Raw genomic sequence first — 71886 nt, 5'->3', positions numbered from 1 at the left:
AGTGCTGCAAAGAGATCATCATCACTGAGCTGCATGAAATCCTTTGTCTCTGCTGGAGAGAAGGTGGAGTACCTCAAGACATGAGGGATGCAAATATCATCACGCTGTACAAGAACAAAGGCAACAGGGGTGACTGCAACAACTACCGTGGCATCTCTCTCCTTAGCGTTGTAGGAAAGTTGTTTGCCCGAGTTGCACTAAAGAGGCTCCAGGTACTTGCAGAGAGCGTTTATCCAGAATCACAGTGTGGATTCCGAGCCAACAGGTCCACCACCGATATGGTATTCTCCCTTAGACAACTGCAGGAGAAATGCAGGGAACAATGACAGCCACTCTTTATAGCCTTCATAGATCTCACAAAGGCTTTCGACCTGGTCAGCAGGGATGGCCTCTTCAAGATTCTCCCCAAGATTGGATGTCCACCCAGGCTCCTCAGCATCATCAGATCCTTCCACAAGGACATGAAGGGCACTGTTGTCTTGGATGGCTCCACATCACACCCCTTTGACATCCGAAGCGGCGTGAAGCAGGGCTGTGTTCTTGCACCAACCTTGTTTGGGATTTTCTTCGCTGTCCTGCTGAAGCAGGCCTTTGGAACTACAACAGAAGGCATCTATCTCCGGACCAGATCAGATGGAAAGCTCTTCAACCTCTCCAGACTGAGAGCAAAGTCCAAAGTCCAGCTGAAATGTCTGCGTGACTTCCTCTTTGCCGACGATGCAGCTATCACTACCCACTCTGCCAAAGATCTCCAGCAGCTCATGGATCGTTTTAGCAAGGCCTGCCAAGATTTTGGACTGACAATCAGCCTGAAGAAAACACAGGTCATGGTTCAGGATGTGGACTTACCTCCCTGCATTACAATCTCTGCGCATGAACTGGAGGTTGTCCATGACTTTGTGTACCTTGGCTCAACGATCTCCGACACTCTTTCTCTCGATACCGAGCTAAACAAATGCATCGGTAAAGCAGCTACCACGTTTTCCAGATTCACAAAGAGAGTCTGGTCCAACAAGAAGCTGACGGAACATACCAAGATCCAGGTCTACAGAGCTTGCGTCCTGAGTACACTTCTGTACTGCAGCGAGTCATGGACTCTTCACTCACAACAGGAGAGGAAACTGAATGCTTTCCACATGCGCTGCCTCCGACGTATTCTCGGCATCACCTGGCAGGACAAAGTTGCAAACAACACAGTCCTGGAACGTGCTGGAATCCCTAGCATGTATGCACTACTGAAACAGAGACGCCTGCGTTGGCTCGGTCATGTCGTGAGAATGGATGATGGCTGGATCCCAAAGGATCTCCTCTATGGAGAACTGGTGCAAGGAAAGCGCCCTACAGGTAGACCACAGCTGCGATACAAGGACATCTGCAAGAGGGATCTGAAGGCCTTAGGAGTGGACCTCAACAAGTGGGAAACCCTGGCCTCTGAGCGGTCCGCTTGGAGGCAGGCTGTGCAACATGGCCTTTCCCTGTTTGAAGAGACACTTGGCCAACAGTCTGAGGCTAAGAGGCAAAGAAGGAAGGCCCATAGCCAGGGAGACAGGCCAGGGACAGACTGCACTTGCTCCCAGTGTGGAAGGGATTGTCACTCCCGAATCGGCCTTTTCAGCCACACTAGACGCTGTTCCAGAACCACCTTTCAGAGCGCGATACCATAGTCTTTCGAGACTGAAGGTTGCCAACTAGAATTCATGATATTGTCATGACATAGTGATGGGGGCATATCTCTATATCAGTAAAAGTGACCTCTGGGAAATGTAAGGTTACAAAGACTGAAAAGCTGGAGCATAGAATTGCATCCCAGAATGTGTTGTCAATAGAGTGACTAGTTGATTTTAGGAATGGAGGAAACTTCAAATGTTTTTAAATTTACATCCACACCAACTCTGCCATGATCTTCTTCTAAACAGCATTGAACAGGAACCAAATTTCCTTTTCTGGCACTGGTGTAGAGTATCCCATATTGAAAAATCACCTCTTTGTCATGCAACATTGTCTCACTAGAACCTTATTTGCTAAACATATCTCCCTAGGATTTCAACCACTGCACTGAATGAAAGACAATTTCCTGAGGGGTTCATGAAGCTTTCTCTTTCCCATGGGTGAAAGGATAATTAATCCACCTGTGGCTCGGGGAAAGAATAAGTGAAAGAATGGGGGGGGAGGATGACCGAGAGTAAGAATGGAATCAAGATCTTCTGGTTACAAGCCCAGAACAAGCCCAGGCGTTTGGGCCTCTTCAGCCTAGAAAAGAGACGCTTGAGGGGGGACATGATTGAGACATACAAAATTATGCAGGGGATGGACAGAGTGGATAGGAAGATGCTCTTTACACTCTCACATAATACCAGAACCAGGGGACATCCACTAAAATTGAGTGTTGGGCGAGTTAGGACAGACAAAAGAAAATATTTCTTTACTCAGCGCGTGGTCAGTCTGTGGAACTCCTTGCCACAGGATGTGGTGCTGGCGTCTAGCCTAGACGCCTTTAAAAGGGGATTGGACGAGTTTCTGGAGGAAAAATCCATTATGGGGTACAAGCCATGATGTGTATGCGCAACCTCCTGATTTTAGGAATGGGTTAAGTCAGAATGCCAGATGTAGGGGAGAGCACCAGGACGAGGTCTCTTGTTATCTGGTGTGCTCCCTGGGGCATTTGGTGGGCCGCTGTGAGATACAGGAAGCTGGACTAGATGGGCCTATGGCCTGATCCAGTGGGGCTGTTCTTATGTTCTTATGTTCTTATGTTCTAACAAGAATTTTTGCTGAAAGAAATGACATCTGAGAAGCAGGTAAGGACAGTGGGCAGCACCTCTTTACTCAGAGTAGTACATACATCCATGATGTAGCTTATCTCCAATGGTAAAGCTGAGTCCTATTTAGCACATGTTTAAATGACCCACAGCAGAGGAGAAACATGTACCTTGTCTTAAGATACAAAAGGACTTCATGTTTGCAAATACTAAATGTGTCCACCATATGGGTAGCACCTTATCAGAGAGTTGATAAGAAAGACTATTTTGTGTGTGTGTGTGTGTGTGTGTGCGCGCGCGCGCGCTGTTCCCTGATGTGTTAGTGAATTCTGTTCACTGGTGTGTTTTATTAACAATTGTCACTCATTGACCAGGACAATCTTATAACACTCTATGTGGAGAAAGGGATAAACAATCTTACATTGCTCATAATTTTCTGTTGAAATTATTCTGATCTATAGAATTTGTCATTTCTAAGTTTGAAAAATTAGTTTCTTCATATCTCAGGTATGAACAGCAAAAACTTTCCTTCGTTTTAAAAAAAGTCCAGAATCTTTATTTTAAAAAAATAGCAAAAACTGTCTTTTATTTAAAAAATAATAATCCAGAAAACTTTATTTTAAAAGAAAAAAAGAACTTGAGATTATTATCTTTTCTTTTTAGTTCATGATGAAAAAAATGACTGTAGGTTGGTTGATGGTGTCAAATGTTTTGCTTACAGGGAATTATTTTACAATTTGTTGGAAATAGCTACACTACAGTATTCTCACAATGTTTACAGTACTAATGAAGATTAAATGTGGAAGATCTTTATTTACTTGTTTCACTCTTACCACATTACGTAGGTGTGAATCTACATATGAAGAAGGCAGGATAGGTTTTTACCTGCTCCTTCTGCTCCAAAGCATCATGTAGTAATCTGATTTTTGGAATAGAGCATGATACAAAGCTATGTTACCCTGCACATGCCCAATCTCATCTGATCTCAGAAGCTAAGCAGGGTCAGACCTGGTTAGTACTTGGATGGGAGACCGCCTGCGTATACTGGGTGCTGTAGGCTTATACCATAGTCTTTTGAGACTGAAGGTTGCCAACCACTGTCCACAAAGAGCGTTTCTAGGGTACAGAACACAGGTTAGAGTCTGTATGTTATGCATGACTAAGCTCAGTTCTGAAGGTCAGGACAATGCATGGAGGCTGAGAGAGGGACCAATGAATATATACCCCTTCCCACATACTGATTGTAGATTAATGTTATCTGCATATATCTCAGGTCTGTATCATAGGAGTAATAATGAATCATGGCCTAAGCAAGTGAGCTAAAATGTAATTTTCCAATTTTTTTCTTCTTTGGATGGGTGAACATTAGCAAACAAAAAAAAAGACAAATGCCATTAACAATCAAGTGCACTGCCCACCTTGCAACCATTTTGACCTTCATCCTTCACAGTGTGTCATGATCCTCTTTTTCCGCTTTGTTACTTTCTCTAGATGACCATGTGATGGCAAAAATGGAAACGAACAATGAATCTGCAATTTCAAAATTCATCCTTATTGGATTCGGAGACGTGCAGGATCTGCAGATTCCTCTCTTCCTGCTCTTCCTCTTATTTTACATTGCAAGCATGGCTGGGAACCTTCTCATCCTGCTTCTCATTGTAGCTGACCAGCATCTTCACACACCCATGTACTTCTTCTTAGGAAATTTGTCGGTCCTGGAACTCTGCTACAGCTCTACCATTCTACCCCGGATGCTGGTTGGTTTCCTATCTACGGATAAGACAGTTTTCATTAGGCTCTGCATCATGCAATGTTTTTTCGCTAGTGGCTTGGCTGGCACAGAATGTTACCTTCTGTCTGTGATGTCTTATGACCGCTATTTAGCAATATGCAGGCCCCTCCATTATGCAGTACTGATGAGTCACAGGTTCTGCCAATATCTGGCTTGTGGATCGTGGATCAGTGGCTTTATGGCCAGTACCATCATCACATCATTGATGTCACAGCTCACTTTTTGTGGTCCAAATGTGATCAACCATTTTTTCTGTGACTGTTCTCTAATTCTAAAACTATCCTGCAGTCACACTCAGTTTGGTCCTACATTGTTGGTTCTTCTGGGTTTTGCATTTACCCTTCCTCCTTTTGTCCTAACATTGGCTTCCTATGCTTGTATCATTGCTAAAGTCTTGAAAATCTCTTCTGCAGCAGAGAGGCAAAAGACCTTCTCCACTTGCTCCTCTCATCTCACTGTTGTGACTATTTTCTATGGGACCCTCATGATTGTCTACTTGTTACCAGAAACCAATGAACTAAGGGATATCAACAAGTTCTTTTCTGTTGGATACACTGTTCTCACACCCTTGGTGAACCCTCTCATCTACAGCCTGAGAAATCGAGAGGTTAAGAAAGCCCTGACCAGAGTTCTTATCAGATATTGCAATTAACTCCAAAGAGTTGTTGGTTTTTATGAATGAAAAATGGTTTGATATGGGGGGAAGGAATCATGAAGTAGTATGCCTCTGATCTGAGAAAGTGTCTGTTGTAGAATGGCTGATTTGAACATCAGGAAGCTCTTATTCAAATCTTGCTTCTATCCTGAATTCAATAAATTCTATATAAACCTGTACAAACCACTGTTATCCTCTGTGGTAGTCATGTGTGCAACTCGAATTTTTCGTCTAAGAATAGTAGGAAGCTCAGTGAATTCTGAGACCAGGCTATGGTATCTAAGTAATACAGTAGGATCAGAACCCTTTCATCATACTAACTATCTTCATAGACCCCCATCCCCTCTAACACAGCCACAGTTCCAGCATCAATAGTTGCTACTCTCTTTTCCCTCTACCCTCTGTCTTATTTTATTTGATCTTTCCTCTTCCACCACTAGTTACTGCTTGAAATCTTAGGAATGCTGGATGACAGGAATGCAGGAATATAAATAATCCCGGTGGTCTGCCACAGCATCAATTCCTGCACTAGAGAGAGAAAGAAGGATGGAGGGGAGGAAGAAGTGGGAGAAGGGCACACCTTTCTACCATTATTGCAACCACCTTAATAGACTGGAAGGTGGGTGAGAATGGACGGGGAAGGTATCTCCGTGTGCTGCATCGGTGACATGTTCTGGGGGCCTTCAGAGAAATCCCTGTCATGGGGTCCCCATGGTTCTTTGGGAAATGCCCATGCATGTGTATATTGTACACACATGCTGCCCCTTCCTGGTTTGGATTTTATTAGCATCACTGCAGCACTAAAAACGGAGCCAATTGACCTGCCCACTTTTGACTATCTCTGATGTTTTGGTGCAATAGGAAAGCAACCGTCAGAGACCTTTTGTTTCAGGATGCCCAGGAAGTTAAGGCTGAGTACATTTGTTCTCCTGTGCTTCAAGCATGTAGAGAGAGGAGCATCTGGGATTCCAGCTTCCTCTCCCACCCTCTAGGCTGTAGGCACACCTCAAGCTCAGACAAGCATTAAAACTGGGGTACCTGGTGGGGGATTCGCAAAGTAGCAAATCACACAGGATCAGCAAATCAGCAGGAGCCCATACACACTGGGCTCAGGAATGCATCCATGACCCTCCTGAACACAGTGTCAAATCTGGGTGTCAAAACCGGCTTGCTACAGTAGCTCTTTGGCTTGTGGATCCCATAACCATGAAGGAGTGTATAGAAGCTCAGTGACCCAGGTGTGGGGCGACTGCTGCTGTAGAAGTTCATTTTGGTCCATTCTAGTGTGAGCCTAAACATGATGCTAATTTTCTGCAATTGATTTTCTATATTTCAAAGATTTTAGAGAGACTGAGGGCCCAATCCTATCCCCAGTGGCACTCAGCTTGTTACTATATTGTTGGTTCTTCTCAGTTCTGCATTTACCCTTCCTCCTTTTGTCCTAACATTGGCTTCCTATGTTTGTATCATTGCTAAAGTCTTGAGAATCTCTTCCGCAGCAGAGAGGCAAAAGACCTTCTCCACCTGCTCCTCTTGTCTCACTGTTGTCACCATTTTCTATGGAACCCTCATGATTGACTACATGGTACCAAAAACCAATGAACTGATAGATATGAACAAGTTCTTCTCTGTCGGCTACACTGTTCTGACACCTTTGGTGAACCCCCTTATCTACAGCCTGAGGAATCAGGAAGTCAAGAGAGCCCTGAAAAGAGTTTTTCACAGATGTAATTAAGCCCAAGGAGTTGTGGGTTTTTATTAAATAAAAATGGTTTGATGTGGGGGAGGCAAAATCATGAAGTATTATGCCTCTGATCTGAGAAAGTGTCTACTGTTGTGTCTACTGAATGGGTAAGTGGCTGATCTGTGAATCAGGAAGCCTTTAGTCAAACCTTGCAACTATCATGAATTCTCTATGTGAAAGCAACCTTGCTTGTGTTGTGATTTCTGTATTCTATTGGCAACCTTCAGTCTCGAAAGACTATGGTATCGCGCTCTGAAAGGTGGTTCTGGCACAGCGTCTAGTGTGGCTGAAAAGGCCAATCCGGGAGTGACATCAACTTCAAAATATACTGTCATCATCTGTGCTAGTCATGTGTTCAGATTTTTGCTTTTCTTCAAAGAAAATTAGATGGCCCTGTGAATTCTGAGCCCAGGCGATGATATCTAATGAATTGAACTGGAACTGGAACCCCGTTTTCATTCCAACTACCCTCATTGAGCCTCACCCCCACATTCAGAGACGCTGTGCCAGCATCAATGGTTGCTTCTCCTTGTCGGGTGGCATGGATTGAGAGAGCTCTCCCTCTTCGCTCCTGCTTACTTCACTTGATCTCTTTGTCTCCTTTACTCCCTGGTGCTTGAAACATTATGAAGGATGCAGGAATGCTGAACTCCAGGAATGCAGGGATATAATCCTGGTGGTCTGCACAGCTGCAATTCCTGCACCAGAGAGAGCTGGAATGGAAGGAGGAACAAAAGCAAGCAGGGCACATGCTTTTGCCATTACTGCAACCATATTAATAGGCTGGAAGGAGGGTGAGAATGGAAGGGAAGGTTCCGCCCAGCATGCTGTATCAGTGACATGTTCTGGGGGACTTCAGAGAACACCCTGTTATGGGATTCCCATGGTTCTTTGGTATATGTCCATTCATGTGTATACTGTAAACACATGCTGCCCTTCCTGGTTTGGCCTTTCTCACCACCATAGCGGCAGCGATAATAAAGGAACGAAGTAAACTGCCCATTTTTTACTATCTCAGATGCTTTGGGGGGTGCTAAGAAAGAAGTGGTCAGAGACCACCTTCTTTACATTTCAAGATGCCCAGGAAGTTAGAGCTGAGCACATTCATCCTTCGGTGCTTCAAGAGTGCAGAGTAGAGAGCATGTGGGGTTGCAGTTGCCTCTCACACCCTCCTGCCAGTAGGCATACCTCAGACAAGCCCAAAAACCAAGGGTACCTGGTGGGGGCTTTTCAAAGGAGCAAATCACACAGGATCAGGGCCAACTGATGCTATCAACATTCCCCTTCTACTGTTTACATATGTTAAGAATGCCTTCAACGGGCTTTGGGTTGAATGCTCCAATGGCATCATGGCTTTGGGCTCTCCCCATTGTGCCCATGGCTTTGCCCCATTGGTCTTGCTCCAACCCCAGCCACCCACGAGAAACTAGCTTTCCAGAGCAGTCCCTAACCCCATTGCTTCAGTCCAACCACCGGCTGGTTGATTTGCCATGGAAAAGTGGGAAGTCAGGCCAACCTTGCATTTGGACTGGGGCTGAATGGCCCTGGGCCACACAAGCTGCTTAGTGTTCCTCACAGGGTTGCGGTGAAGATAATCTGGCCGCCACTGCTTGGAGGGAAGAAGGAATACAAAGGGACATCCCACAAAAATGTCCCACTCTCTGGGCTACCAGTGTGAGTTACACTGAATTAAAAAGTATGTAGAGAACGTTGGCTCTCTCTGTAGGATGGTGGCCCTGGATGGATACGTAGGCTGTCCTCACAAGGTTTGCAGTGATGGCCTCTGTGCAGACAGAAGATCTGTACTCTGTTACACTCAAGAAGACAAATGATATATATCATGACTATTAAGAAATGTGTGTGGGGGGGGCGCTCTCGGATTGCTCTGTGCCCCTTTCTTTGCCTGCCCACCTGGTTCTGAAAACAGCCACATAGGCCATGGGGCAATGGCAACAGGGCACATGAGAGTAAAAGAAGAGGGGGTTCCTGGGGAGGGTGTGGGCTGGCAGGGGCAACGAACCGGTGCCAATTGAGGCAGAGAATTTGCTTGAACCTCTCCTGAAGGGAACATTGCATGCGAGTAACCGAGAACATGTCCCCTGTGACCTGAGGCAAATATGGCTTTTGCCTTCCAGCCACGCATCATCACTACTGCTGTAAATCTCCACTCAAGCTTAAAACAAGGAACATGCTTGCCATAAATGAGAACTTTGGTGGAAGAGATTCCTATCTTTGCTCTAATTCCTCCCCATTTGTCCTCTGCAGGAAGCACCTGGTTGGAGGGCACATTGAGCATCATGCCAAGCATAAGAACATAAGAACAGCCCCACTGGATCAGGCCATAGGCCCATCTAGTCCAGCTTCCTGGATCTCACAGCGGCAAAGGCCATTCCACGAGGAAACGTACAGCAGCAGGGGCTTTGTGCTTTCGACTTCCTCCTCCCTTGCCAGCTCCCTCCCAACCTCATCTTGTCAGCCTGGCATCGCACATGAGAGCTTCCTACCAGTATCAAAGGTTCAAGTTCCTATCCTGTCCAAAGGGCAAACATTTCCTTCCAGTTCCTGCTAACTGCCAAGTCATTTTTCTGGCTGACACTCCCATAAGCGGAGAGAATCTGTCACCCACATCTGTCCAGTAGCCTTTAATAGCTGCTGGGTTGGCTGCTTTAGCCGATGTCCTTCTAGATGCCAAGCACCAGCCTGGCATTACTGTGTTTTGGCCCTTCTGTTCCATCCCACCAGACCGGATGTCTAGCTGGACCAGTGGCAGAGCCAAAGAGGAGTACTGTACGTATTGGGCTAGCAGATGGCCCTGAAATTGTTTGAGTTGGTGAAAAACAAAGTGGATTGCAAAGAGCTTCAAGAGGATCTCTCCAAACTGGGTGAATGGGCAACCAAGTGTCAAAGATTGTTCAGTGTCCCGAAGCGAGAGGTACTGGGGCACAAACTCCCAATTTCATGATGGGCTCTGAGCAGTCGGGGACAAATCAGGAAAGACATCCTGGGGTCCTGGTGAACAACTCAGTGAAAATGTCAGTGTGTGGCAATAGTGAAGAAGGCAAAATCACTAGGAAAATGCACCCCCCACCTAGTTGCCTGGTGCCGCTTTTTGCTCACCCAAGCTCACCAGGGAAGTGTTTGCTTCCTGGCCTGTATTAAGGAATTCATAATTCTATAACATGCATGCGCTGGCAGCAGCTTGAGGAAGGGGGTGGCAGAGCAATCTGCTCCCTCTTAGTGTTTTGGCAGCTTCCCTATCTGGAAGCCACCATAACACTAAGAGGTGACAGCAGTGGCGTGAGGAAGGAGGAGGAAGGGGGCAGTAGGGCAATTGCCCGGCCTCCCTTTCCTCCTCCTCCCTTGCACCCCCCTTTGTCACTCCACCACCACCTCTTAGTGATCCCTGATTGGATTGAAACACTAAGAGAGGGCAGGCCCCCATCTTGGTTGGGCCTCATGTGGCACCTCCGAGACTAAAGGTTGCCAACTAACTCATGTGATGGCCCAGCGTGCGCATCACCCCCACTTGCCACGCCACTGCATCAGGGCAGCTGGAAGGTGCTTGTTCTTTACGAGGAAGACAAAAAGCATTTGGAGTGGAGTTAGTTTAGAAAAATGGCAACTTTGAGTGGAGGGGGGGCATGACTGACTAAGAACGCCTGGAGCGAAGAATGTGAGGAGAAAGGAATTGTGATCTCTTTCTTACCAGACTAGAGTTCAGGGTCATTCAGTGGGGCTGAAGGCCAGTTAGGACCATATGTCCAAGCTGGCCCTGCTTAGGTGTGATCTTGCTCAATCTCTTTGCACACTGTTTTGATTTTCACAATCACCTGGGCAGTGGCATAGCCAGAGGGGATGCAAAGCACTAAGTTTTGCAGGGAGCCTCTCTGCAGGATGCAAGGGCCCCTCCCCCTCCCTTTGGAGCCAGGCGTATGGCTCTGTCTTGCTCCCCCTGTACGGAACGGCTCTGAAGGGGAGGGGCTCCCTGCCAGACTTAGTGCTTTGCACCCCCTCTGGCTACGCCACTGCACATGGAGGCCATTCAAATGGCCACATGGAGTTTGGCCCTGAGTAAGCATCTTGCTAGGCATGCACACACATTAACCCTTTTATATTTGGTCAATTTTTACAAATAGCAGCAGGGGAGTCATGCAGAATGACCTGAAACTTGAGCACTTTGCCCTGACCACAGTTCCTGGCCCAACTGCATGCTATTCATGGCAAAAGAAAAAAATGTCTATTGGCTATAGAAGCATTTTAACGAAAGCCCCCCTGGTGCCCCTGCTGTGGTGCCAGGCCATTTCACAGAGCCTCCTGCCCGCACCCCATGAAGGCAATGTTAAAAGGTCAAAAGCACACAGTTCCCCATTTCTCCAGTGAGGAAATCCAGGCAGCCTATGGTGGGGGGGCTCCCAGGCAGTCTCCCATCCAGTTTAAGCACACTCTGCTCAGCTCCTGCAAGGAGACAGCATGTGCCTTCAGACTGTGACCCATAAGCAACTCACATACCTTGACAAGTCTATCGATTGTTTCTCCCTGAATTGCTTGACCAACAGAGGTTGGCTGTGGGAAAGATCTTTCAAGACAATGGAGAAGGAAAGTAACATGTCCCTGTCTGGGAACCAGTAGGAGTGTCTCAGTTGGGAAGGAGCACCCCCTTTGGCCCGGATTCTAGAGGCTTTAGCTATGCCCCTTGTCAGGGCTATTTTCATGCCTAGCAACTAACATCCCACATCATGGAACAGAACAAATGTGCTTAGCAAAGCTTGGCAGCCCAAACTCAAGATTGAACAAGGCGTGCAGAGGTGCATGGGGAGCTTGTCTGGGGAGCATTTCACATGTCACGTCAAAGTGCGCAGCTATGTGGCTCAAGCCAGGAGAAGCTGCAGCCAGCATCTGGGAGAAGTGTCCCAAACTGCCAACTGCAACTCCTCCCTGGACTGCAATAAGTGCCTCTTGCACGGAACCTGCTCGCTGACCGTGCAAACGTCAGCAGGCAGCGCTGGCCAATCGGGCAACCGGCTGCTTACACTGAGGTAAACAAGGAGAAGTATAAATACCACCACAGTTTGCTTGAGCGTCAGGAGGTTCTCAAGGTGGGGAGGAGGACTGGAGCAGCTGAGACAGGGTGAGTAGACTTGGCGGGCTTGTAAAGCGATCATATGTTGCCATGAGACTTAGCTGCTGAATGCTCAATTGGAAGACATTGTGGCAGAGGGGATGTCAGACTGATGTTAACCGCAAGGCTGTTTAATATATATGTTGCTAGATTTCCTAGGACTGTGCTTGGAAGCTTGTTTACACCAGGCTAAATCTGAAGGGGGGAAGGATTGCTTCTGTTTGTGCCGTTTAAACCCATGACTCTTTTTGCAAGGAATAATATTTCCTGAGAGTTTTGGCCACATGTTGCAATTTCTGCTAGTGGTGGTCTGTAGTTCCTTGATGATTTCTAACGAATTGTTTCTTCCCATTGTTTAGTGCTGCTTAAAGCAATGCAAATTCCAATGCTGAGACTCCTCTCCGTGTAAAGCAGGGGTCTCCAAACCCCGGCCCAGGAGCCAGATGTGGCCCACAGCATGCCTCTATCTGGCCTGCGGCCAGCATCTGATCCCCTGAGAGTCTCTGGCCCAGTTCACCAAACACAACTGGAGTTATGCTTGTGGGATGGAGGTCCATTTAAGTGTGCGCTTTGGGCTGTGTTTGTTTTTGGAGAAATCCTGGACATTGAGCCTATTCATTCATTTATTCATTCATCTAAGTTCCATCGCGAATGCATTTATTTAAATTTTATATTTAATTTTTGTTTTTCCGGACCTCAACACTGTGCCAGATATTTGATGCGGCCCTTTGGCCAAAAAGTTTAGAGACTCCTGGTGTAAAGGAATGAGGGTCCTCTGTAACATTTGAAGAGGAAGGTGGGAGTGGCGTTTTCATCACACGCACACTCCTCAGACAGCTGATGTGAGCAGCCTGACTGTGCAGTCTTAGCACACGAGCACTTGTGCTCTTGTGAACAGCGCAGGCCAAATTTCTCCCCATTTTAGCTTTACGACAACCCTGTGAGGAAGGTTAGGGGGATGGGTTGGCCCAGGGCCATTCAATGACCTTGATGCTGAATGGGAATCTCAATCTAGCTAAGAGATTGGCAGCTGCCCAAGGCCACACCATCGTCCCACAGCAGAGTAAAAGTAACGTGAGTTGCATGGAGCCAACCCTGGCGCAGACTTTCTGACAGGACCTGAGCCTCCCAAGCTGTTACTGGACACTGGGCACCACTAGTACTGAAATAAATCTGTCTTTTAAGCTGCCACAATATCTATCTATCTACCCACCCACCCATCCACCCATTAATCAATCAAATCTATGGCATCAAGCTCCCAGCGCCACCCCTCTAGAAGTGACTCCCTTTGCTGAGTGTTCAAACATTTCTCCTTCTAGCATCCACTAAGACATCAAGGCTCCAGACCACACCATGGTATCCCAGAGGCCTGTCCTGCTTTTCCTCTGTGTCGCTCTCACCATTGGCCTGCAGCTGTCCAAAGCCCAGCACTGGTCCCATGGTTGGAACCCTGGAGGGAAGAGGGAAGTCAGCTTGCCCCAGAGCCCAGAGGTGTGCCAACACTCTTTTTACCCTTGTATCGTCAGCTTGCCCCAGAGCCCAGAGGGGCATCCATGGAGTCACATGGACTCATTTCGGTCTTTTCCCTCTGAATACAGGCCTCTGAAGACATGGGGAAGACTGTGTCTATCCGACAATCCGGAGAGAGAAAATTGTGAAGACCCTCTTGGTGAGCAACCGAGTTACATTTACAGGTTCAGGGTCTTGCTCGCACAGGGGCGTAACACTGCTACTGGCCAAAATAATTAAAATTGTGGTTTTTAGGAATTATAGCATCATGTTTTATATATAAATTTAAAAAACCAAAAAACCAGCAGGGGGGTGGGAGATGATACATAGCCACGCCCACCACCTGGGGCGTTGCCACACCCACTGCATGATAGGAGCTCTATCATGGGGGTGACACACTGGCCTCCCATACAAGGTGACAAAAATCCCAGTGACGCCACTGAAGTGATCTCAAAATGATTGGGAGGCGAGTATAAAACAGCATGTTTAGAACTGGAGCAGGTTCTTCTACATTCTTTTGTCCTTGTCTTAACAGGCTGACCAGGCAACTTCAGAAGAAAAAATGAAGCCCCCATGCATGCATTTGAGCATGTCTTGCTCCTGAACAGAGGTCCTTCTCCTCTTCCACATGAATGTGTTCCGTTTGTAGAATTGGTGTGCCCGGTTCTGTATGAAACGCCGATGGCCCCTGTCCTGGTCTTAGCTCACTTTCCCAGCATGTCAAGATACCACAAGATGCACGTGTGACTTGACTGCTGCTGCCCAGTCACAAAAAACAGTCACGTGGAATTCTCTCGATGCACTTGTACATCTCCTGTGCATTGAATAAAAAATTGTATTTTGCTACACACACAAATGTACAGTAGATGCATCGATGCTCCCTAAATGGGTGTTCCAAGACCCTTTTGCATTAACCTGCGATCTTTCAATCATTTTCAGGTTTCGAAAAATCACCCCAATCTTGCAACCTTAAATGGGTGCCCATTTCTGTCTTGGACCCTTTCCTAGGATATGTTTGTGCAGATTTTCTTCCCAACACTCCTGTTCAGACCTTTGTTTCTATTAGTGGCTCTGCAGCAAGCATACCTGGCCCCTCCTTATCCCTAGTAAACTGCTGTTCCTCTGCTGCCTGACATGGATATTTTGGGGACACCATTCAAACATGTTGCTAGTGCTTTGGTTAGAGCCCTTTCCTGGCTGGATCTTGAGGAGTTGTGGCTCACAGTCTGCAGAGGGAGATCCATTTCAACAGCTGAAACTTCACCATAGACAATTCTAACCGTCAGAACACACCCCGTTTTCTTTTCTAATCCATATATGAAAAGCTGTTGCAGAGTGTGTTCTGCAACAGAGGGGCCTCAGCTCTGGGAGACAGCACATGCTTCCCACACAGAGGGTCCCGCCCACTTCTTGCTTCCACACCAGGGCTGTATGTGCTGCTGAGGAAACAGACAGTACAAGGTGACTTCCTAGCATTTGGCATGTGTCAGTACAGTTCCCTAAGCCCAGGCTAAAAGAATTCTTGCAGCTTGGAAGAGCAGCCCCTTATCTCTCCCCCCCCCCCAAAAAAAAAAAAAAAAAAAATCAGAGGTGCACAGTGTCACAGCCCCAAGACAACTTCTGAGCATAGAGAAGTTCACCCCCCCCATTCCCATCAACACCAAGCAGAGATACAGTGGTTTTCTTGGCATTGCAGAGGTTTTCTGCCAAGGTGCACCAAGATCAAACTCATTGCAGAAGTCCTACCTGTGCCATAACCATTGCAATGCCATTAACTATCAAGCCAAACTCCAGGGCATGAAGAAAAATACCTTTGGAAACAACCTGCACTTGCTCAATGCTTGCAGCAGAAAAGCAAACTGCTGGTGCTGTTCAGGTATGCGCTGATTCTTGGGATCTCACCAGAGCACTCAGGTGAGATGTTGCAGCCTACCCACCTGCAATGACACAATTCACCAGCTGGTGGCAGCAAAGTGTTTAGCCTGCTTTGGCCTCTGCTGGATAAAAACAGCAGCCAGCTCACCAAAGCACCTGAGATTCCTCCAGTGTCGTGAATCTTCTGCTGCAAAGAATAAATGAATTAATCTGAACTTCCCAGAATCTCAACAGCTGTTAGTTGCACCGATGAGCTTCAGGCACTAGAGGTCACATTTGGACTACAAATGCAGTTTCTGTTGGGCCAAGGATGGAACTCGACATTTCGATCAACAGAGGGATGGTGTCGAGCGCTCTCTCAGCCTGCCACCCCCACAACATCTCCTTAAACTTATTTCACATCCTGACATCACCATTCCTGAAAATGCACATTGTAATGACACCCAGACATGGCATAAGCGGAACTAGACGCTACAGAAGGGGCAACACTGTTGCCTGCCACGTATATTCCCAGGGCACCTTTTGGGTCCCCTGACTCACTGGGGCAGAGGTTGTAGCTCAGCCACAGAGCACGGACTTTGCATGAAGAAAGATCCTCTTTCACTGACCCCTTGGAGAGCTGCTGCCAGTCTGTGGTGACAACACTGAGCTCAATGGGGTTCTTTAACATGTGGGTGGACATCTTGCATGATGGTGACAGCAAACAAGACTGTCTCCCAGCAAACCCCATCCTGGCCATGCCTTGTCCCCTCTTTTTTAAAACTCCACCATTCCCAACCCCCAGACCGGTTCCTTCCCCCATGCTGCCCTGCCCCCAAAGCCCACACTGCCACCCAAAGTACTTGCATGCTTCCGTGCCCCCTTCCACGCCCGTCTGTGAACTGATGCTGTCCGGACACTGGCACCCCTTCTTCCAAGGGTGCTGTAAACATGCTTTATGGCATGTTTATGACACCTAGTGCTGGCACTATGGTCTATTAGGACTGGGCCCTTCAAGCGGCTAGGAGGATGGTGGTCAGAAATACGGCCTTCTCAGTGGTTGCACCTGTTCTATGGAATTCCCTCCCTTTGAGCTGAGAATAACTTCTTCCTTATTAGTCTTCCAGCAAGGCCGGAAGGCATTTTTATTCCAAAAAGCCTTTCGAACCCTGTAGGATTTTTAGGTATGCTGGTTGCAGAGCAATGTGTGCTGATTTTTACTAATTTCTGCACTGTTTTTATGACGGATGGGTTTCTGCTGCTGGTTGGCTTTCAGTGATGTTTTATGTATTTTATAGTTTATGCATTTTACTGCATATATATATTTAATTCTGTTGCAAACTGTCATGGGTGCCCTCTGGGGAGAAAGGCAGGGTAACAAAACCAAATAAGTTCTGCTTTTAAAAATTACTAATTCAAAAAATTCTACAGTACTAGACCATAAAAGTGAATTCTATAATCTCCTAAATGATGCCACCATGAGCAACAAGGCAGTGATCAAGAGAACCCAGTTGTACATGGTGCACAGCTGGGGAAAAAAATATTCAAACTTATTGCAGACCTGCAGCCTTTGAAAGCAGAAGAAACAGAGCCCTGCTTAAGAAACAGCCAGAAATGCTAACAAAACACACTCCTTTATTGCAGAAAAACAGAAGCAACTCATCTTCATCAGGAACTGCAAAACGTGTCAGACCCAAGATTCATGCCAGTCACTCAGCATAAAGGCAGCCTTACGGGTTCTGCTGAGCAAAGCCCATTCTTGGTCACTCCAGGTGAATCTGTCGGCTGGACAGAGCAAAGAGTCAACCCTCCAGAGGGGCTGGTTTTCAAAAGCCAAGTCTGTCCATCCAGGTCTTTAAGGCAAGGCACTCTGCTTGGACACCCGCCCCTCCTTGTCAATGGCAAAATTGAAGTTGCATGGATGGTTGAGGCACTCCTCAATCCTCTCGTCCAGGTTTTCAGGGGTGATGAAGCTCTTGGCTTCCTCCTGCATCAACAGAGGAGACAATGAATCATCCCAAAGCACATGACACGAATGACTTTCCAACATGGCCTGTTTCACAAATTTCAAACTGTTACCTCTGTGGCTCTCCTCCAAATCTGCATTTATTTATTTTTTAGGATTTTTCTTTTTGGTTGACCCCAAGCGGCAGAGTGGCTAGTAATAGTGCCCGAAGAAGAGGACTCCTTCCGTGGCCCACAGGCTTACCTGTAACTGGAGCACCTCTCTCTCCTTCTCCTTGACAAATTCCTCCAGAAGGGTTGCCTGATACTCAGCCCCTCGCAGTCAGCGCTCCTTCTCTGCTGCGGGTTCCTTTTGAAGGCGCTCCTGCCTGGGGTTGGAGGGACAGATCAGTCACTACCTCAGTGTGACAAAACAGGTCAGATACACAGTGCCTTTTTCTGTGGACTGTGCTGTTATGCCCAGAAAGGGAACATTGCCTGCAACCTCCCTCTCTGCCCGAAAGATGCATCCATTACAGCTCATGTACACACACACAAACTCACTCAGGGCAAATTATCTCACCCCAGCTCCCAGTAGGTAAGTTTCCAATGTGTCAGGCCCAGAGGGATAGCACCATGGCACGTGCCAGGCTTGTACTGGAGTGGTTGGATGCGAGAGCCAAGAACTAGAATGTCCCTGGCTCAAACTCCAACCTAGCCAATAATTTATAAAGTTGCCCTTAGCCAAACCACTACATTTCTGCCTCCCCTTCTTGTCTGCAGCTTGGGAAAGAGACTGACCTGCCTTAACAAACTGTTGGGCGAATTTTGCATGTAGTACACAGAGAAGCCTCCCAAGAACAACTGAAATCCTTGGTATGATGATCCCTCTTCCCACCTCTGACAATGTCTGCCTTTCACAGACTCACTTGAGCCTTCCCACTCTTGAGCCATCATCAATCCAGGTCACGGGGCCAGCATCAGTGGCCATCCTTTCGCCACAGCCCTCTTCCAATGCGTGTACCCAACCACCAGCATTCAGAGGCATACTGCCTCTGAACCTGGAAGTTCCACTCAGCCATCATGGCTAGTAGCTATTTTCCACCTACCCACCTCCACAGATTTGCCTCGCTCCCTTTTCAAGCCACCCCCCACATTACGGCAGCCAAGTCCACAATTCAGTGATGCGCTGCATGGACAAGGCCTGTCTTTTGTCTGTCCTACATCTGCAGCTAATCAGTTTATTTGGAATTTTATCAGTTTATTCTGATTTTCGTCGTTATGATAAAAGAAAAATGTCTTCCTATCCACTTGTTCCACACCCAGCATAGTTACACAAACCTCTACTTGTGCTAAACCCCTAGTACTTTTTGTTTTCCCAAATTAAGAGAGCCTCAAAAACTTTGGTCGTTCCTTGTAGGGAAGGCGCTCCAACCTCCTGAATGCTTTTGGTTGCCCTTTTTGGCATCTGTTTCAGGATGCTTTCTGAGGATGGGGAAACTGGAACGACACAGAGTATTCCAAATGTGGTTACGTAAAGCCTCGATGACTCTGGATGCCCTGTAGAGAAACTGTCTCCTTTTCCAAGTCTATTTCCCAGAGCGTCCCCAAAACCCTTTGGCAATGCAGCTGACGGGCCAAAAACGACTCTTCCCAATCCCTGGACTGGAAAAGGGACAGAATGGAAGGCAAAGGGCGGAGGAGAGGACAGTGCCAGCCTAGAGTGTAAAAGATTTTGTGCCACCCTTTTTCTTTCCCTCTGTCCCCCTCTTCCAGTTCCAATCCAGGCAGACTGGCCAGGCTCACCCGTTGCCTTGTCAGACATCCTCTTGACCCTCAGCTGCCTAAGCTGTACACTGAACCCTCGTTATCCATGGGGGATCTGTTCCAGGACTCCCTGCAGATACTGAATTCATCGGATAATGAAGTCTGCACAGAGGGACCCTGTGCCTGCAAACCAAGAGTGCCTTTCAGAAGCCCCTTAGAAGACCTCCTGGATGCAACTGCAATGATGGCCTCGAAAGAGATTTCTCCACATGTCACAGAGCAGCCTCACAGCCTAATGCTTTAAGAATGGCCAGACCTCCTCCTTTCTGAACAGGGGGAAGAGAGATCCTGCCCACACCTCTTTTCCCGAAGGTGCCTGTTCTCCGCATCATTCCAGGCCAGCAGCTGCCGATGCTCCTGGGTCGCGGCATCCTTCCTCTGCTGCCCCAGCTCCCCAAACCTCTCCTTGTACTGTCGCTGCAGCATCTCTTCCTTAAACTCGGCCCTGGTGGAGAGAAGGAAAAGTTACAAACAGCACCATCTCCTCTCGCTAGTATTTCCCTTCCGGCAGAGTCACAGTCGCACATACACAACCGCAACAGGCTAATGGCAAAGTATTCGACAATGGTAAACTGGACATAGAAAATTTGCTGCATGTTGCACATTGATCTCCTTCCCCAGTGTCTCAGCAGATTTGCACTCAATGGTGATGGTTGGCAACCTTCAGTCTCGAAAGACTATGGTATAAGCCTACAGCACCCGGTATTCCCAGGCGGTCTCCCATCCAAGTACTAACCAGGCCTGACCCTACTTAGCTTCATCATTCTAGGTTCCCTGTTCCCTTCTCTTCCAAACATCCACTCTACTATGACAGCCAGCGTGGCATAATGGGGAGACTTGGGCTGGAGACCTGGGTTCAAATCCCTGCTCAGCCTTGGTTCACTGCGCCATCTTAAGCCAGTTACACATTCTCACCCCAACCTACCACACAGGGTACTTCGGAGGGCAGGAAGGTAAAGTGCGCATGTGAGAGAATGTCTGGAATCTATGGCAGAACGGTGGGGATCCACATAAACACTCTTGGTCCATCTGCCTGCCAAAACTCTGTGGTTGCGCTGGCCAAAAGATAACTAACAAACGCATAAATTAGGATAAGAAAGTTATACTCTACCCTTCCTTAAGTTCAGAGTGGCCATCCATCCAAACAAGTCAAGTTAATAAGATAGATCACATTATAACAGAAGGGATGAAGGCTGCAATCCTATCCACACTTACCTGGGAGTAAGCCTCATTGACTATAGTAAGAGTTACTTCTGAGTAGACACGCTTAGGATTGGACTCTAAACCTCCTCCCAATTGACCCACTTAAATACAAAAACTTAAAGTTCTTCATGAAAAAAGTTCACACTGTTGGTGTGAGCCTGCTGCTCCTCCCCAGGAAGAGAGTTCCACAGCTGTGACACAGGTGCGCATGCACAAACACCCTCACCAGCTCACCACTGGCAAGCATACCTTTTAACCTGGCAAAGGGCACAGTCCCGTGGGAAGTTCTACACCTCTCCTGAGCCTGCAAAAGGGCAGGGGGGACTCCCTCCAGACACCACACTGAGTGCCAGGGGCACCCAGAGAGAGCAGGATGCTTTCTAAAGGGCTCTGAAGTTCCCTGCAAGATGAGTGAAGTCAGAGGGGGTGGGTGGGAGGGCGGGGGTCCCTGAACCTGGAACGTGGTGCAAGAGCAACCAAGACCAGGCCTCTCTGGTTGCGGGGAGGTAACAGAGGCAAGCACACCTTTTGGCCAACTGTCAACCAAGATTTGTGGTAATAGCAAGCAAAGAGGCGGTGCCACCACCAAAAAGGCCCTGCTCTCACCCCAGCACCCTGCCCCTGACCACAGCCTGCTGGGTGGCTGGGAGTCACTGTCCCCTGCTGGGGCAGACCTGGGGGGACCCAGAGGAACCCTGCCCACAAAGCAGGCCTGTGGGGCTGCAAAGGGTTAAAGAGCAGGTCTCTCCCCTGACAGTGCAGGCTTGACCCTCAGCCCAGCAGCCTGCCACTGAAGCCCCTGAGCACCCACCCACTGGGGGACCGAGGGGGGCTGCAAGGGGTGCATGAACAGGCCCCACCCCGTGGAGGCATGCCTCACCTGTGGAATGGCTGGCTACTGGAGCCCCTGCAGCAGCCCCCATCCACGGCAGGTATGGGGGCCCCAGTGGAGACCCGGCCCACCAGGAGGCACTGGGGGGCTGCACGGGCGCCCCCCACAGCCCGTAGCCTGCGGAACGCTCTGCCACTGGCCGACCTGAGGGCGCGGAGGACGCGGCGGTGGCGCAGGTAGCGCTCAGCCACTACCAGCAGCTCGGCGGGGTCGACGGGCGGCGGCGTCTTCAGCCTGCCGGCCTTGGACTTGGCGGGGGGGTCCGCGCGCGACTTCCGGCCCCACCAGGGGTTGCCGGGGCCCAGGAGGGCGGCGCGGGGCCCGCGGGGGCCAGCAAGCCTCGCAGCATCCCGGGGTCGCGCGCGCATTGGCGGCGGCAGGTGGGCGCGTGGGGCGCGCTGGGAAGCGTAGTTCCCTGTCCGATGACGTCAGAAGCGAGTGTCGCCATGGAGAGTTGAGCCCTCCTCTTGAAGGCAGGGCCTGGGCACGTGGCTGCCCGATCTCGTCTGATCTCGGAAGCTAAGCAGGGTCAGGCCTGGTTAGTACTTGGATGGGAGACCGCTTGGGAATACCAGGTGCTGTAGGCTTATACCATAGTCTTTCAAGACTGAAAGTTGCCAACTAGCTGAGCCCCCCGTGGGAAGAGGCCTTTCCCAGCCAGTGTGCAGAAGACAGTCCAGGCTCCTTCCTTGGCGCAGGACCGACATCGCATCCCACCGAAGGAGGCGCCCAATGGGGCTTGGCAGACCGGAGGGGTCCAAGCACCAGGGAGGTCCAGAGCTGGAAGAGGAGTGTCGCCTCCCGAGGAGGGACAGCCGAGCGACCGGGTGTGCCACAGCACACTGGTGTGCCGTGAAAGGCCCACAGGTGTGCCATGGGAGTTGCCACAGGATGTGGTGATGGCATCAGGCCTTGATGCCTCTAGAATTGGATTGAACAAATTTCTGGAAGAAAAGTCTGCCACAGGTTACAAGCCCTGATGGGTATGTGCAACCTCCTGCTTTTAGAAGTGGGTTACCACAGAATGCCAGATGCAGGGGAGGGCATCAGGATGCAGGCCTCCTGTTGTCTTGTGTGCTCCCTGAGGCATGCCGCAGAACCCAGAAGAGTGACCCGGAAGCTGGAAGTGACGTAACAAGAGACAAAAGTCATAGAGAAGACCAGAGAAGTCAGTGTGCCATGAGAAGAACTACATTGAAAATTGCTGGTGTACAGTTTTTACAATGGCCCCAAATTAATACTGACAAACTTGCTGCCAGTCTCTGGGTACTCTATAAGCTAGCCAGGGGTGGGATGCTATGGAGGAAAGTGCAATACCTGCAACTGCTGATTTCTCATTTAGTTACAAAATGTGTTCCATCTGGAGAACTGCTGAATGCTGTATCAGACCTTATCCAAATGGAGCTCTTTGGATATTATATGACTGCATAATGGCTACATTACCTGTAGTATTAAAGTTTCATTGAAAATATTTTTTGAATTATCCAGTGCTTGGCACAACTCTCACATTCAATTAATAAAGTTATTTCCTGTCACAAAATCCAAAAGTGTCTATGACAAGATAAGGAAAGAGTCAGGAGCTAAAATAAAATAAATAAAATAAAATTGGCAGTCGTCTTTGTATGTTCTTCAGCGTCTATTCTGGATACATTTTTCTCCCTTAATAAGCACAATTTATTAATATCTTCTCTGTCTTTCATCACAAAACTCAAGGCAACATACATGGAGTTCTCAGGTGATAGGTCATTGAGACCTGCTTCTTTTCAGCAAGTTGGCTCTTTCATGTGCCCTCAGACCATGCATGACCCAGGGCCCACAAGGAAGAACTCTCTAAAAAGAACCATAATACAAACCAATACAATTGGTGACCTGTCAAGTTGAATGTAGCCCACCAGCCATGTATTGTGGACCGATACATGGTTGACATCCTGCCTCCTTTTTTCCAGTCCTAGGTAGATGGTTTCTTGAATCCAGGTACACCACATGTGGCTTGGAAGCTCATAAGTTGTAAGGTCCTAGTATAAAATAAGGGAGCAGAGACAGTAATTTTTTTAACTACAGGTATACCCTGGTTTCCACAGATCCAACATCTGCAGTTTCAGTTATCCGCAGATCCAAGGATAATGGGAGACATACTTTAAAAAAGTGGGGAAAGCAATGCATTCTGGGCTGACATAAGTGAAAGTAGAAGCCTTGGTGTGACCAGACAGAGGCTGAAGGCAGCTCAGAAGAGTGCCTGCAGCCCTCTAAATGCAGCTGTTTCAATGAGGGAGGGTACGCAAAGCTCTGTTTTGGGCTGTTCTATTTATTTTTCCTACATTTTAAAGTGCATCCCCAGTATCCACGGATTCAAGGTATCAGTAGGGGGAGGTGGCCCAAAACAGAGCTGCAGAACCCAAAGTCACCCAAAGCTGGAAGTGACATTACAAGAGGTGAGGAACGTAGAGAAGACCATTGAACATTGCTACTTTAAGCCATTGGAATAAAATGGGTAAATTTGGGATGGAGGTACTTTGACTTAACCAGGTGGATCAGGCTGTTCCTAGCCTTCCAATGTGACAGATTTGTGTGCCAAGGTATTCAGCAGACAGCAGGAAGTACAGCAAGGTGGCAATCATTCTGCTTCCTACTTTAAGCGAGCAGCAGCAGCTGACAATTTGGGCACAGTGTCAATTAGCCAACCCACAGTTTTTGCTGTTCATGGAAACAGTGGGACGTTCATGGGCGTACTGCAAATGTTATGGCAATATCTTGTGTGCGTTTGTCTCAGTGTCAGTTGTTTTGGCTTTTTCTACTCTCCGCTTCCTGGATGAACCTTTTTCCTCATTAATTATGAATTAACAAAGAAAATTCCTCCTTCTGTTTTCAGCGACAAAAATCCTTGGACCTCCTAGATTAGAAAAATGAGGTTACACCGTGTTATCCAAGAGGCCTTAGTGTTGAGAAACTACAGCGCTAAACGCAATCTACCAATGCAAAACCTCTCTTCATTGAATATACTAATAAATGTTAAGCAGAGTTAGAAGGGCTGTGATTATTTTTAAGAGAGAGAGAGAGAGAGAGAGAGAGAGAGAGAGAGAGAGAGAGAGAGAGCCTTTTCCATAACTGGATGCTTAGCCCATAACTTTAGCCCATTGCTAAAGGGAATTTATGCAGCCAGCAAAAACACTTGCAGTACAATCCTACAATCAGTTCAGAGGATTGTTTCCAAACTGACCCTGCTTTGCAGGATGAGTGATTGTGCTCAGGGCTTTCCCCCTTTTCCCCTCTGTGACTATTTGCAGGGATTGAACCAGATTACATTTCTCGTATAGGTTTATAGTTCTTGTATAGGTTTATAGTTCTCGCATAGGTTGCGAGAACTGCTGCTAATGTGATTGGCAAAAGTGGGTTGAGAGGGAAGGATGCTGGAAGGGGTGGGGGGCACACCCTCCCATTCATCATCAAGACAGACTATGAGGAACACATGGCCAGCAACATTAAGGAGAATAATAAAAGCTTCTTCAAATATGTTAGAAGCAGGAAACCTGCCAGAGAAGCGGTTGGCCCTCTGGATGGTGAGGGAGGGAAAGGGGGGATAAAAAGAGATTTGGAGATGGCAGAGAAATTAAATGAGTTCTTTGCATCTGTCTTCATGGCAGAAGACCTCGGGCAGATACCGCTGCCCGAACAGCAACTCCTGACCGAGGAGTTAAGTCAGATAGAGGTTAAAAGAGAAGATGTTTCAGACCTCATTGATAAATTAAAGATCAATAAGTCACCGGGCCCTGATGGCATCCACCCAAGAGTTATTAAGGAATTGAAGAATGAAATTGCTGATCTCTTGACTAAGATATGCAACTTGTCCCTCAAAACGGCCACGGTGCCAGAAGATTGGAGGATAGCAAATGTCATGCCAATGTTTAAAAAGGGAAAGAGGGGGGACCCTGGAAACTATAGGCCGGTCAGCCTAACATCTATACTGGGTAAGATGGTGGAATGCCTCATCAAAGATAGAATCTCAAAACACATAGACGAACGGCCTTGCTGAGGGAGAATCAGCATGGCTTCTGTAAGGGTAAGTCTTGCCTCACGAACCTTATAGAATTCTTTGAAAAGGTCAACAGGCTTGTGGATGCGGGAGAACCCGTAGACATTATATATCTGGACTTTCAGAAGGTGTTTGACATGGTCCCTCACCAAAGGCTACTAAAAAAACTCCACAGTCAGGGAATTAGAGGACAGGTCCTCTCCTGGATTGAGAACTGGTTGAAGACCAGGAAACAGAGAGTGGGTGTCAGTGGACAATTTTCACAATGGAGAGAAATGAACAGCGGTGTGCCCCAAGGATCTGTCCTGGGACCGGTGCTCTTCAACATCTTCATAAATGACCTGGAGACAGGGTTGAGCAGTGAGGTGGCTAAGTTTGCAGACAACACCAAACTTTTCCTAGTGGTGAAGATGAGAAGTGATTGTGAGGAGCTCCAGAAGGATCATTCCAGACTGGCAGAATGGGCAACAAAATGGCAGATGCGCTTCAATGTCAGTAAGTGTAAAGTCATGCACATTGGGGCAAAAAATCAAAACTTTAGATATAGGCTGATGGGTTCTGAGCTGTCTGTGACAGATCAGGAGAGAGATCTTGGGGTGGTGGTGGACAGGTCGATGAAAGTGTCAACCCAATGTGCGGCGGCACTAAAGAAGGCCAATTCTATGCTTGGGATCATTAGAAAAGGTATTGAGAACAAAACAGCTAATATTATAATGCTGTTGTACAAATCGATGGTAAGGCCACACCTGGAGTATTGTGTCCAGTTCTGGTCACTGCATCTCAAAAAGGACATAGTGGAAATGGAAAAGGTGCAAAAGAGAGCGACTAAGATGATTGCTGGGCTGGGGCACCTTCCTTATGAGGAAAGGCTACGGCGTTTGGGCCTCTTCAGCCTAGAAAAGAGATGCCTGAGGGGGGACATGATTGAGACATACAAAATTATGCAGGAGATGGGCAGAGTGGATAGCGAGATGCTTTTTACACTCTCACATAACACCAGAACCAGGGGACATCCACTAAAATGGAGTGTTGGGAGGGTTAGAACAGACAAAAGAAAATATTTCTTTAAACAGCGTGTGGTTGGTCTGTGGAACTCCTTGCCGCAGGATGTGGTGACAGCATCTGGCCTGGACGCCTTTAAAAGGGGATTGCACAAGTTTCTGGAGGAAAAATCCATTATGGGTTACAAGCCATGATGTGTATGTGCAACCTCCTGATTTAAGAAATGGGCTGTGTCAGAATGCCAGATGCAAGGGAGGGCACCAGGATGAGGTCTCTTGTTATCTGGTGTGCTCCCTGGGGCATTTGTTGGGCCGCTATAAGATACAGGAAGCTGGACTAGATGGGCCATAGCCTGATCCAGTAGGGCTGTTCTTATGTTCTTATGATTTAAATTTCTTGGGTGATGGATGGCAACTAACAATTATGAACAGTCAAACTCTGGCAAGGAATCAAGGAATTTTAAAGAGGGTTATGCTGCATAACATATACAGAGATTTATTGGACTGTTTCTACCCAGATTGAGAACAATGGCTACATTCCAGAATTTAGCTGTGCCAGAGCAATCCCTTTAAAATTGACATGAATACTTTGGAAAAGGGGCTGGTCTTCACATGAAGAAAATTAAGAGAATAAGTGGAATCAACAATCCAGTTGGAACATGGTAGTTGGAACTGTGGAGGAACAGAGAAGACTAAGAGACACAAACTAGGGCTGCAATCCTAACCTCACTTTCCTGGGAGTAAGTCCCACCAAACACCACTTACTTCTGAGTAGACCTGGTTAGGATTGTGCCCTAGGTGTTTCCCATGACTTGTGGATCTTATACTTCTCTGTTTTTCCAGAGCATGTTGCCTTCTAGGTTTTGTTAAATTCTTCAGTACAGTTTGTGCCTTGTTATCCACAGGGGTTCTGAAACCTCCAGTGGATAAAAAAATTCAGTGGATACCCAAATCACTGGAAAAATAGCTTTAAAGACCCACTTCCTGGTTTCTTGCTCCTCTATTGTCCTCCCAGAATGCATTGGTATAGACACTATACCTCATTCAGCCACTAGATGGGGTGAATAATGGAATCTATTGAAATCATTAACAGCCCAAAGTTGGGAAATTGAATTTTGGTGGTTTTTCCCCTTGTTACAAGGCATTTAAAGGTGGACCTCGGTATCAGTGGTCAGTCAAATCAGTGAATACCAAATCAGTGAATACCAAGTTCCCACCTATATTTCATATTTCATGTTTATAAAGTTTCGAGCCCTTAACGTTTGTGAAAATTACTTTGAGAATCTGTTTTAAAGGAAACCAAATCAGATGGCAAAACGTTTCCTCCACAAAGTTCATCTTTCAAATGCCATGCTACTTAAACCCATGTTGATGTGCGGATCCATTGTTTTGCTCATATGCCAATCAAATGTCAAACCATTACACACGTCCTTTGTTTTACTAAAAGAGTAAAAGTTATCTTTGGAGAACTAGGCTGTCACATTCTTCCCTTTTTTTAATGGATCAAAATTAAGTTACAGACCAAGTCTATGCATGTCTATTTGGAAGTAAGTCCTATTCAACCCAATGGGACTTTGTTCCATGAAAGTGGATTGTATACTTAGTGTTGGAAGAAATCAACATGACAGCTAAGTATTTTCACACCCTTTTGTTTCCGCCTTTAAAAAAACAAAACCCTCCACTTTCTGTCATTCCATTTGGAAGAAAACCTATTTAACTTTGACATACAGTTACATCTGTTTTCAGTTATGGTCCTTAGAAATCACTTTCACTCTTATCCAGGGTGACCAGATCCAATGGAGGACACAGTGCCTAAAGTTAATAGTCTTTAACTATTGTGTAGAAAAGAGAATTTTGGCAGGTGCAGCTAACATGGAAGAGTTTAAAAAGCAGCACCTGCCAAAATTCCCTCTTCTATGTGATATGTGCAGAACTTGGGCTCAGTTGACCGCTGTAAATTGGCCTGAGGGGATCCTAGCCCATGCCTTTCATGAGCCAATAGACAGTCAGCCTGAGTTTGTCTGAGGAGGACCAAATGGAAAACTGCTTCAGGAGAGAAGGCTGCAGTACCAGTGGAGGAAAGGTAGAGGCTGCTGTGTGCAGAAGAACTGAGGCTATAAAAGGGGCTGCACCCGAGCTCAGGACCACCAGGGAAGCTCTGCAGAGAAGGAGCTAGAAGAGCTCTGGAGTGACCGCCAGGGACAGAGCTGCAGAGAGGAACTGAACCCTGAACTCTGCAGGAGAGCTGAGAGAGCTGATGGAAGGAGCCCTGGGAGAGAGTGGCCCTTGCCGGAGCTGAGAACCAGAGGGGAACTTCCATCAAGCCTCCAGCCCTTGGCCTGCCTCAAGTCCTGCTGCCTCCTGCCTGCCAAGTGCCTGTTTCAGGTCCCTTCTCAATTGGGGAATTTGGAACAAGGTCATTTGGTTTGGTTTGGTTCAGGTTCCATTCCTCCTAATAAAAGCCTTAAACTTAGTTTGGTGTCAGTGGTCTCTTTCGATCACATATCCAATAGTTAAAGGTATGGACACTGTGTCCTCTGTTGGATCTGGTCACCTTGCTCTTTTGTCCTACTCACCTCTGTGTGATCAGTCAGGGGATGGAAGTGGGATTGCGCTGGCTAGTTCCATTCCTGTTGTGTGTGTGGCCTCTGGAGCCCAGCTCTGCCTCCACACAGTGGGTGGAATATAAGCATGGATACTATGTGTGTACTGCTCTTCACGCATGGGTTTCCTAACCTGCAGACTGGCAGTACATGAGTAGGGTTCATTCCTAGCTTCCACTCAGTGAGCTCAATCCTTCCCAACTTTCTAGTGCCATTGCAGCCATGCCAATGGGGCACGCACTGCATCCTGTGGGGTATGTGTGTGTGAGAGAGTCACCAAGGTCTCCTCAAGATAAGAAAATTTTGTAAGTTTGTTCCATTACCTTGGGAGTGCACTGCAGCTGCATCAGTGCTGGGAGGCTGAATAGGATTGGACCCAATGTGTGAGAATAGAATGTGGAAGTAGTAATCACATATTGATGGGCAGTGGGGACTGGCCAGTACAAATATGCTCCCCTTCACACATTGCTGGAACTCGTGATGGAGAGAATGAGAAGTGGGGTGTTGGACATTTATTTTCCTCACACTCACACACATTTTGGACAAAACAAAATATTCTGTCATTTGAGAGACTGATGATTCTCAAAGTCAGTATCTCTCTCACAGAGAGAGAGGAGTAAACCTTCCACTTACCTACTACTTTCTTCCCGACCCCAGCACTTTCCCTCTACCTAGAGTTTAGAGATGTACAGTATTACCTTAATGCTCTTTCATTACAGCTCTCTTTGTACTAGAACAGTGTACTAGAACAGTTCTAGAACCCACAGGTGGGTTGTGACCTGATTTGTGGTGGGTTGCCAAAGGGTGATGGAAAGATCAGATAACTAATTGCCTCAAGTCCTGAAGCTATTCAAAACCAGATACTGTAGCTGCTAATTACCCCAACAAAGAGCTCAGCTCCTGCAGTTTGCAAGCCTGTGTAAATATAGGGAGTTAAATGTTTCAGGTTCTTTTTTCTGGTTATTTTTATTTCTAAATAAATAAATAAAATATTACAGTATTTCTTTTTAGATCTCCTTTTTAAGAAGTCTGGTAAACCTAGGTGGGTCCTGATAGAGTGCCGTTTAAAAAAGTGGGTCCTGGTGCTAAACAATTTGGGAACCACTGTCCTAGAATGATTGACTGCTATTCCAGCCAATGGGAGAAGTGCATGCTGGGCTAATCAGCTCTTGCTTCCTGCCTCACAAATTAACAATGCGTTCTATAGCACTGTCTTGTACAGTGCTTAACTTTCTGGAACGGATTCTCTGCATCAGGAGAGGTGCTGCCGTACTTGATGTGGGGAAAAGCACCCAGTTCATGAAATTGGATGACCCAAGGCAAAATCAGCTGCTTTTATGGAGTCATCAACACCTGGGAGTTTTATTTACGAATCAGGAACTTACGAATCCCGCCAGTCAAGGCTCATGAATTGAACTTTGGACAATGCAGGGAATTGTATGCCAGAGTCACTGGTTCTGCTGTCGTTCCCCACTTTTATGCATGTCCGTATCAGCCCTGAAGTGGATGCCGCCTGTGAAAGAACTAATGGAACGTGCAAAGGGGGCACATTGTTTCTGCTGTTTTAACTGCCATTGGCATTTTTATGGCTTTGAACTACATAACAATGACTTTTCATGGAGAATTTTCTCTTTAATAAGCTGATTAATTCTGGGAATGAAAACTATCAAGTGCTTTCTCTCAGCAAGACAGGTTGTGGGTGCCATGAAAGAGAAATACTGCAAGGGGCAGTCAGAGGCATACAGTATATATCTCTGAGATAGCATCTGGAAGAAAGAGAAACATTGCAGCTCAAATATGCAGAGCATTGGGTTGATGCTCAGAACTGTTCCTGAGCATATATAGGGCACAGCTAGACATGCTGTGGGAGCAGGTAGACCTGGACTCCAAAGACTATTCTAGCAGTTGCCACCTGTCCCCTCCCCCGGTTCTGTTTCACCTGCTTCCCCTTTGGGAAGGGGCCCCAAAGAAACTTTGTACACCCTGATAAAACTCCTCATGGAAATGTGTACCCCAGGCTTCACAAATCCTTTCTTTCAATAATCATCTTTCAGGCAGAAAGCAGACTTGACTATAGTTTGCTGTGGATCTTAACTCCATTGACCTCTATTCCCAGAGCTTTGTGGGATTAATAGCCCCATGGGCAAAGATAGGAAGAGTCAATCACATCTTCCAAGTAAAGCAAGTCCTCTCCTGCTTGCTCTGCATCAGGGGTAAGTTAGTTCTTATGACAACTGCTTGTGTGCCTGGGCAGAGATGTTGAATGGAACAGAACATACCAGATGAGACCATCTTTTTTCTTTTGTGATCCATTGTACTGGAGAAGTTAGTGTTCTGTGATGGAAAGGTAGGAACAATCTAATAAGACAACAAGCAATGTAAAAAAATAATCACTTTTTATTGAGATTTAATACATGAGTTTCCATTTTAAACCAGAGTACGTTTGTTGAAAAGCGGTATATAAATACTGTTGTTGTTGTTGTTGTTGTTGTCTATTTTTATCCAACAGCACTGTTGCTAACTTTGATAGAAGGCCAACTGGAGATTGTGTGATGTGACAACTGTTGTCCTTGCAGGAATAAAGGCTCTGGAGGAATACACGGTTGAAAGTGTCTGTTCAAATATGCGTTGAACCAATTCCTGATCAAATGGGAATGACTGGATTTCTATAATCCCTCCATGCCTTTCTTCAATCGAATCAGAGGAGTCCATGTAACTATATGGATGCTGGTCACATAGACCTGCTGTAAATTTTTCCTCTCTTGTCTGCGGTGCATGGACAAAGCTTTGCAAGAAAGAAGTTAGGATGGAAGCAGCCAGAGATTGCTCAGACTGCCATCCTTGATGTCTTCCAGCTGGAGCAATGGTATTCACCCTATAAGAATATTGTATTGCAGGCAAGGGGAAGTTGGGCACGAAAGGCCCACTCAGTAGGGCTTGCAGGCCTGGCTGCGTTTGCCTCTGTCCAAGAAAAGTACCAATGTCTAAATAAACACAAACTCCTTCCCACAATTGGGAAGGCAAGGACTCCATGAAAACAGGAGTGTACCTCTGTCTCCACAATATTACTATAGGAAGACAGAGGAAGAATGGAAATGGGACATGATAGTAGTTTTCACAGTGCTCTAATTCTTGCACTGCTTATTCTCTTTTCCACCTTACTTTTTTGTTTGGAAAGAATTGAAAATCTTGAAGTTGTGTTAAAAGTTTCTCTGCACATAAAGGTGTTCTCATTTTCTTTTCCTCCCCATTTCACTCTCCTATCACTGCCTCTGTAATCTCAGGTATGAATTTTTTAATCTTTCTTCTGACTTCTGCCTCAGTTTCCCCAATACCCTTTCTTTCCTTCCTTCCAGTTTGGCTCTCATCCTCCCATACACAGTTTCTGACCACTCCCCTCAATTTTTTTCCCCCTTTCCTTTCCATTTCTCTCTTATTCATTCTTGCTTTCATGATCACACTTTTCTACTGCTTGGCTTTTGTATTCCCTTTCTCCACTCTCTCCAACCTCCTCCCTAAATTCACCACTGTCATTCTCTTTTATTCCTCCTCCTCTCTTCACATTGAGATGAGCTTAACTTGGCCACACAGAGCTATCTTCTTTCAGCATTTTCTCTCTTAAAGTTTCAGGCTTAATCTGGTACATCTTGGCTCTATTTTCTATCTTCTTTTCTGTCTCTCATTATACAGGCCTACAAAATTAAGGGCCAGAAAAGTTTTTTCCCAAAATGTATGGTGGTTTGATATGAATTTGGGGTGCCAATTCCAAAAATGGCATCTGTTTTGCCCTATCACCTCTAGTTTTGGAGATACAGTATAGCCTCATTAGTGAATGGTTCAAGCAGCTTCCTCATGAGGTGAGGAAAGGGTCAAAGTGGCCACACTGAGCTCTTTTTTCTTCCTTCTCTTTACATTATCAGTCTCTATTTGGACACTAATTATATCTCCTTTATTCCCTTTTCCCCCCTTTCCCACCAGCTCACTCCCTTTTATTCCTTGTCTTCAATCTTTCATTGCCAGGTTTGATTGGGCCACTACTTACCTGTGTCTCAATCCCCCTTTCCTTATTCCAATTTCCCTCCCCAAGTTATCAGGCTCAAATTTGCCACACTTAGCTCTCTTTTATTCCTCCTTTTCTTTCTTACCTTATCAGGCTCAATTATTAGGCCAACACTTACCTGGGTCTTATTTATTTTTTTCCCTAATGAGCTCTCCCTCATTCCATGTTTTATGAGTTTCCATTTCTTCACACTTACGTCTCTTTTATTCCATCTCCTTACACTATGAGGCTCTATTTGGTCACCATTTAACTCTCCCCTTTCTTCCCCACTGAGAGATGCTGTTCTCCTTCTCTTTTTTCTTACTTTACCTGATTAAAATTGGCCATCTCTTGCCTCTTCTGTACTCCTCCTTTCCTTTCTTAAATTACCAGGCTGAATTTGGCCACAATTTGCTGTCTTTTATTCCTTCAGACATAATCCAGCTCAGTTGGGCCAACACTTACCTGTGTCTTATTCCTTTTTTTACCGCCAAGCTATCTCCTAATCCTCCTCTTTGTTTTTGGTTATCAGGCTCAATGAGGCCACACTTATTGCTATTGCATTCTTTCTTACATTTTCAGACTGTATTTGTGCACTACTTACCTGTCTCCTCCTCCTTTTCTACCCACTGAACACAGCCTGTGTTCAGTTTCTCTGAGTTGGTGCCAGATGACAAAGCCCCATAGCTCCTGACCTCCAGGAACTACCTTGGAGACATGGGCAGACATGGGCAGGGAGAACGAATGTGTTGGAAAGGTCTCCTATTCCTCGCAGTGGCAGGAACCCGTCAAGGGAAGGACCTGGTCACGTTGGGGTCGGGGCTGCTGTCCCAGGGAGCTGGACTTGCGTCTGGGCTCTGGCGCAGCCCCCTCTCCTGCTGTGCGCCGGGATCCATTCCTTACCCTTGGCCAGGACAGGTGGCTTAACCTTCCTGGGCCCTGGTCACTGAACCTGCTTTTGGACAGTCCTGGAGCTCTATAACCGGTTTGTCCTCTCCATTTGACCGCATGACCCTTTCTGAGGCAATCAAAAACCTACCAAAACTCACCTGCCCATTTCGCATCGTGCTCATTTTTATGTAAACCCCAGGAAACCAATGGCAGGATAACTCATGTGTTATAATATGGTGAAATAATAATATAGTAATCATGTGAAGTGATTTCTCTTATTCCTGATATTGGGAGTGCCCCCTCCTGGGAAAAACCTTAATGCGTCCGGGTCCGGTTCCCACTCCCCGGAAGAAATACTTGGTTCTGGCCTTTAGTGCATACCCACTTCCTAATTTGAGCCTGGTCATTTTACTCTCCCTGGACTGGGACTCTTCACTCCCCATATGCTGACCTGTTCAATCGCAGTGTTTGCTCTAGGCCAGCTCTGAGGCTCATTCCTCAATCTTCCTTGTAAATCAGCCTCTGAGCCCTTTTTCAGAGTTGGTGCCACATGACAAAGCCCCATAGTTTCTGACTGACCCAAAAGATCCATGGAACGTTCCATCAACGGGTAGATGGGTTTTGGCAGCTTGTTGATAGCCTCAGAAAGACCCATGTCTTTTGTGGGGCTGGGGGAGTGGTCAGAAAGTATGTGGCTTTGCCACCTGGCACCAACTCTGAAAAATAGCAAGGAGGCTGATTTGCAAGGAGGACTGAGGAATGAACTCCAGAACTGGCCTAGAGCAAGTACAGCGAACAGGTCAGCATATGGGGGGTGAAAAGTCCCAGTTCAAGGGGGATATAATGGCCAAGACCAAATTAAGAAGTGGGTTTGCATTAAAGGCCAGAGTCAAGTGTTTGCTCCAGGGAGTGGGAACCGGACCCCAATGCAATCAGGTTATTCCACAGGAGGGGAAGCTGCCAATATCGGGAACAAGAGAAATCATTTCACATGATAACTATATTAATATTTCACCATAATATAACACATGATTTATTCTGCCATTCATTTCCTGCGGCATACACAGAAATGAGAAAGATGCGAAATGGGTAGCTGGGTTTTGGTAGCTTGTTGATAGCCTCAGAAAGGGTCAGGCGGTCAAATGGAGAGGAGGCACCGGCTAAAGAGCTCCAGGACCGTCCAAGAGCCGGTTCAGTGACCAGGGCTCAGGAAGGTTAAGCCATCTGTCCTGGCCAAGGGGAAGGAAGGAATCCCGGCGCACAGCGGGAGAGGGGGCTGCGCCAGAGCCCAGAGGCCATGCCAGGTCCCTGGGACAGCCGCCCGGACCCCAAGGCGACCAGGTCCTTTCCTTGAGGGGTTACAGTCGCTGTGAGGAGCAGGAGAGCTTTCCAGCACATTGGTTCTCCCGACCAATGCGGGGCTTTTGCGGGGCTGGGGGAGCGGTCAGGAACTATGTGGATTTGCCATCTGACACCAACTCTGAAAAAGGGCTAGGAGGCTGATTTGCAAGGAGGATTGAGGAATGAGCTCCAGAACTAGCCTGGAGCAAGCACGGCAAACAGGTCAGCGTATGGGGGGTGAAAAGTCCCAGTCCAGGGGGAGTATAATGGCCAAGCCCAAATTAAGAAGTGGGTTTGCATTAAAGGCCAGAGCCGAGTGTTTGTTCCAGGGAGTGGGACCCGGACCCCAATGCAATCCGTTTTTCCCCAGGAAGGGGCGCTGTCAGTATCGGGAACAAGAGAAATCATTTCTCATTTTTGATATATTATTATTTCACCTTAATGTAGCACATGATTTATTCTGCCAATGGCTTCCTGGGGCATACATAGAAATGGGAAAGATGCAAAACGGGTAGCTGGGTTTTGGTAGCTTGTTGATAGCCTCAGAAAGGGTCAGGCGGTCAAATGGAGAGGAGGCAGCACCGGTTTCTATAACTATATGCTCCAGGTCTGTCCAAGAGCAGGTTCAGTGACCAGGGCCCAGGAAGGTTAAGCCCTCTGTCTTGGCCAAGGGGACGGAAGGAATCTCGGCGCACAGGTGAGGAGGGCGCTGTGCCAGAGCCCATAGGCAATTCCATGTCCCTGGGACAGCAGCCCCAACCCCAACGCAACCAGGTCCTTCCCTGGAGGGGCTACTGCCTCTGCTGGGAACAGGAGAGCTTTCCAACACTTTAGTTCTCCCAACCCAGGACTTTTGTGGGGCTGAGGACTGAGGGAGTGGTCTGAAACTATGTAGTTTTTCCATGTACATTGAACATTGCACACAGAACTGCACATGTATAGGCTGTGCTTGTTCTCGGTCAGTTCTGGAGCTCATTCCTCAATCTTCCTTGCAAATCAGCCTCCTAGCCCTTTTTCTGAGTTGGTGCCAGATGGCTAAGCCCACGGGCAGGGAGAACTAATGTGTTGGAAAGGTCTCCTGTTCCTCGCAGTGGCAGGAACCCGTCAATGGAAGGACCTGGTCGAGTTGGGGTCGGGGCTGCTGTCTCAGGGAGCTGGACTTGCGTCTGGGCTCTGGCGCAGCCCCCTCTCCTGCTGTGCGCCGGGATTTGTTCCTTACCCTTGGCCAGGACAGATGGCTTAACCTTCCTGGGCCCTGGTCACTGAACCTGCTCTTGGACAATCCTGAGGCTCTATAACTGGTTCGTCCTCTCCATTTGACCGCCTGACCCTTTCTGAGGCAATCATAAACCTACCAAAACCCACCTGCCCATTTCGCACCGTGCTCACTTTTATGTAAGTCCCAGGAAACCAATGGCAGGATAAATCATGTGTTATAATATGGTGAAATAATAATATAGTGATCATGTGAAGTGATTTCTCTTATTCTCAGTTCATGAGGAGCGAACAGTCCAAGGGGGATATAATGGCCAAGCCCAAATTAAGAAGTGGGTTTTTAGTAAAGGCCAGAGCCAAGTGTTTGCTCCAGGGAGTGGGACCCGGACCCCAATGCAATCAGGTTATTCCACAGGAGGGGAAGCTGCCAATATCGGGAACAAGAGAAATCATTTCACATGATAACTATATTAATATTTCACCATAATATAACACATGATTTATTCTGCCATTGGTTTCCTGCGGCATACACAGAAGTGAGAAAGATGCGAAACGGGTAGCTGGGTTTTGGTAGCTTGTTGATAGCCTCAGAAAGGGTCAGGCGGTCAAATGGAGAGGAGGCACCGGTTAAAGAGCTCCAGGACCGTCCAAGAGCCGGTTCAGTGACCAGGGCCCAGGAAGGTTAAGCCATCTGTCCTGGCCAAGGGAAAGGAAGGAATCCTGGCGTACAGCGGGAGAGGGGGCTGCGCCGGAGCCCAGAGGCCATGCCAGGTCCCTGGGACAGCAGCCCGGACCCCAAGGCGACCAGGTCCTTTCCTTGAGGGGTTACAGTCGCTGCGAGGAGCAGGAGAGCTTTCCAGCACATTGGTTCTCCCGACCAATGTGGGGCTTTTGCGGGGCTGGGGGAGCGGTCAGGAACTATGTGGATTTGCCATCTGACACCAACTCTGAAAAAGGGCTAGGAGGCTGATTTGCAAGGAGGATTGAGGAATGAGCTCCAGAACTAGCCTGGAGCAAGCACGGCAAACAGGTCAGCGTATGGGGGGTGAAAAGTCCCAGTCCAGGGGGAGTATAATGGCCAAGCCCAAATTAAGAAGTGGGTTTGCATTAAAGGCCAGAGCCGAGTGTTTGTTCCAGGGAGTGGGACCCGGACCCCAATGCAATCCGTTTTTCCCCAGGAAGGGGCGCTGTCAGTATCGGGAACAAGAGAAATCATTTCTCATTTTTGATATATTATTATTTCACCTTAATGTAGCACATGATTTATTCTGCCAATGGCTTCCTGGGGCATACATAGAAGTGGGAAAGATGCAAAACGGGTAGCTGGGTTTTGGTAGCTTGTTGATAGCCTCAGAAAGGGTCAGGCGGTCAAATGGAGAGGAGGCAGCACCGGTTTCTATAACTATATGCTCCAGGTCTGTCCAAGAGCAGGTTCAGTGACCAGGGCCCAGGAAGGTTAAGCCCTCTGTCTTGGCCAAGGGGACGGAAGGAATCTCGGCGCACAGGTGAGGAGGGCGCTGTACCAGAGCCCAGAGGCAATTCCATGTCCCTGGGACAGCAGCCCCGACCCCAACGCAACCAGGTCCTTCCCTGGAGGGGCTACTGCCTCTGCTGGGAACAGGAGAGCTTTCCAACACTTTAGTTCTCCCAACCCAGGACTTTTGTGGGGCTGAGGACTGAGGGAGTGGTCTGAAACTATGTAGTTTTTCCATGTACATTGAACATTGCACACGGAACTGCACATGTATAGGCTGTGCTTGTTCTCGGTCAGTTCTGGAGCTCATTCCTCAATCTTCCTTGCAAATCAGCCTCCTAGCCCTTTTTCTGAGTTGGTGCCAGATGGCTAAGCCCATGGGCAGGGAGAACTAATGTGTTGGAAAGGTCTCCTGTTCCTCGCAGTGGCAGGAACCCGTCAATGGAAGGACCTGGTCGAGTTGGGGTCGGGGCTGCTGTCTCAGGGAGCTGGACTTGCGTCTGGGCTCTGGCGCAGCCCCCTCTCCTGCTGTGCGCTGGGATTTGTTCCTTACCCTTGGCCAGGACAGATGGCTTAACCTTCCTGGGCCCTAGTCACTGAACCTGCTCTTGGACAGTCCTGGAGCTCTATAACTGGTTCGTCCTCTCCGTTTGACCGCCTGACCCTTTCAGAGGCAATCATAAACCTACCAAAACCCACCTGCCCGTTTCACATCTTGCTCACTTTTATGTAAGCCCCAGGAAACCAATGACAGGATAAATCATGTGTTATAATATGGTGAAAAAATAATATAGTAATCATGTGAAGTGATTTCTCTTATTCTCAGCATATGGGGAGTAAACAGTCCCAGTCCAAGGGGGATATAATGGCCAAGCCCAAAATAAGAAGTGGGTTTTTAGTAAAGGCCAGAGCCAAGTGTTTGCTCCAGGGAGTGGGACCCGGACCCCAATGCAATCAGGTTATTCCACAGGAGGGGAAGCTGCCAATATCAGGAACAAGAGAAATCATTTCACATGATAACTATATTAATATTTCACCATAATATAACACATGATTTATTCTGCCATTGGTTTCCTGCAGCATACACAGAAGTGAGAAAGATGCAAAACGGGTTTGGGTAGCTTATTGATAGCCTCAGAAAGGATCAGGCGGTCAAATGGAGAGGAGGCACCGGTTAAAGAGCTCCAGGACCGTCCAAGAGCCGATTCAGTGACCAGGGCCCAGGAAGGTTAAGCTATCTGTCCTGGCCAAGGGGAAGGAAGGAATCCCGGCGCACAGCGGGAGAGGGGGCTGCGCCAGAGCCCAGAGGCCATGCCAGGTCCCTGGGACAGCCGCCCAGACCCCAAGGCGACCAGGTCCTTTCCTTGAGGGGTTACAGTCGCTGCGAGGAGCAGGAGAGCTTTCCAGCACATTGGTTCTCCCGACCAATGCGGGGCTTTTGCGGGGCTGGGGGAGCGGTCAGGAACTATGTGGATTTGCCATCTGGCACCAACTCTGAAAAAGGGCTAGGAGGCTGATTTGCAAGGAGGATTGAGGAATGAGCTCCAGAACTGGCCTGGAGCAAGCACAGCAAACAGGTCAGCATATGGAGGGTGAAAAGTCCCAGTCCAGGGGGAGTATAATGGCCAAGCCCAAATTAAGAAGTGGGTTTGCATTAAAGGCCAGAGCCGAGTGTTTGTTCCAGGGAGTGGGACCCGTTCCCCAATGCAGTCAAGTTATTCCTCAAGAGGGAGCGCTGCTTGTATCAGGAACAAATGAAATCATTTCACGGAATTAATATATTATTATTTTACCATAATAGAACACATGATTTATCCTGCCATTGGTTTCCTGGGGCATACATAGAATTGATAGAGATTTGAAATGGGTAAGTGGGTTTTGGTAGCTTGCTGATAGCCTCAGAAAGGGTCAGGCGGTCAAATGGATAGGAGGCACTGGTTATAGAGCTCCAGGTCTGTCCCAGGACTGACTATTATTTCACCGTAATATAACACATGATTTTCCCTGTTCCTGATTTTCTGGGGCATAAGAGTGATAAAGATGCGTAATGGTTGGTTGGTTGGGTTTTGTTGGCTTGTTGACAGCCTCCTAAAGGGTCAGGCATTCCAACTGAGAGAATGAACCAGTTATAGAGCTCCAGGTCTGTCCAAGAGCCAGTTCAGTGACCAGGGCAGAGGAAGGCAGAGCCATCTGTCGTGGACAAGGCGAAGGTTGGAATCCCAGCACACAGTTGGAGAGAGGGCTGCACCAGAGCCTAGAGGCAAGTCCAGGTCCCTGGGACAGCAGCCCCGACCCCAACACAACCAGGTTCTTCCCTTGAGGCATTACTACCCCTACTAGGAACTTCCAACTCATTAGTTCTCCTAACTCAAGTCTTTGTGGGGCTTAGAACTGAGGGTACGGTCAGAAACTATGGGTCTCTTTCATCTGGCACCCATGCTGGAAAAGGGCTAGGTGGCTGATTTGAAAGGAGGACTGAGGACGGAGCTCCAGAACAGACCTAGAGCAAGCAGAGTGAACTGGTCAGCATATGGGGAGTGAACAGTCCTAGTCCAGGGGGAGGAAAGCGGCCTAGTCCAAATTAGGAAGTGGCTTTGCACTAAAAGCCAAAGCCATTTGCTTGTTCATGGGAGTGAGACCCAAACCCCATGCAATCAGGTTCTTCCCAGGAGGGGGCATTGCCTATATGGGGAACAAGGGGAATCATTACACAGGGTTCATATATTATTATTTCACAATCATAGAACACATTATTTATCCTGCCACATTTTCCTGGGATATAGGAGCGATAGAGATTGTAAACAGATGGGTGGGTACGTGTTCGTACCCTGTCAGAAGCCTCATTCAGGGTCAAGAGGCCAAACCGAGAGGAAGAACTGGTTATAGAGCTTCAGGACTTTCCAAGAGCAGGTTCGGTGATCAGGGAAGGGTGAGGGAACTGCCCTGGACATGGGAAAGGAAGGGATCCCGGTGTACAGGAGGAGACGGGGCTGCGCCAGAGCCCAGACGGAAGTCCAGGTCCCTGGGACAGCAGCCATGGCCCAAATTCCACCAGATCCTTCCCAGGAAGGGGGCACTACCTCTACGAGTTACAGGTCAGAGTGCCAACATATTAATGCTCCCTACATTGCTTTCATAGCAGCATGATTTGAGAGATTGGTCAGAGGGTCCTGGCTTTGGTAGTGTGTGGAGAGCTCCAGAATTGGTTGGTGAGATGATATGAGTCGAGGATAGCTGTTAGAGCACCAGGAATGTTGAAGTCAATTAATTTCATTAGTTTTCCCCACTCATTGGTTTTGTGGGACTCTGAGAGTGTTCAGAAACTATCGGGCTTTCTTTTCTTGCAGTGACAGTGGAAGTGGGCTGGTCAGCTGATCTGAGATTCTGTTTCCTCACCTTGGTCCAGTACTGGAGAGGTGGATCGCTCCTGCAGCAATCACTGGCAGAGTCAGGAGCCGGTACCTGGCGTAGTGTCAGGAAAGGGACAGTGACCAGCCCTTGCCCTGGGGGTGGTATGAAGCCTGGCACACTTGAGGAAAGGGGCCTGTGTCAGTGCCCTGAGGCAAGTTCTGGTCCCTGGGACAGCAACCCCAATACCAAAGGAACCTGGTTTCAGGTTTTTCATAGGTATTCAGTTGCTCTCTTTGCAAGTTCCCATGGCTTCCCAGGGAGCCACCGCTCATAGTTTATGAACCTCTGCCCTAGGTTACCCTGCTCAAGTTGGTCTAACGTAGCTATCTTTTATTCTCCCTTTTCTGGATTACATTATCAGGCTCATTTTGCCACCACTTATCTTTGTCTTATTCCTTTTTATTAATTGCCAATACTGGCTTGTCCCATATTTTTCCCTCCTAGTCTACATGGTTCAGTGTGGCTACCACTTATCTTGCTTTAATTCCTTAATTTCTTTCTAACACTATCAGGCTCAGTTTGGCCACCACTTACCTGTATCTTATGCCTTGTTTTCCTTCCCCACTGAGCTCTGCATTATTCCTCCTTTATTTGCCAACATTATCAAGCTGGCCACAGTGACCTCACTCTTATTGCTTCTTTTTACCATATCAAGCTCTACTTGGCCACACGGGGGTCCCTTTTATTCTGCTTTTTCTTTCTTAATTGTCAGGGTTACTGGGCCACCACTTACTCTCTCTTAGCCTTTATTTCCTTTTCCCATATTTTCCCCATGTTATCCAGACTGAAATAAGAACAGCCCCGCTGGATCAGGCCACAGGCCCATCTAGTCCAGCTTCCTGTATCTCACAGCGGCCCACCAAATGCCCCAGGGAGCACACCAGATAACAAGACCTGCATCCTGGTGCCCTCCCTTGCACTGGCATTCTGACATAGCCCATTTCTAAAATCAGGAGGTCTACATCACTGCACTTAACTCTTTTTTACTCTTTTGTATTATCAGGCTCTATTCTGCTAAGACGTACCTGTGCCTCTTTAGTGTTCCTTCTTTTCTTTCTCAGACGTTGCAGCTTCCATCGGACCTGTACATTCTTGTGTCTTATTCCTTTTATCCTTGGCCTCTCCCTTATTCTTTTATTTTCAATATCATTCTGGCACCTTATCAGGCTCAATTTGGCCACTACTTGTATTCCATCTTTTCTATCTTACATTATCAGGCTATATTTGTTCAGTACATATGATTGTGTTACTCCTTTTTTTTTTTTTAAACTTTCTAAGGGCACAATCCTAACCCCTTATGCTTTCCAGCACTAGCATAGCAGTGCCAATGGGACATGCGCTGCATCCTGCAGTTGGGAGGCACTCACGGAGGCCTCCTCAAAGTAAGGGAATGTTTGTTCCCTGACCTCAGAGCTGCATTGCCCTTATTCAGTGCTGGAGAGCACTGACTGAAGGGGTTAGGATTGCGCCCTAATAAGCCTTTCCTTATTCCAACTTTGTCCTTACACTATCAGGCTCGGATCACACTTTGCTCTCTTCTGTTTCTTACTTCCTTTCTCAAGCAGAATGTGGCAGCACGATGCTTTATTTTACGGCTTTCTTTTCCCCTTACATTTACCAGGCTCATGTTATCACCCATTACCACCAGATGTGCCTCCAGTTACCTCTGTTTTCTTCTTTTATTTCCTGTAGAGCTTTCCAATATTGATCCATTTTTTCCTACATTATCAGGTTCCATTTTATCCACACTGAACTCCCTTCTATTCCTTTATTGTTTCTCATATTAGGCTAATTGGGCCTATTTATCACTTTTTTACATCATTAGACCACTCCTGGTTCTCTCTTTTCTATCTTGCATTATCTGTCTCATTTTGGCCACTTCTTATTCCTTTCCCACTGAGCTCTTCCTCGTTTCTTTCCCACAGGCTCAGTTTGGGCACACTAAGCTCTCTTTTATTTCTTCCTTTCATTCTGACATTACCAGGACAAAACTGACCACCACTTACCCAGATCTTATTCCATTTTTCTTTTCCATCATTGAGTTCTTCTGCCTTTTTGCCCTACATTATCAAGCTCAGTGTGGACACAATGAGGTCTCTTTTGTTCCTTCATTTCTTTTCTTAGTTACGAAGCTCAGTTTGGCCATTCCTGACCTGTGAATTATTCTCTTTTCCCCCTTCCCTTAGTCTCTATTTTTTTGGTCTTTCTTGCATTATCAGGCTCTGATAGTCATACAGCTGTGACTATATCTATCTATCTATGTGACTCTTTTTTCCTTACCACTGAGCTCTTGCCTTTCCTCCCTTTCACCCTATGTTTTCAGGGTCCGTTAGCTACACTGAGCTGTACTTTATTCCTTCTTGCATTATATGCAGCATACATCCATGCTTAGCTCTCTTTTATTCCTTCTTTTCTTTCTTACTTTATTAGGCTCTCCTTGGCCACTGCTCACCTGGATCTTATTCTTTTTTTTTCCTTTCCCACCTGTTAGCTCCCCTTTGTCTTGTCCTTTCTTTTTACATTATCAGGCTCCATTTGGCTACTGCTTACTTCTCTCTCATTTCTCTTTTTGTCTCGTTCCTTCTTCAATTTTGCTTCTGCTCCCCACTGCTTAGCTCTTTTCCCCCTTTCCTTCTTCAGTCCTGTTTCAACTTCCCACCACCTCCCCCTCTTTTATTCTTTCTCACATGTTCAAGTTCAAGTTGACCACAGATTGCCACTGTATCAACCCTGATTCAATTTTCTACAATCTGCTTCCCTTTATTCCTCTTTATTATGTGTTTATTTAGTGAACTATTTCACTAATTTAATTGAAATCTTTTTACCACAGCCTTGCAGCCCCATAGGGGCCAGCAGGATGCCTTTCATCAGGCATTAAGCAAAAGAGCAGCATTTTTACCCATTTTTCATATGACCAAGGCCTTAATTTCCCACCTTCTAACTCACTTGAATTAATTTTTTCTTCCTTTCTCTCCTGCAAGTTTTGACATGGCCTCTTTCTTTCTCTATTTCTTCCATTTTATATTTCCAAAACCCTGTGTGTTTTTCTCCCCATTTGCCCTTTTCTCTCTGTCACTGTATTCTGTTTTACTTTTTCTACCTTTTTCTGAATTTCTCCCTATTTTTTTCAGTTGTCCTCCAGTTCATTCAATGTTCTTTATAGTTTTTTTTTTCCTTATGGGGAGAATTGGTTTCTTGGACAGAGGAAGAACAGAGTCTGAGCTTGCCAAGTCTAGGCTGTGGGAACTCCCAATTTTTCCCTGAATTAAGGAAATCCTAATTGCCTACTTGCTAGATGGTAGACTTCGTATTACTCCAGCTGGAAGATCTGAGGTATGGCAGTCAGCTTCTGGATGTTGGCTCATATCTCCTTCTTCTTTTTCATCAATGTCTTTTTATATAATGTCACCTGGGGAGAAGAGAATTGAAGAGAATAATTACTTATGCTTTTCTAAACTTTAATTTAGAAAAGGAGCTTGGGGGGGTCACCAGAGAAGTGGAGGAGGTGGATTTTGATGGGTCAGGGTTGTGTGCTGGGGTTCCCAGAACAAATGATAATGTCTCCTTCTGTACTTGCCTTCTGGCTGTGAATTCTTCTCAGAATGGGCCATATTTGTTCTATGGCACAGTTGGGATTTTGGGAGTCAGGACATTGCTACCTGGACCCAAACAGGCATGACTTTGATCATTTTATTGGCCCCTACATATTGGTATCCACATGGATAAATACCATGTGGCCTGAGGACAATCCAGATAAGGGTTGCAGTGAAAGGTGAGGGAGGTTTTAAGCCTAACTTCTGTTGCAGTTTTTATCAGGGCCTCCCTGTGCATGTTCCTTGTCCTAGAAAAAAAAAAAAAGAAGCTTCTATTGTCTTCAATGGGTAAACGGCATGCACAGAGTCCCCGGTTTCTATACAGATAACAGTGGTAAGTAAGGGCTAAAAAGTGGCCAGCCCTCTCCACAGTCCCACACAAGATCAGAAGGACCAGAAGGTGAGGTTGGACCCTTCTCTTTGAATATCTTAATAACCCATGTCCATAGATTTCCATTTCCACATGCGGCTGAAGGGGAATAGTCCCTGGGGAGGCTTTTCCTTCTCTGCTTGGAATGGAAGGCACATTTGCTATGCCTTCTCCTCTGTGCGCTTACCTTGTCAGTTCCCACAAGGTGTTCTGTCATTGGGTCCTGTAGAATGCTGAATGTCCCAAAAAGGAAGCTGTCGTCTTTCCACTTTTCTTAGTCTCTTCCTTCTCTGTCTGGAGCACACAATGCCCCCTGGCCAGCCAGAGTGTTTTTTGCAGTTAAAAACACAGTCCTGGTTAAAGTCACCATCAGGTCTTGAGAGAATGGGAAGGGGCATCCTTAGAATCAATCAGAGGAGTACAAGCTCTGTTCCCATTCAACAGAAGGCTGGAAGGAAGGGAAAAGAGGACATTGTGTGAGGAGGAACAGTGATCCGGGTGCTAGTTTAGTGTTTCTCAAACTGCGGGTCAGGACCCACTAGGTCGTGAGCCAATTTCAGCTGGGTCCCCATTCATTTCAATATTTTATTTTTAACATATTAGTCTTGATGCTACCATGATATGTAACTACATTTGGGGAAACATTACAGACCTGTACTTTTAACAAGTTACTCTGTACATGTTTTTAACAATGATAGTCAATGGGACATACTCCTGGGTAAGTGTAGGTAGGATTGCAGCCTAAGAGCCCAATCCTATCCAACTTTCCAGCACCAGTGTAGCTGCTATGCAGCCCCAAGGTAAGGGAACAAATGTTCCCATACCCTGAAGAGGCCTCTGTGACTGCCTTCCCACCACAGGATGAAATGCACACCCCATTGGCATGGCTACACTGGCACTGGAAAATTGGATAGGATTGGGGCCCTAAGATGGCTAAAAATTTGCCTGCTTGATGATGTCACTTCCGGTCATGACATCACTTCTGGTAGGTCCCAACAGATTCTCTTTCTAAAAAGTGGGTCCCGGTGCTAAATGAAGTCCAATAGGGTTCATCCAGCCCCCCCCCCCACTTTTCTTTCCTCCACGTGTCACAATTCACTGGCTGTTTGTCAGTGAGAACTCCTCAGAACAGGAATTACTGCTCTACAGTATCTGTTTAATGTTCTTGAAATCAAATTCAGCAATTTTGTTACCGATGGCTGCATGCTGTCTTCCGATGGCTGCAATTTCAAGCTTGGCTTCACTGGACTTTAATCTGATCCTGGGTCTTCTCTCCTACAGGGTGGTGCTGTGGAATATAAAATACAATCAATAGTCATCATCCTTACCTTCTCTCCCTAAAATTTTTCTTCTTCTTCCACAACCACCTCTATCTGATGGGAGACTCCAACCCACCTCTAAAAGTGGCCCCAGAGCCAATGGGTTTCAGCATTTCATTGTACAGATAGTTTCAACCATCACCTTGTAAAAGATCCTCTTCTTTGGATTGTCTTCTGAACCTTATCTCATCTTGTGTTGATTCTACAAGGGCTTTAGTTGGCAACCTTCAGTCTCAGAAGACTATGGTATCGCGCTCTGAATGGTGGTTCTGGAACAGCGTCTAGTGTGGCTGAAAAGGCTGATTCGGGAGTGACAATCCCTTCCATGCTGGGAGCAAGTGCAGTCTGTCCCTGGTCTGTCTCCCTGGCTATGGGCCTTCCTTCTTTGCCTCTTAGCCTCAGCCTGTTGGCCAAGTTCTCTTCAAACTGGGAAAGGCCATGCTGCACAGCCTGCCTCCAAACAGGCCACTCAGAGGCCAGGGTTTCCCATCTGTTGAGTTCCACTCCTAAGGCCTTCAGATCCCTCTTGCAGATGTCCTTGTATCGCAGCTGTGGTCTACCTGTAGGGCGCTTTCCTTGCATGAGTTCTCCATAGAGGAGATCCTTTGGGATCCAGCCATCATCCATTCTCACGACATGACCGAGGCAACGCAGGCATCTCTGTTTCAGTAGTGCATACATGCTAGGGATTCCAGCTCATTCCAGGACTGTGTTGTTTGGAACTTTGTCCTGCCAGGTGATGCCGAAGATGTGTCAGAGGCAGCGCATGTGGAAAGCTTTCAGTTTCCTCTCCTGTTGTGAGCGAAGAGTCCATGACTTGCTGTAGTACAGAAGTGTACTCAGTATGCAAGCTCTGTAGACCTCGATCTTGGTATGTTCTGTCAGCTTCTTGTTGGACCAGACTCTTTTTGTGAGTCTGGAAAATGTGGTAGCTGCTTTACCGATGCGTTTGTTTAGCTCGGTATCGAGAGAAAGAGTGTCGGAGATCGTTGAGCCAAGGTACACAAAGTCATGGACAACCTCCAGTTCATGCGCAGAGATTGCAATGCAGGGAGGTGAGCCCACATCCTGAACCATGACCTGTGTTTTCTTCAGGCTGATTGTCAGTCCAAAGTCTTGGCAGGCCTTGCTAAAACAGTTCATGAGCTGCTGGAGATCTTTGGCAGAGTGGGCGGTGACAGCTGCATCGGCAAAGAGGAAGTCACGCAGACATTTCAGCTGGACTTTGGACTTTGCTCTCAGTCTGGAGAGGTTGAAGAGCTTTTCGTCTGATCTGGTCCGGAGATAGATGCCTTCTTTTGCAGTTCCAAAGGCATGCTTCAGAAGGACAGCAAAGAAAATCCCAAACAAGGTTGGCACGAGAACACAGCCCTGCTTCACTCCGCTTTGGTTGTCAAAGGGGTCTGATGTGGAGCCATCGAAGACAACAGTGCCCTTCATGTCCTTGTGGAAAGATCTGATGATGCTGAAGAGCCTGGGTGGACATCCGACCTTGGGGAGAATCTTGAAGAGGCTGTCCCTGCTGAGCAGGTCAAATGCCTTTGTGAGATCTATGAAGTCTATAAAGAGTGGCTGTCGTCGTTCCCTGCATTTCTCCTGCAGTTGTCTAAGGGAGAATACCATATCAGTGGTGGACCTGTTGGCTCGGAATCCGCACTGCGATTCTGGGTAGACGCTCTCTGCAAGTACCTGGAGCCTCTTCAGTGGAACTCGGGCAAACAGCTTTCCTACAATGCTAAGGAGAGAAATGCCACGGTAGTTGTTGCAGTCACCCCTGTTGCCTTTGTTCTTGTATAGTGTGATGATGTTTGCATCCCTCATGTCTTGAGGTACTCCACCTTCTCTCCAAGGGCTTTATCCTTCTTCAAACTGCTACTCTCTGACACTACAAAGACAATCCTTGAATTCCTTTGACAGAGGCAGGATTCAAGATGGCTCACACCTAGAACAGAGCAATAGGGAGAAGGTAAACCATGGAACTGGCAACTTCTTCTTTCGCTGGGCTTGCTGGCCACCCAGAGCTTGTGTTAACGTCCTGAGACAAAAATCAGATGAGAAGTGCTCTTCAGAAGAGATTCCTCACACAAGCATCTCCATTGCTTAGGGCTGAGAGACGCATCACACTTCAACAGTATGTCTGATAACACCTCAGAGTGATACACTGTCTGGGGAACATGGGGAATGAGGAGGCCAAATATGTCCCAACACCCATGCAAAGCTGTAGAACACAAGTGAATCTTAGGCAACAGCAATGAAGTCTTGAGTTGTGATACCAGAAGGTAGCGCTTGAAAATTTGAGACAGACCCCCCCCCATTTTGATGGTAAACTATTGGGGGGGGGGAAATCCACATCTCCCTTTCAGGTACTTAAAAGGATTTGTGGATAAAGCGAATGCATCTGAAATGCCACAACATCTCCTGAGCTCTCTCCTCCAAAGGACACTGAGCGAGAGCAAGTTTGCAATCAAATTTTCTCGTTGCTCAAGAAAGTGGGGAGCCTATCACAGTGCAGAAGAAAAGCTTCTTTCACCACCTCCTTGCCTCACCTGATGGAATTTGGAAGATGCCCACAAAGGAAAAGTTTGACTACCTTGAAAAGTTTAATCTGGTCTTGAGCATCACTTTTCAGATAACTCTCCCCTGGCTGCCAGGAGACGACTTCCTAAGGTTGCCTGAAATATCAGAGAGATTCAGAACACAGAAGCCATTAAGAAATCATTCTTAGATGTTTCTGTATGTTATCTTTCAATCAGCATAGACAGGAGGAAAAGAATGAAATTCTTGCCAAAATGTACTCCTGATCGTTAGAACCATTGTTATTACTTCTATGCGACAATAACCAATCTCTAATGCTCTCTTCACCCCTTCCTCTTCCGCTCTACATCTCTTTTATAATAGTAAAAATGAAAAATGCAAAATGAAGGTTAACCAAGAAAGAATTGCTGGTTTGATCTGGTCTAGTCTTTCCAGTCTGGTGAGAGCAATGTTCTGACCTACTGACAGTTGAACCAAGGGACAGTGATGTCAGAGTGTGATGTCACAAGAAGGCCATCAGAATGTGATGTCACAAGAAGGCCATCACGCTGCCCAATCCTAACCAATTTTCCAGTGCCGGTGCTGCTGTGGCAATGGTGTATGCACTGCTTCTTTTATTGGGAAGGCAGTCACAGAGGCCTCCTCAAGGTATGGTAACATTTGTTCCCTTACCTTGGGGTTGCATTGCAGCTGCATCGGTGCTGGAAAATTGGATAGGATTAGGCCCATAGTGGGTCCATTAGTCTAGCACGCTGTTTTGCACAGTGATTAGTCAAAGGCTTCTGGGGAGCCCAGAAACAAGGTATCAAGGCAACCACAAGTGCGATTCAGTGGCCTCTGAACCGAGAGGTTCCACTTGGGAGATCTGATTAATAGCCATTGATAGGCCTCCTCTTGAAATTGTCCCCTCTCCTTTTAAAGTCATCCCAACAGAGTGGGTCCATTAGTCTAGCATGCTGTTTTGCACAGTGACTAGTCAAAGGCTTCTGTGGAGCCCTGAAGCAAGGAGTCAAGGCAACAGCAAGCAGCATTCAGTGGCCTCTTAGGCAGCACTTGCAAATTTAAGACAGCCCCCCACCCATTTTGATGGTAAACTATTGGGGGGGGAAATAGTTTATTTCTCCCTTTCAGGTACATAACAGGATTTGTGGATAAAGCAAATAAAACTGAAATGCCACAACACCTCCTGTGCTCTCTCCTCCAAAGGAAACAGTGACACAGAAACCATTAAGAAATTGAAAGTTTCTGTATGTTATCATCTTTCAATTAGTATAGACAGGAAGAAAAGAATGAGATCCATGCCAAAATGCACCCCTGACCATTTGAACCATCATTATTACTAATACGCTACAATAACCAATAAGAGCTCTAATACTGTCTTCATCCCTCCCTCTTCCCCTCTCAATCTCTTTATAATAGTAAAAATGAAAACTGCGAAATAAAGGTAAACCAAGAAAGACTTACTGGTTTTGTGTGGTTTAATCTTTCTGGTCTGGTGAGAGCAATGTTCTGACCAACTGACCAACTGACCAACCAACTGACAGTTGAACCAAGGGACTATGATGTCAGAGTGTGATGTCACAAGAAGACCATCACACTACCATGACAACCACTGCTAAATTACAACACAGTGGGTCTAGGCCAGTGATTTTCAATGTTTTTCATCTCATGGCACACTGGCAAGGAACTAAAATGGTCAAGGCACACCATCTGTTTTTTGCCAATTGACAAAGCACACTGGGCTGCCAAGCGCTCACATCCTCAATGTCCCTACTAATAAATGACCCTCTCCCAAATTCCCATGGCGCACCTGGGGACCATTCACAGCACACCAGTGTGCCATGGCACAGTGGTTGATAATGGCTGGTCTAGGCCATCATACTACCAGGACAACACCTGCAAAATCCCAACATAGTGGGTCCATTAGACTAGCACCCTATTTTGCACCATGACTAGTCAAAGTCTTCTCTGGAACCTAGAAGATATCAAGGCAGCAGAGCAAGTGCTATTCAGGGGCCTCTGAACCAAGAGGTTCCACCTGGCAGTCTTGATTAATAGCCATTGATAGGCCACATCTCCATGAAATTGTCTCCTCTCCTTCTAAAACCATCAAACTGGTAGCCATCTCCACTTTTTGTGGCAGCAAATTCCAGAAGTTAATTTTGTTTCTTGTCTTTGTCTTTGTTTCATTTGTTTTATTCATAAGGACAGTTGGCAACACACTAATAACAAGATACTGTACATTAAATTCTTATCCCAACAAGAAGTCTGGGAGCATAATGAAATCTTTGACTCGTTCCAAAAAAAAAAAAAATTATGTTTTGTGATTAATTCCTCTCTTCAGAACCAATGTCCATCAAAATCATTGTGTCACCTGGAATTATGGGGGATGGAGCAATCCTGTTCCAATTTCCAACCAATCATCTCCATTTATTTTTTCTTCTTATGTGTTTACTCAGCTGAAATATTTCTACCATAGCCTTGCAGCCCCATAGGGGCCAGCAGGGTGCCTCTCTGCAGATATTAAACAAAGGAGCGGCAGCCCATTCTTCATATGATCAAGGCCTCAATTTCCTACTATCAGTTCCCCTCCAATCTCTGGCTTCCTTTCCTTTGGCCCTGAATGTTATATTTCAATCAGTACAAAAACAATGTGATCCCTGTCAAAATGCCCTTCTGATCATTAGGGCCATCATCATTACTACTATGCTACAATAACCAATAAGATCTCTAATATTCTCTTCATCTCTCCCTCTCCCCCCTCAATCTCTTTATAATAGTAAAAATGAAAACTGCGAAATGTGGGTAAACCAAGAAGGACTTACTGGTTTGGTCTCGTCCAGTCTTTCTGGTCTGGTGAGAGCAATGTTCTGACCAACTGACAGTTGAACCAAGGGACTATGATGTCAGAGTGTGATGTCACAAGTAGACCATCACACTACCATGACAACCACTGCTAAATTACAACACAGTGGGTCCAGGCCAGTCTAGGCCAGTGATTTTCAACATTTTTCATCTCATGGGACACTGGCAAGGAACTAAAATGGTCAAGGCACACCATCGGTTTTTTGCCAATTGACAAGGCACACTGGGCTGCCAAGGGGGAGCACTCACATCCTCAATGTCCCTACTAATAAATGACGCTCTCCCAAATTCCCATGGCACACCTGGGGACCATTCACAGCACACCAACGTGCCATGGCACAGTGGTTGATAATGGCTGGTCTAGGCCATCATACTACCAGGACAACACCTGCAAAATCCCAGCATAGTGGGTCCATTAGACTAGCACCCTATTTTGCACCATGACTAGTCAAAGTCTTCTCTGGAACCTAGAAGATATCAAGGCAACAGAGCAAGTGCTATTCAGGGGCCTCTGAACCAAGAGGTTCCACCTGGCAGTCTTGATTAATAGCCATTGATAGGCCACATCTCCATGAAATTGTCTCCTCTCCTTCTAAAACCATCAAACTGGTAGCCATCTTCACTTTTTGTGGCAGCAAATTCCAGAAGTTAGTTTTGTTCCTTGCCTTTGTCTTATTTGTTAAAAGGACAGTTGGCAACACACTAAAGAAACAAGATACTGTACATTAAATTCTTATCCCAACAAGAAGTCTGAGAGCATAATGAAATCTTCGACTCGTTCCAAAAAAAAATTATGTTTTATGATTAATTCCTCTCTTCAGAATCAATGTCCATCAAAATCATTGTGTCCCCTGGAATTATGGGAGATGGAGCAATCCTGTTTCAATTTCCAACCAATCATCTCCATTTATTTTTTCTTCTTATGTGTTTACTCAGCTGAAATATTTCTACCATAGCCTTGCAGCCCCATAGGGGCCAGCAGGGTGCCTCTCTGCAGATATTAAACAAAGGAGCGGCAGCCCATTCTTCATATGTTCAAGGCCTCAATTTCCTACTATCAATTCCCCTCCGATCTCTGGCTTCCTTTCCTTTGGCCCTGTATGTTATATTTCAACCATACAAAAACAATGTGATCTCTGTCAAAATGCCCTTCTGATCATTAGGGCCATCATCCTTACTACTATGCTACCAATAAGATCTCTAATATTCTCTTCATCTCTCCCTCTCCCCCCTCAATCTCTTTATAATAGTAAAAATGAAAACTGCGAAATGTGGGTAAACCAAGGAGAACTTACTGGTTCGGTCTCCTCTAGTCTTTCTGGTCTGGTGAGAGCAATGTTCTGACCAACTGACAGTTGGACCAAGGGACTGGGGTCATGTCACAAGAAGTTTGATGCCACAAGTAGGCCATCACACTACTATGACAACCCCTGTAAAATCCCAGCATAGTGGGTCCATAAGCCTATCACCCTGTTTTGCACAACGGCTAGTTTAAAGGCTTCTGTGGAGCCCAGAAGCAAGATGTCAAGGGAACAGCAAGTGGTATTCAGGGCCTCTGAACTGAGAGGTTCCACTTGGGAGTCTTGATTAGGCCACCTCTCCATGAAATTGTCTCCTCTCGTTTTAAAGACATCAAACTGGTAGCCATTGCCACTTTTTGTAGCAGCAAATTCCAGAAGTTAATTTAGTTCCTTGTCTTTTTCTTATTTGTTAAAAGGACAGTTGGCAACACACTAAAGAAACAAGATACTGAACATTAAATTCTTATTCCAACAAGACATCTGGGAACATAATGAAATCTTTGCTGGTGCCAAAAAGACATTATATGTTGTGTGATTAACTCCTTTTTTCTGAATCAATTTCATTGTGTCACCTGGAATTATGGGAGATGGAGAAAAACTCCAGCCACTTTCTCCATAGCATGTGTGCTGAATCCAGGTATTTTCACTGGGATCCCCACATCTTTTCTGTGCCTTTGGGTCTGTTTTCTCATATTTTGGGCAAATTGGACTCACCAGCAGCTCCTGTGCATTCAGCAGCTGGGAGCATTACAGGTAGCTTTTATCTCTTTCTTTTATAAGCGCCATAAGCTCTTTCTCTTCCGTATGAACCAGAGATCCTGCCAGGGACTGGGATATACCTGTTAATTGGCTCACATTTCAATCTGTCCGACTCCAAAGGGGAACAGACAGGTATCTTTCCACTCATCAGGTAAACCAGTGACATCATCATAGCCAAATCTTAAAACTTGCAAGCCCATCAGGAACTGAGTGGTCTTCATGCCAGTTTCCTGAGAACCCAAACTGTGGGTCTCGGAGAGAAGTACCCACTCACAGGCAGCAAGAGAAAGTGGTCTGGAAGTTCCATCTTCCAGGTAATTAGGACAGGGACTAGCAGTGTAGCAGAGATCTGTCAGGTTCTGATTCATTTCAGTTCCGTTTTTCCACTGGTTTACAAAATTTTCCTAAATGAGGCAAGCAGAATAGTAGCCAGAGGTCCTTCTGCACATTTTTATTGCACATTTTTATCTAGTTGCCTTGTTCTTTTTTTGTTTACTCCTCTTATTTAATGTTTTAATACAACTGGTTACATTTGAACCCTTGATCTGCCTGGAACTTGTTTTGTTCCTGCATTATCAGGTTTGCTTCAAGCATATTAAGCTCTCTTTTATTCCTTCCTTTCAATCTTACATTACCAGGCCAAAATTCACCACTACCTACCCATATCTTATTCCATTTTTTTCTTCCCATCAATGAGCTCTTCCAGCATTTTGCCCTACATTATCAGGCTCAGGCTCATTCATACCTCTCTTTTATTCTATCTCACATGTTCTGGTTCAAATTGGCCATAGATTGCCTCTGTAGCAGTCCTGTTTCAGTTTCGTACCATCCCCCTCCCTTTATTTCTTCTTCTTATGTGTTTAGTTGAAATATTTCTGCCACAGCCTTGCAGCCCCATAGCAGCCAGCAGGGTGCATTTCAGCAGACATTAAGCAAAGGAGCACATTCTTCATATGATTGAGGCCTTAATTTCCTACCATCAATTCACCTCCGATCTCTGGCTATCTTTGACACTGAATGTTATTATATTTCAATCAGTACAAAAACAACGAGATCCCTGTCAAAATGCCCTTCTGATCATTAGGACCATCATTACTACTATGCTACAATAACCAATAAGATGTCTAATGTTCTCTTCATCCTTTCCTCTTCCCCTCTCAATCTCTCCATAATAGTAAAAATGAAAAATGCAAAATGAAGGTAAACCAAGAAAGACTTAGTGGTTTGATCTGGTCTTGTCTTTCTCGTCTGGTGAGACCAAGGCTTACCGGTTTGGTCTGGTCTGGTCTTTTTTTGTCTGGTGAGAGCAATGTTCTGACCAACTGACAGTTGAACCATGATGTCAGAGTGTGATGTCACAAGAAGATCATCACACTACCATGACAACCACTGCTAAATCCCAGCATAGTCGGTCCATTAGACTAGTACCATGTTTTGCACAGTGACTAGTCAAAGGCTTCTCTGGAGCCCAGAAGGTATCAAGACAACAGCAAGTGGCATTCAGGGGCCTCTGAACCGAAAGGTTCCACTTGGCAGTCTTGATTAACAGCCATTGATAGGCCACCTCTCCATGAAATTGTCTCCTCTCCTTTTAAAGCCATCTAACTGCTAACCATCACCACTTTTTGTAGCAGCAAATTCCAGAAGTCAATTTTGTTCCTTGTCTTTTTATTGTTTTAGCTGTTATTTTCATTGCCTTGTTTACTGACCTTTAACACAAATCATCAGGACAGTTGGCAACACACTAAAATATGTGGTCCCCACCTCTTTCCTGTGCCCTTTGGTCTGTTTTCTCCGACTCTGGGAGCAGCACAGGTAGCTTTTGGCCCTTTGTTTTGTAAGCACCAAAAGCTCTGTCCCTTCCATTTGGGTTACGTTCCTGTCAGGGACTGGGATGCACCTGCTAATTGGCTCACATTCCCATCTGACTCCAAGGGAGGACATACTGTTATCTAGGTAAACCCTTTCGACTAATCATGTAAACCAGTGACATCATGATAGTCAAATGTTAAAAATTGCAAGCCCACTGGGAAGGGGATGGTCTTGATTCCTGTTGCCTCAGTGGGTCTTGGAGAAAAGACTCACGGGGCAGGAAGAGAAAGTGGTCTGGGAATTAAATAATTGGGATTGGGACACAGTCTAGCAGAGATCTATTAGACTCTGATTTATTTTGATTTTGTTTTCCCTGTGGGTTAAAAAACATTCCTGAATGAGTCAAACGGAATAGAATCCAGAGCTCCTTCTGCTGGCCATTAGCAGTAACCTTCCATTAATGTTTTGTATCACACAATTTTTATGTAGTCACCCTGTTCTTTTTCAATTTTATTTACTTCCCAACCCAAGAGTGACTGCAAGGTGAGGCACACAGGCCAAGTGGCAAATATCCCAAGTCAATCTATATCCCAATATCTAGCTCCCCTACTTTGATGTCACCCCCATTTTTATGAAGTCATCCTGTTTTGTTTTTTTTTAATTTTATTTACTTCTCTTATTTAATCTTTTAATAAAACTGGTTATATTTTAACCCATGGTCTTCCTGGTCCCTGGATATGGGAAAAATAGAGTGGATTGTCACATTCCCTCATTTTGCAGGCACTGCTGTGAGAGTGATTGTGATAAGAATCACTAAGGTTCAGTATTCTCCTGGGAGGGGGGCATTGGTCAGGTGCCCTTCACATAGTCTGATTGGGCTGGTGGCAGCAGATATATTCTACTAAGGTTTTACCCTATTCTGCTGCCTGTTCAAAATAGAAAAGAAGGGAACAGGAAGGGAGTGAGCCTGCTAACCACTAGTCTCTACTTCCCTGGGTCAACCTGCAGTCCCTTGGGGAGTCCCATCTTCTTCCTTGACAGTATAATTTTAAAGACCTCACTCATGTTCCCCCTACATGCAGCTCTCTCTCTCTCTCTCTCTCTCTCTCTCTCTCTCTCTCTCTCTCTCTCTCTCAATTAAGAGATCCTAAAGACTTTAATTTCCTCAGAAGCAAGATGCTCTAACCCCTTGATTATTTTGTCTTTTTCTGCATCTTCCTCAAGTCTACAGTTATGCTTTTTGAGATGTGGTGACCATAATAGTACACATTTTTCCAAATGTGATCACACCATAATTTGTATAAAAGGTATTGCAATACTGGCAGTTTTGTTTTCAATTTTTTTTTACTAATTCCCTAGCATGGAATGTGCCTTCTTCCCAGCATCCCTCATACATGATCAAAATGGTCATTGAGATATCCACTGTGACCCCAAATTATTCTTCTTCCATAGTCATCACCATTTTGGACCCCATCAGTGCACATGTGGCAGTTGGATATCTTGCCCCAATATGAGTCACTTTATGTACTCACAATGAACGTCCTTTGCCATTTTGTTGACCATTCACCCAGTTTGGAGAGGTTCACCAGAACTCACTGCTGTCAGCTTGAGACTTCTGTGGGAGAAGTGACAGCATGTGAGTAGACACAGAAGTGCTTTGCGCCCGCTTGCTGTAGCCCTACATTGTAAAAAGTAAGTGCAAAGCACCCCCCTCGCCCCCCCTTAGTGCCTCCCTCCACTTCCCCGGCTCTTAAATGGACGGGAAGTGTTACACGAGCTGGTGGGTCGCGACCCACCAGTTTAAGAATCACTGATCTGAAGTGTCACTCACAATAACCTCTCTGAATTCCCTGTTAATAAGTTTAATACTATTCTCTCACACTCTTAACAGTAAATCACAAGATAATACAAGCAAATGTTTCTAGATTGCTTGGTCTCTCACCTGATTCCAACCGACTCCACTTCCTCGACACTCCTAACTGCCTCAGAATGCTCTTGTCCATCAAATGCAGCTCCGCAACAACAGCTGAAGATGTGACAAGTTCCAATTCCAGTTCCATGATATCCTCCCAGCAGCCCAAAAAACATTTAGGCAGAGGACTAAATATACATGCAACTGTCCAGAGGGACAGGCTCAGTTCTGGTCCCAGTCCTTAGCCAACCAACCACTGGAGGATGCCTTGTTTAAAGTCTCAGGTCAGCTGCCTTTGGACCTCTTGATTCCCCCTGCCATCCTCATGTTCCAGTTAGGAAGTCCCGATAGCACTTTTCATCGCCCAACAGGAAAAGGGACTGTGAAATCACAGGAACCTAATCTCCAGGACCCTTGTCAAAAGGGAAGGTTGGCAGGGACTTTGTGGGAGCCTGTTGGAAAAACGAGGTTCAACTGTATGAGTTGGGCAGCCTGTCCAGTTTAGGAGGTGAACTTGTTCCTTCTAAGTGGAACTTAGTGCAGGGACTGTTGAGTTATAAACTGGCTTTCTTTTCTTTTACTTGGCCTGGAAAATCAAGTACTATATTTGATTTTGCTGGTGTCGTCCTATGCCTGTTCTTTCAATCTTATAATACATCTTTTCTATATTTTGAAAGCATCTTGCCTATCTGGTAAAAGACAAGAGCCAAGAGCTATTTACCTTCTTGTTTACCAAAATACTGTTTTGACCAAATGCTACAAGATCTCAGAGTGTGACCATGAGCAGAGAATAGTCATTAGCACCTCTTTCTCACCCCAGCAACAGCACCTCTCAGTTCAGTGCTGAGAGATGCATAGGTCAAAGGGCTGCTCACATACCAGTGGAAAGACATGAGAGGAAGTCTTAACCCATCTCTGCTGGCAGTGAATCTACCTGCCCCCTGTACTGTTGTTGTGTGTCGTCCCCCCCCCCCCCCGCTACTGGGGCAGGACATAGCCACGACAGCCAGAACAGGTGTATGCTTCAGTCTTCCCTTCAGAAACCCAAGAGTGACTGCAAGGTGAGACACACAGGCCAAGTGGCAAATATCCCAAGTCACTCTGGCCCGATGTCCTGCCCTCTCAACCAGCTTGCAGTCTCCCAACTTAACATCAGATCCTGTATGCTTCCTGCAAATGATCTGCTAATCTACTTATCTCCTTACCTGCAGGCTGCTGCATTGTTTGCTTGTGTTTTATTCACTCTTATTTCCCTGCCTCAAACTGCACAAAAACAAATAAATATTTTTTTTTTCAAGATTGATCCTTGGTGTGAGATCAGGTGTCAAGTATAAATATAGACCTGGCCTCCCTGTCAGAGTGTGCCTTTGTCCAAGGGGCCAGGTCTGCTTGTCTAGGGGGCTCACCCTCGCCCGCAGGCATGGCAGCTGTACCCACGGCCAAGGTCTCCCCTCCTCCTCCGTCGACTACAGCAGAAGAGGCTCCAGAGCCCTGGTCTACCAGGCTTCCCAAAGCAGAGCCCAGTCTACCTGCCTGGTAGAAATGGCCTCCTTTTTGCACTGGCAAGGAAATGTCCAGCTCCCCTTCTTTGATGTCACCCTCTCATTATGTCAGCCAGTGCAGTCTGCACTCCCACTGTGATGTCACTGGTCACCACACAGACAGGGTGATCAGATGTCATAACTGCAAAAGAGGACCCCAAAATGTAGGATATCCAAGAAAAATGAAGGACATGACAAAATAAAAGCTAAAAATACTCGTATATTGATTTTGCATGGTTAATTTAAACACCATATTGCTTATTATTTAAAACTCCATTACATACAACTTATTACATATAATTTATTAATCACAAGAAGGCTATGTGCTACCTGCAAGGGTCATTCACAAGGAAAAGGAGGACGTTTAAGTTCTTTTCCAGGACATGAAGCTAAAAACAAGTCCTGTAAAATGAGGACATCTGGTCTCCGTATATACAGATCCATGGGGATCCCCACTACTGTCCCTTTTTCCTACCTCCTGCTTCCTGATGAAGACCCTTCCTCTTATCCCATGATGGCTCAGTTCACTCAGAAGCTTTTAGAGCCTGAGCCCTGTAGCTATGAACATTTGACCCATCTGAGGAAGAAGTGACACTTTGGGCGCAATCCTGACCAACTTTCTAGCACTGACATAGCTGTGCCAATGTGGCATGCACTACAACCTGCAGTGGGGAGGCAGTTAAAGGGGCCTCCTCAAGGTAAGGGCATGTTTATTACCTTACCTTTGGGGCTGCATTGAGGCTAAGTCAGTGCTCAAAAGTTGGTTAGGATTGCACCCTTTGAGGTCCACTCCATTGGCTTGGTTGAAACCAATGGCAGTTTCAATCCTTCCCTCCAGACTTGTCTTCTTAGCAGCCCTTCTTACCTGGCTGCCTCTGAGAGAGAGGCAGACAGCAACGCTTACTCCACCAATGGTCATTTGGCCCCTCCCTCTCTCAGAACCTTCATCCTCACTGGACATTCCATCAGGGCATTAAAACAATTGTGTCACATTATATAGGAACTGATAATTAGGAACATTATATAGGAACTGATAATTGTATTTGCTTGCTTCCATATAGGGCTGAGGAATACATATATAACACAGGTTTAACACAGTGTCAAATCTTGGGGGAAAGTGACCTGCTAGAATAGCTCATTGGCTTGTAGATCTGCTTACCATGAAGGCGTGTATAGGAGGAGCTCAGGGACACAGCTGTGGGACTACAGCTGCTGCAGAAGTATGTTTTGGTGCACATAGGACACTTTCCATTCTAGTGTGAGCCTAAAATACGAATCTGCAACTATTTTGTATATTTAATAGATTTTAGAGAGACTTAAGAGTGTGTTTTCTGTATTACTGTATCTAGCTGCCGATGCTGTGGGATGTTGGGAAGCCCTGTAGACCTGGGCCCCTAAAGACTTTTCTATCACCATCCTCTCCCTGCTCTGTTCTGCTCCCTCCCACCCTTTCTGCCTGTCACCACCCTTCCTGGGGTCCCACCCCTTTCATCCCCCTTTGTGATGGGGTCCAAAAGAAACTTGTACCACCTGATAAAATTCTTCTGGGAGGCCCTGTTCCAATGTCTTTGTCTTTGCTGAAAGGCAAAAGCGGGGAGTTCACTTTAGACTGGGGCATGTTGTGATTAACCCACTCCCTCCATGAAGTTTCAGTTTAAATCACCCCCAAGCTGTTAAGAGTGGAAGGGGAGAAAGCATTTTATAGCACCTGTCCTCTCTACTACCAACAGGTGATCAGAGTGGGTCAAGTGGCTGTGCTTTCCAATATGAGGGATTGTCACAAGCTCAGGACCACCTTTGGATGAAAAGGCATATTGTAACTGTAGTGACTGAAAGGCAAAGTTTTGAATCAGCAGTTCCCTGCTTTTCATCTTGCTCTGTACTGAACTCACTGGCTGGTCTTAGGTGAGCCACTCCTATCTCAGTCTTGGTCTTCCCCTTCTGCAAAACAGAGACAATAATATTTACATTACATGGTTTTTAAAATAAGTACATCCAGATAACACACATGGAATGTTCTGCACATTCAGAAAGTGCTGCACACTTGGCAAGTACAGCAGCCCCCCCCCATATCCACAATTTCACCTAAAGGAGGTTCTCAAATCCTCTGCACCCCCCTTGCACACTTCATTTGCATATCTCTCTTCATTTGCATACACTTTGCAAAGGGAAACTTTTTCTTGCCTTTGTTTTGGAAAGGAAGGAGACAGCAAGAACCTGGAATCATATCTGTTAGAACAGGGGTGTCCAAACTTTTTGGCAGCAGGGCCACATCATCTCTCCAACGCTGTGTTGGGGGCTGGGAAAAAAAGAATTAATTTATGTTTCAAATTTGAATAAATTTACATAAATGAATATATTAGAGATGTTGTTGGCAACCTTCAGTCTTGAAAGACTATGGTATCGTGCTCTGAATGGTGTTCTGGCACAGTGTCTAGTGTGGCTGAAAAGGCCAATTCGGGAGTGACAATCCCTTCCACACCTGCAAGTGCAGTCTGTCCCTGGTCTGTCTCCCTGGCTATGGGCCTTCCTTCTTTGCCTCTTAGCCTCACTCTGTAGGCCAAGTGTCTCTTCCAACTGGGAAAGGCCATGCTGCACAGCCTGCCTCCAAGCGGGCCGCTCAGAAGCCAGGGTTTCCCACCTGTTGAGGTCCACTCCTAAGGCTTTCAGATCCCTCTTGCAGATATCCTTGTAGCGCAGCTGTGGTCTACCCGTAGGGTGCTTTCCCTGCACAAGTTCTCCATAGAGGAGGTCCTTTGGGATCCAACCATCGCCCATTCTCACGACACGACCAAGCCAACGCAGGGGTCTCTGTTTCAGCAGTGTATACACGCTGGGGATTCCAGCTAATTCCAGGACTGTTTTATTTGGAACTTTGTCCTGCCAGGTGATACCGAGGATGTGTCGGAGGCAGCGCATGTGGAAAGTGTTCAGTTTCTTCTCCTGTTGTGAGCGAAGAATCCATGACTCACTACAGTACAGAAGTGTACTCAAGACGCAAGCCCTGTAGACCTGGATCTTGGTATGTTCCGTCAGGTTCTTGTTGGACCAGACTCTCTTTGTGAGTCTGGAAAATGTAGTAGCTGCTTTACCGATGCATTTGTTTAGCTTGGTATCCAAAGAAAGAGTGTCAGAGATTGTTGAGCCAAGGTACACAAAGTCATGGACAACCTCCAGCTCATGCACAGAGATTGCAATGCAGGGAGGTGAGTCCACATCCTGAACCATGACCTGTGTTTTCTTCAGGCTGATTGTCAGTCTTGGCAGGCCTTGCTAAAACAGTTCATGAGCTGCTGGAGATCTTTGGCAGAGTGGGCGGTGACAGCTGCATCATTGGCAAAGAGGAAGTCACGTAGACATTTCAGCTGGACTTTGGACTTTGCTCTCAGTCTAGAGAGGTTGAAGAGCTTTCCGTCTGATCTGGTCCAGAGATAGATGCCTTCTGTTGCAGTTCCAAAGGCCTGCTTCAGCAGGACAGCAAAGAAAATCCCAAACAAGGTCGGCGCAAGAACACAGTCCTGCTTCACGCCGCTTCAGATGTCAAAGGGGTCTGATGTGGAGCCATCAGTGCCCTTCATGTCCTTGTGGAAAGACCTGATGATGCTGAGGAGCCTGGGTGGACATCTGATCTTGGAGAGAATCTTGAAGAGGCCATCCCTGCTGACCAGGTTGAAAGCCTTCGTGAGATCTATGAAGGCTATAAAGAGTGGCTGTCATTGTTCTCTGCATTTCTCCTGCAGCTGTCTAAGGGAGAATACCATATCAGTGGTGGACCTGTTGGCTCGGAATCCACACTGCGATTCTGGGTAGACGCTCTCTGCAAGTACCTGGAGCCTCTTCAGTGCAACTCGGGCAAACAGCTTTCCTACAACGCTAAGGAGAGAGATGCTGCGGTAGTTATTGCAGTCACCCTGTCGTCTTTGTTCTTGTACATTGTGACGATATTTGCGTCCCTCATGTCCTGTGGTACTCCACCTTCTCTCCAGCAGAAGCAGAGGATTTCATGCAACTCTGTGGCGATGATCTCTTTGCAGCACTTTAGGACTTCAGCAGGGATGCTATCTTTCCCAGGTGCCTTGCCAGAGGCGAGGGAGTCCAGGGCCACATGAAGTTCTGCTAGGGTTGGTTCACTGTCAAGCTCCTCCAGCACAGGCAGGCACTCAGTGTTGTTCAGTGCTTCCTTGGTCACTACATTTTCTCAGGAATATAGCTCAGAGTAGTGCTGCACCCAGCGTTCCATTTGCTGCGCCCAGTCCTGGATGACCTCGCCTGTGGCAGACTTCAGAAGGGCAATTTTCTTCTGTGTTGGGCCTAGGGCCAGCTTGATACCATCATACATCCCCTTGATGTTGCCCATGTCAGCTGCTATCTGTATCTAGGAACAGAGTTGGAGCCAGTAATTAGCACATTTCCTGGCAGTCTGCTGGACTTTGCTGCAAGCAGCTCAGAGAACCTGCAGGTTGCGCTCACTGGAACAGGCTTTGTATGCTGCTAGAGCTCTCCTCTTTTCCTCAATGACTGGTGTCAACTCCTTAGAGTGGGCTTCAAACCAGTCTGCCATCTTGTTGGTCTTCTTGCCAAATATGAACAAGGCGGTGTTGTAAACGGCATTTTTGAAATGTTCCCATCTGTTGTATGCATCTGCATCAGCTGGGCCTGGAAGAGATTCCTCAAGCACTCGTGCAAATTCCTCCACTTTTCCCTGGTCCCGGGTCTTGCTGGTGTCAATGCGAGGTCTTCCTTCCTTTTTTGTGTGATACAGTCGCTTAGTTAGCAGTTTTACTCTGCTGCACACCAGGGAGTGGTCAGTGTCGCAGGCAGCACCCTGATAACTGCGTGTGATCTTGATGCTGGGAAGGCTGGAGCATCTGAGATGAAGCGTAGAGATGGAACTTATATGAATTAATGAAGGTCTTGCAATAACTCAAGGCCTATAAAAGGCCTTGCACAAAGCAAGGCCAGCCTTTCCTTTGCTGCCATTGCTGCATCACAGACGTGAAACAGCAAGCAGTGGAGGGAGCCCCCGTCCCATAGTTCACACAAGAGGTTGAACAGTTGGCTGTCATGCTGAGAGCAGTTGTGTTGGGCCAGCGTGGGCTCTAGCAAGTCTCTGGAGGGCCAGAGGCTCATTGGAGACTGGGGGCTCCCCGCGGGCCGGATTGGGAGTCTACCGGTCTACACCGGTAGACCACAGCTGCGATACAAGGTCATCTGCAAGAGGGATCTGAAGGCCTTAGGAGTGGACCTCAACAAGTGGGAAACCCTGGCCTCTGAGCAGCCCGCTTGGAGGCAGGCTGTGCAGCATGGCCTTTCCCAGTTTGAAGAGACACTTGGCCAACAGTCTGAGGCTAAGAGGCAAAGAAGGAAGGCCCATAGCCAGGGAGACAGACCCGGGACAGACTGCACTTGCTCCCAGTGTGGAAGAGATTGTCACTCCCGAATTGTACACACACACACACACACACACACACACACACACACACACACACACACACACACACACACATAGTGTACCACCATCTAGCAGCCTCAGGAACACAGGACCCTGATTATTATTAATTAATAATTTTTCTTGTTACTATTAATTAATAAAATTTCTTTCTAGACAACTTTTCAAAAGTGGGTCCCAGTGCTAACAAGTTTGGGAAGCACTCGCATAAAGCACCCAGGAAGAGTCCCGAAATTACTGGAAGGGAACCAACAAAGTGTAGTTTACTACAGGCAGTGCAGTTCAGTATTATTCTCAAAAGAAATTTTTGGTACAGTTTGCATATTGGCCATTGTTATACTCTACTTTTACTGGGGCCAGCAGTGAAATTGTACAAGATCTAGGGCCCAGTCCTATCCAACTTTCCAGTACCGATGCAGCTCCAATGCAGCCCTGAGGTAAGGGTACAAATGTTCCCTTACCTTGAGGAGGCCTCTGTGACTGCCTTCCCACCACAAGGTGCAGTGCATGCCCTATTGGCACAGCTGCACTGGCACTGGAAAATTGGATATGATTTGGTCCCAAGACTGCTAAAAAGAAATGCAAAAGTACTATTACCCTACCCTGACCACCATCATCACGTATCTCGTTATCCTCTTCAAACAGTTCTTTCCGGCTGGTGCTAAGATAAAATGCTACTGTATTGTGTTTTGAGGAAAGTTCTGGTCGCTTGAAGTAACTTACAGTCACCAGTTGTTCCTCTTTAATCCAGCCTGCAATTAAATAGCATACCAGCTTTAGCACTATGTGTGCTGGTTCCTGGAGGGTAGCAAATGTATAGCTGTTATCTAAGAAAAGAAAATGTGTGTACCCAATTTTGCATTACGCTCTGGGCTAGTGGTTCCCAAACCTTTTAGCATCAGGACCCACCTTAAAAAAAATTGCACTTCACCAGCTGCTCAAGCCTCTGTGACTATAATGGTGATTGGGCAGCAGTGCTCCCCACCAAAAGTTCAAGTATGTTGCAGCTTGCTTCATTTAGCTGACATGAGCTAAGACAACATGGGTTTTCTTTCCTTTTGTCAAATATTTATTTTAAAAGATTTAGAACAAAGGTCCATTGGCCAGCTATGGCCCATCAAAGCTCTTTATTTGGCCTGTGTGAGAATTGGGCTCTTCCAGCACCACCATCACCCAGTGGCATAGCTAGAGGAGGTGCAAAGCACTAATTTTTGCAGGGAGCCTCACCACAACATGCAACAATATCCAATACCCCATCTCAGGGAGACAGACTGGGTGAAAGTGGTTAATGGGAAGACACTGCCAATGTGTCACTGTCAAAGGATCTCCTACAGAATTCCTCAGCACTATGGCAGCTCATTTGCAGGTGTAGCTCTGAGGAGTCTGCTGGAGGTGCCTCAGCTCAGGATGGGGGTTTTGGGATATCACAGGTGCTAGTCCCACCACTCTCCGGCCCTGATCTGCCCTGATCCACACTCGGCTGTGAAATGAACTGTGCCATAGAATTGGGCCCCATGGCTCTTTCTATTCCACCAGGCATCTGGTATAATATTCTATAATGTTGTTATAAGATTCTTTTAATGTCTTACAGATTTTTAGCATATAGTTTTTAATTGTGATTTTATTACCTTTGGCATTTTCTACTTATTTTTGGTAAGCTCCCTGGGTCCCCTTGGGAAGAAAGGTGGTGTAAAAATGCTGCAAACAAACAAACAAAAAATACGCACAACAAACCTGTGACCTTTATTGCAATGCCAAAAGAACACCAATGACAGGGTGTGTTTTTTTTTGGTCATAGCACAAGTTTCATTTTGCCATGCTTGTTTGCCATTGGTGTCTGACGTACAGAGCTGGCATAAAAAGGTACACCCGCAGTGTTATCACCTAAAAGTTGTTAAGAGTGCTTTTCTCTTGCTGGCCGTACTCCTTGGTGCTCTCTCATTCTTGGTCACACACAGAGTCTAGCATGCAGCCCTCTGAAATGGCAAGACAACACAACAAAGAAAACTGCATACACTCAAACACAAATAGCCTTATGCACCCACAAATATCACGATGGATCCATGGGAGGAAAATGGCAGGTACACCGTAACATGTACCTGCCATTTTACCATCGTACCCATTTCACTGCATTGTGAAAAGCACAAGAATCGCAGCACACAGAAATCTATGTGCAGAAAGTGCGATTGTAGCTGCTGCACAGCCCTTGGCCAGCAGGTAAGGGTTTTCGTAGGGGGAGGTTTAGCCAGTGGGACGTTGCTCTTACCGGTGTTGCAGCAGATGCCAGTAGCAGCACAGGTGCCTCTGTTGTTCCCGCACTGTTCTTGTTGCCAGTTCACTGAAAGCCTGCCTTAGAGCTATAAGTAGTTGCAGAATCTGCCTGTGGCTCACTCGGTAGCTTCCATGTGAACTGTGGAGTTAGCGGCTGGTTTGCTGGTAGCATGCTCCTTGGTTGTGCAGGTGACCCTGGCAATGAGATCGGCCACCATGCATGGGGGTGACCTCCTCTCCAGGTTGGTTTGGTGGTGCATGTCTGAGGGCAGCTGCGCTGTCATTAATTTTTCATTAATTTACTAAGCATTGTTTTCACTAAAAGTAGTGCAGGGGGATGTCTTAGAATTAGGACCAAATTTGGGGCAAAGCACTGTACACCCCCATCTGAAACCACCACCACCATTACTCCCCCCCCCCAAAAAAAAAAATCCCTTAGAAAAAATTGAGCTACTTACATCACTGTTCCGTGGCACCACCTGATTCCTGAGTCTGTCAGGATCACTTAAATGTTCATGAGAGACAAGGCGTTCCTTCTGATAAAGCCCAACACATCACTAACTTCCAAAGAGACCAAGGAAATAATCAGAGTCTATTTTCTTCCATTTTAGAATGAATACCGTCTGGAATAGATATTTGTGTTCTACCGAGTAAGGAAGAAAGTCTCCCTTGACATTTCTGATAATGAGCATTTCAAATTACAGAAAACAAGTTGTAATAAAGTATACTTTTCTGGTGGAAATCAACCCACAATTCACTGCCTACTGATCCAGAACAATGCATCTAGCTTTTATAGGGCTACTCTACATTGTGTATGTTCTTTATCAAGCTTCTAGAACAGTGTTTTCCAAACTGTGGGTCAAAACCCCATGTGCGGGTGGGTCACAACCTCATGTGTGCCAGACCCAATGCAATGCTCCTTGTAGTGCCAGAATGCTCACTGGGAGGCCCCTGCCAGGTTACGCCAGGCCTGTTACTTCCTCTATTGGCCTCCACGGGCCTCAGAATGGCCCACAGAAGTGACCGGAAGCAACTTCTGGTCGAGCTGAAAGTAGTACCTGCAAATCGGGCGTTGCTTCCAGACACTTCTGTAGGCCATTCTGAGGCCTGTGGAAGCCAAGTGGGTCATGAGCCTGGTGTGACCCAGATGAGGCCTCCAGGGTCTCCCAATAAGGGCCTCCAGGGCCTCCCAATTATGTCACTACCAGTAGTATTGCATCACGACCAACCATGGTGGACAAAGTGGGCCACAGCACTGAAAGGTTTGGGAACATGATGCTCTAAATGCATTAGGTTAATGGACCTGGTTATTAACTCTTATATGAGTAAGCAACGAGAATGGCAAAGAGGGGTTTGCTGTTGTTTGATAAATTTAAGGTATGGAGGATTTAAAGGTTTTTAACAGGGGGCTCCAAACTATGACCCACAGGCCACATCCAGCCCACTAACACATTTTGACTCAGTAGCATAGCTGGGGGAGCAAAACAGTAAGTACTGCAAGTGCTGTAATGAGCTGCGTAAGTGGCCCCTCCCACTAGCCATCAGAGTCATTCCTGGCAGCAGCAACACTACACATGTGCTTGCCAAACCCAATGGTGTCTTCTGAGAATTGCTGTCACAGCTTGGAATGGCTCTGACAGCTAATGGGAAGGGCCGATAGTGCATTGCAGTGCCTGCAGACTTTTTTTGCCCCCCTCTAGCTATGCTACTGTTTTGACCACCTTACTGAACCCAGTGACATTATAATTAAGTACAAACTCCCTCCCCCCCACACACACTCTTTTCCTCTCACTCACACCTGGCACCTTACACCTTCTTCCTTCTGCCAGATTAAGTGACATACTGCTGGGTTTGTCTCAATGACAACATGCACAGAGAGAAAGAGAGAGAGAGAGAGAGAGAAAGAGAACCCCACAGTTGTAAAGACTGCAAATATTTTTGGCAGATCAAAGATAGGAAAGTCCTGCTTGGGTGAGGGCACCATCTAGTGAGGGCCAGGGATATTACAGACCCTCCTTTAAAAATTCTTGGCTGAGAATTCCTGTATTCAAGCTGGCCAGGAGCTGTGGTGCAAGAGAAAGGACTCTGCTGGGTGATCTCACTGTTCTCCTCCACTATACCCCTGATCAAAACAGTTCATAATGTGGCTGTTCTCAATCAAGTAGATAATCCAGATTATTTTTCAAATGTTTATACCACCCTTCCTCCCAGGAGCTCATGGTGGTCAGTGGAAAGTTTAGAATCAAAGGAAGTCTAGGAACAAGAAAAACACTATACACCTGTCTCAGAAAAAGACACTAAGGCTGCAATCCTAACCCCACTTTCCTGAGAGTAAGCCCCATTAAACAAAATAGGACTTACTTCTGAGTAGACCTGGTTAGGATTATGCCCTAAGATTGTCACAGATCCAAGAAAATACATGGAGAGGGGCTACCATGATCTTTCATGGTTTGCTGAACAAACCAAATTTGTGCATAGAGAAAACCCAAGTCAAAAGTAAAATCTGAGTTGGAGGTGCTCCATATGCTGATATACTCAATTTAGCAGAAAATATACAGTAAACCGGATTTCTTTAACATAAAAGACTCAAAGGAAGCTCAGGCTGCAATCCTATAAACACTTTCCTGTGAGTAAGTCCTATTGAACCCAATGGGACTTACTTTTGAGTCCACATGCATGGGCTTGTGCTGGAGTTTCTGTATAAGAAGCGACTTTCCTCAAGGAGGATTCTGCACACATCTTTCTAGGAGCAGCATTGTTCTGGGGCAGAATGAGGCAGAAGAAGGAAGGGAGGAAGGAAGGAAGGCACACAATAGCTGTTACCAGCATCTATAATAGGGGAAAAGATACATGCAATCCTCTAGGATGTGTGCACATTGGTTTGAAATGAGCATTTCCCAAGCAGAACCACTCTGAGTCTCTGATTTAGAACTTGTGCTGAAAACATAAGCCGCATAAAGAGTAACAAAGATAAGTTTGACCCTAAGTAACTCCTTGAAATAATTTACCCTTGGATCATTCTAGCAGACTACCTGTGTTTCCTCGGGAACAACACATTGTTCAACAACACATTCTGCACAGCAGGTGAACACCCCACAGAGATACCAGCATGACCAGGAGGCAAAAATAATTCAGAACACTTCTTTTGGTTTTCTAGTTATTTTAATTCAGAGTCTGTGTACGTGCAAAGTGTCGAACAGACATTAAGCCTTTTCAAGCCCCTTCTTACGGCTGCCCTCACTTCCATGTTTCTTAGACTATATATGAGGGGGTTGAACATGGGTGTCAAGACTGTGTAGAAGAGCGAAAAGACTTTTTTCACTTGACTTAGGTCGCTGGATCGCGGTAACATATAGACCAGCATCAGAGTTCCGTAATACATGGCAACCACTGTGAGATGAGAGGAACAGGTAGAGAAGGTCTTTCGCCTCCCAGATGTGGAAGGGATTCTGAGGATTGTGAGTATGATGAGAACATAAGATGCCACAGTCAGGATAAAGGGAGGTAAGGTGAATATTGAAGTAAAAATGAAAGCTGACAATTCAAATAGATAGGTGTCACTGCAGGAGATATGTCTTACGTTTGAACTAACATCACAAAAATAATCATCAATTTCATTGGGGCCACAGAAGGATAATTGTGACACTGTCACAGTCAAGCTTAGGCTAACCAGAATTCCACTGACCCAGGAGACAGCTGCTAACTGAATGCTCAGCCTGCCACTCATCAGAATGGCATAATGCAGTGGCTTACATATGGCCAAGTACCTGTCGTAAGACATCATAGCTAGAAGGTAGCACTCAGTGCCAGCCAGTCCAGAAAACAAGGTGAATTGTGTGAAACAGGCTTTTATAGATATACTTTTTTCCTCAGTCAAGAGACTTGACAGCAGCTTTGGTACGAGGTTGGAGCTGTAGCAGGCTTCCAAGAGGGACAGGTTCCCTAGGAAGAAGTACATGGGGGTGTGAAGGTGTCGATCAGTCACAGCCAGCACGAGAATGAGGAGGTTCCCAGCCATGGTCACCAAGTAGATCACTAAAAATAGCAGGAAGAGGAGACCCTGCAGTTCAGGAAGATCCCCAAATCCCAAAAGGAGGAATTCAGAAACTGTAGTCATGTTCTGCCACATTTTGTTTGCAAAGTACTGCATCTAGAAAAAGTAAAACATACAAATGTCATAATTCAGTGGTTCTCAAACTATGGATCAGGACCCACTGGTGAGTTGCAACTTGTTTTCTGGTGGACAGAAAGATCAAATAATTAATTGCCTCAAGCCCAGAGGTTATTGAAAAATCAGATACTGTAGCTGCGAATTACCCTGCAAAGAGCTCAGCTCCTGCAGTTTGCAAAAGAGCTGTGTCGTACCCTGCCCCGAAGGGCAGCCCCAGTTGGTAGACAGGGATGGGTCTGTCCAGTGCTGCTGAGACCAAATAAGCAAGACACTGAAAAGTGGAAGGCTTTGAAGTCTGTTTATTGTTTCAGCAAGGCATGCCTGTGGCCTCTGGGAGACTCAGCTCAAATCCGAAAGGCACTCTTCAGAGGGGTGGGACACCTTTATACATTTCTGTTCCTTTGTCCTAAAATCTAGACTTCCCATTGGCTGAAATTTCACATCATAGATGGGGCAAACTCCCAATAAGCTATAGATAACATTAGAGACACCTTTCACTCAGTGCCTGTTCATATTCCCATCATTCAATCCAATTAAAATTAATTTGACAGGTCTTCTTACTAACCTCATTAAAAGAGATGACACAATGTGCTTTTGCCTGGTGCCATTATCTTATCAGCATACTTTCCCCCTGTGTTAATGTAAACATTGAACACCTGTGGGACCTCTCTGCCAAACTAAGGTT

The 71886-nt window shown here is 46.4% G+C and overlaps 1 protein-coding gene and 1 pseudogene across 1 annotated transcript; both read right to left on the bottom strand.

Annotated features, from left to right (window-relative positions):
* Nucleotides 1-17120: 17120 nt before the first annotated feature.
* On the bottom strand, nucleotides 17121-34035 carry LOC136652397 (small ribosomal subunit protein mS26-like; annotated as a pseudogene).
* Nucleotides 34036-40463: 6428 nt separating this feature from the next.
* LOC136652396 (olfactory receptor 10A4-like) lies at nucleotides 40464-71180 on the bottom strand. Its single transcript, XM_066629334.1, has 2 exons — nucleotides 70260-71180; nucleotides 40464-40574 (listed from the first exon to the last, which is right to left on the bottom strand). The coding sequence occupies exons 1-2, from the start codon at nucleotides 71178-71180 to the stop codon at nucleotides 40464-40466; spliced, it is 1032 nt and encodes a 343-aa protein (XP_066485431.1).
* Nucleotides 71181-71886: the final 706 nt, after the last annotated feature.

This window comes from Tiliqua scincoides, chromosome 5 (genome assembly GCF_035046505.1).
Source record: "Tiliqua scincoides isolate rTilSci1 chromosome 5, rTilSci1.hap2, whole genome shotgun sequence".
Classification (NCBI taxonomy): domain Eukaryota; kingdom Metazoa; phylum Chordata; class Lepidosauria; order Squamata; family Scincidae; genus Tiliqua; species Tiliqua scincoides.
The sequence above is the reverse complement of the archived record's forward strand: the minus strand, read 5'-3'. Positions and strand labels throughout refer to the sequence as shown.

What these genes read in the sequence shown, in the direction of transcription:
- LOC136652396 (XM_066629334.1), bottom strand. Translation starts at nt 71,180, where the DNA reads ATGCAGTACTTTGCAAACAAAATGTGGCAGAACATGACTACAGTTTCT. An exon ending in ACATGGAAGTGAGGGCAGCC is followed by an intron (nt 40,575 to 70,259) that starts GTAAGAAGGGGC and finishes TTCCCCATATAG; the next exon opens with GCAATGCCCCCTCCTGGGAA.